The sequence below is a fragment of the Humulus lupulus genome, chromosome 3 (assembly GCF_963169125.1).
Source record: "Humulus lupulus chromosome 3, drHumLupu1.1, whole genome shotgun sequence".
Taxonomy (NCBI): Eukaryota; Viridiplantae; Streptophyta; class Magnoliopsida; order Rosales; family Cannabaceae; genus Humulus; species Humulus lupulus.
The window spans coordinates 40,850,620-40,922,708 of NC_084795.1; the positions used below are offsets into that span (position 1 = coordinate 40,850,620).

Genomic DNA, 72,089 nt, shown 5'->3' on the forward strand with positions numbered 1-72,089 from the left:
CTATGAAATAGTGCTTCTGCACTTGAATACTCCTTGCACACTTGAACTCCTCCGAGTCCATCACGATGTCCCTCCTGTCAACCAAGTAGCCCTTGCAACACTAACCCCGAAGCAAACACATCATTTGATTGAAGCTTCCCCACCAACTGTCTAGTGCATACTCCTATTGACAAGGATGAAATTAAGGTGCGCCCCTCAGGGTGAGGTTCGCAAACCAACCGTTCCCAACGACACCTACGAAAAATCCTTCCATTGAAGGCATGTCTCTCTTCAACGTTGTACTCGTGCCAACTGTAGCCTTTATGCAGTATCTTGTGCACCCTTGCACACAGACTTTGCGAAGTAGTCTCTTAGACTTTTGGCCCTCCAGCCTTACTGCATACCCATGGCTTGATGCAAAATGGCCACTCCTGACCATAAGCATAACTACTCCTCTGAGTTTCTACAATGTGGTCAATGATCTGCATCATTTGAAACCACTGCACTGCCTTCTGGCTCGTGCTCATGCTGACTCTCAGCATCGTGCCTCAAGTTCTGCCCCCAAATCAACCTTGCCTAACTCTAGACGTCCTATTGAAACTTGACCAACTTGACTGCACTCTACCTCACCCTTGAGGTCTGAAGTTGTCCCAATCTGCTATCTCCCTTCGGCATATGTTCTTTGAATCCTTTGGCTTATGTTACCATAAACACGTGTCCCCATAAAACAATAAGCATGTCCCATAACATGCTGCAAAATTTGCCCAATCTTGGTCTCAACCTACGCCCATGCATATTGTCTATCTGCAGTTTCACTTAGTCACCTGACCTACTCGCATTAGTCATGCATGTCTTCACACTGTACAACCCATCTATTTTTGTGTTTCCCTCTAGATTCACACACCAAAACTGAACAAGTACCCTGACCCTTCGAACATATGAAATAGTGGGCTCCCCCACTTCAACTTGGGAATAACTTTTCTTCTCGAGGTGTACCTTTCAAGGTATAGCTCGCAAGTTAGCCGCTTTCTCTCGTGCAGTCCCTCATTCCATTTATCACTTTTGAAGATGATGTTGAGTTAATGCCTCAGTCATTCTGACTCTTTGCCCCTCAACATATCTACATTGCCTTAGTACCTGAGTCTTGCTGACTTTCACCTTAGGCAAACGATGCACTAATGTTACCTTAGTACCTGAGTTCTGATGACTTTCACCCTAGGTAACTGGCCCTGTCTTTGTCTCTGAGTCTCCTTGAATTTACATTCTAAACAACTAACGATCTCCATGATAACTCATCTCAATGCTTTTGTAATGGAACATTGGTCTGCTATTTGGATGTTTGAACCGTGAAGGTCTCTCCCCCACTTCAACTGTTGGCGTCCTCAACAACTTGCCCACACGCAATAACGTATGACCACCCCAACTATTCATGGACACAACAAATCTAGAAGTGCACCCCGCAGGATGTGACTCTCGAGTAAACTATTTCGTGTAGCACCATTGTTGATTCCCCTATGCGTGCATTGTCCACATAGCCCTCAGGGCAACTTTTCTAGGCTTCTATGGTCACTAAGTCCTAATAGCAAGGCCCTCCGTCCCACATTTAAACTAAAGCACCATCTCGGCCTCCCCAAGCCTTCTTGTAGTACTAAGTTTCCTTGATGCAACCCTCCAACACTCAAGAAACTCTAGTACTATTTTGACCACTGTGCGCGGTCTACTCGGCCCTGCTGGCCTTTGATGCATATATTCCACAACTCAACATCTCCTACAATGCCTTAGTGTCGCTCACACAAGCTAACATCTTTGTGAGCTAACACGTCCCACTCAATTATCTCGACGCCTCCCTTCTTGGGCGAAACAAGATAACATGCAAACACCTCCAAGTACGACTGCCCTATGACAACTGTAGCTACTGCCACCTTGGTCTCCATGTGATGCCATTGGGCATAAGTAGCAACTGAAGCATTTCATGTTCATCTTTATCTAGTTCCCCAAAGTTGTCCACTCTCGACCACTGTTGTGACTAACAAGAGTCTAACGACCACCATTATGCTTCCACACTCTTGTGTACAAGCTCCCTTTTTATCAACAACGCTCCATGCGGCTTACACTGTCACTCAGGCGAACCTGAACTAGTGAACCAAGCAAACAACCTTGACCTCTCAATCAAACCTTGTCTCATGTCAATGAGTCCCAACTCTAATGCAACACCTCTCCACAATTGTCTGTGCATGTTGTCTTTCTAGCACCTCTGAACTTTATGATTCGAAGCAACCATAACTTGTCCCCTCTCTAGGATGTCCAGTATTCCCACGAAGAAGAGCAACCAAGTCTCATCCTGTCTCAGCCTATTGATCCTTTCTAGGTGACTAAAAGGCTCAACGACATCTGTCCAAGCATCCAAACCTCTCTAGTCCTTCTGCACTCCTACATCCCCTTTAGGATGGGCCAATCAGGTTAATCCCTCACTTGAGATGAACCTGGCTCTGATACCAACTATCACGGGCTAACATTTTGACAGCAGAAATGCCCGTGCGGCACCTTAACTCCTCTGAGCAAGGTTAGCCTTCCAACCATTCGAATAACAATGGGCACATTTTTCGCACGACCATGTGCCTCTGCACACTTCCGTCTCTCAAACAACTCTCGCTGAGTCATGCTCTCAAGCATCTATGAGTGCAACCATGCATCAAGGCTATCTAGCCAAGACACTCACACTGTCCATAGGTTCTCACTATTGTAAGGCAAATCCCAACACCGATGCTTACCCAGACATTCACAAGCTAAGGTAGCATGTGTGCCCAAGAGCCAACACCAAGCTAACGTGCCAACACCTCTCATCATGCTCCATTTGATACTGTCCGATTAGCTCACGTCATAGACCAAGGACTCGCATACATCCATGGTCCAATCCTCAAGGCACCATGCCTTCACGCATGTTGGCAGGCCCTCGAGACTAGCTGCCAGACTAGTAGCACACATTGGACCTCTGTCCTACTCAAGAATATTGCACCCTCCAACGCTTTCATGCTACCAAGTCCCACGAATGACTTCCCATGCCATCTCGTGTCGATACTCATGGCCATGGCGCACCATGACGTCTCTCAGAGGTTTGGGCCACGTTCCATGCAAGCAGCATCCCGGCAAGCCAAGGGAACAATACCCATAAACCTCTGACAGCACACTTCGACGCACTACCGGGGCGGCCCGGTAATGTCCATGAGTACTCCTACTCATGGAGACGTATGAGTCCCCTTGTGGTCCTCATATGCCCGCCCTACTAGTCTTCCCAACTAGTAGTAGCTCACTTGACGCACTTGCACCAGGGGGTGGTGAAGAGCTAACACCAGGTGCTCCCCCTACAAAGAGCCTTCTGAGCTTTTAGCCTTCTACCAGGAACATATATGATTTTTTCTTGGGAGACATATTTGGCTCTCAGCTCACCAATTCTCCGAATCTCCCAAATTCGATTGCACCATTGCGTTCATTGACCCTTCAATATGAAACCTACCAAGTCTCGTCCATTTTCGGGCAATGCTGAAGATATTTACGAAAATACCATTGCTGTACAAACTAGGCATCAGCATGCTCACCAGCCTGCACCCTCGCGAGTGCATCTGACTGAGCACCATCCTAGCTTGTAACATGCCCTCAAGGCCGGCATGTTACACCAGGAACCGATTGGTTCACTTTCTATGGCCAACTTGAGGAAATTGTAGAGTTATGTTATTCCCATGGTTACTCGGTAGTATTGTTTCGATGTAAATGGTTCAACATCGATGCAAGCAAGGGTTGAAATGTGATTGAGAATAACATAACTGGTATCATGATTAATTCTGAATGGTACAAGAATGATCAGTTTATTCTCACCACTCAAGCAAAACAGGTTTTCTACTTGGAAGATCCTTCAAGAAACAAAAATTGGAAGGTAGTAGAAGAAGTCAATCATCGAAATATTTGTGATCATACAAGTATCGATGATGATAATGATGTTGATGTCGTGCATGATAGCACTTCATCAAATTTTTTACTCACTGTGGAATTAGGAGAGTTGGAGATTATGCATATGGATCGACCTGATCATACTAGCATAATTGGAGAAACGTCTCGATCTGTTCCAGATGTGGATGATGATTTCATCAATGACGATGATGATGATGAAATTAGTGAAGATGATTTAGAAATTATAGATGATGATGTTGGAATCGACATTGATGAGGAATAATATTTTCTTATGCATATTCATATTTGTATGTTTAATGTGTATGTTTTAATTTCAAGACTTTTCAATCAATATATGACTTTTCTCAACAATGTTTGTTTTTCAATAGTTTCAATTGCATTACCACAATTATTTAAGTTATGTAATTAACCTCCCACTATAACTAAATTTAAGTTAATAATTATTTAAACTGCAAAGATATGTCTGCTATTGTTGCTTGTTCTCATGACAGTGATGGAGCGGATCCTCCTCCAGATCCCACGCGAGTTCCTACTTCATGTGAGATAGGTAATATACTATAATTAGTCTATATTTTATCAATAAATGACAAATTGTTATTATTTTATTCAATTTAATTATATTGTTTAATTAACATATGTAGCGGCTACCACAAAAAGAAGAGGTCGGTCTCAATCCAAAAATTTGCAGCAGCTCGTCAACGACAATAAAGGTCCGTTGGCTCTACAATTTGATCTGAAGGAGGTAACCTACAAAGCAGTTGTTGATTTTGGGACGTTGTTCAAGAGACTTATTGGCAACCTTGTCGGTCACCATGTCCCGTTATATTATGACTCGTGGCAGAGTATTCCGGATGAGCACAAGATTGGATTGATGCAAAAGCTTGAGGTAAATTTATCTACTTATTCGCATGTAATGTTTTTTTTTTTATATAATTTAAAAAATCTCACCATTTTTTTTGAAGGAATTTTTCATTCTTCCTCGAGCTCTCCCTGAGTGCCGACTGATAGAAATTGGGATTGAGCGAGAGTTTCAGGGATCGCTACAAGGATAGAAAAGGTCACAAGAAAAGACACTTCGATGAACATAAAGGGTATGATGATATTGAGATAGCCAGAAAGAATCCACCGGAGGACATTGACAACGAGAGTTGGCAGAAGTTGGTTGACCTTTTCACCACTCCACAGTTCATGGCATGCTCAAAGGCAAATGCTGCCAACAGAGCAAAACAGAAGTATCCAAGTCTCGATGGATCGACTTCTTATGCTTCTGGTCGATTTAAAAAGCTAAATAAAAATATATAGATAATTTGAAATATTTTAAGTTATCTTAATAATAATTTCAATATTTAACTGAGATTTTATTAAATTTTGTTTTCTAAAGATGAATCTTCAGACTAAGGAACTGCCCAACATTATCGATACGTTCCATGACATGCACAATCATTCGACACGTGAATGGGTGAACACGAATGCTAAGGATGCATATGTAAGTAACTTTTTAAGTTTTGTATATATGTTTATTATTCAATTATATTATGTATTAATTATCTTGTTTCTAAACTGCAGGATGCCTTGGGGCAAGAAGTCCAGACATAATCCCAATCTTAATCTGAAGCAGGAAGTGTCACTGTCAATGAGACACAAGTCGTCTCAAAGGTACTTGGTCAACGTCGTGGCCACAACCGAGGTATTAGACGGAAGTTGAAAGGCACTAGTACCTTTGCCTCAAGCGTCATCGAATCCTCTTCACAATCAGAGGCATCACCGTTTCCGTCCACCACAGTTGGCCCTCCAATGACACCACCTGAGGCTTTCCAGTCCATGGTTCAACACTTCAGTCAAGCCTTTATGACCCAGAACAACAACTTCCAGCAAATGCAACAATTTTTGCAAGCAACAAATCCGAACATCCAAGCTCCACAATTTCAGCTTGTCAACATGAACATGAATATGATACAGTCCATGATGGCAAGCTTTCAACCACAACAGCCACAACCACCACAACTAGGGGTGAGCATCTAAACTGGCAAACCGCGGTGACCGGCCGCACTGCACCACACTACACCACAAACCGTGGTGTCAAAAGTGTAATGGTTCAGTATGGTTTGTATCTTAGCTAAACCGCGTGGTGTGGTGCAGTGCAGTGCACGGTTTGGCGGTGTGAAATTTTGGTTTGCACCACACCGCACCGTATACTTACAAATATGTTAAAAAATTTAAACTTTACATATATACCATTTTTTAGTAACCCAATCTGAAATCAGGAGCCCACTTAAATTAGGGTATAACCTTATCCTCTAACACGTCATACACGACAACAACTCTTTCCTCTCTCATCTCATCTGCGCTTCCTCCCTATCACCATCTCTATCTCACACATATTTCTTAACACACTTACACCGTGGAAAACCACCCAAATCACACCACAAAAAATGGTATGGTTTGGTCAGTTTGGTGAAACCAAATCACACCGCACGGTGTGTTCTAGCTACCACACTGCACTTGTGGCGTGGTGTATTAAAAAGTGTTCAAACCGCCCAAACCACACCGTGCACACCCCTAACCACAACAACCCGACGATAATGACTTTCAAATTGATTTTGATGACATTTAGTATTATTATATTACTATTTTTAAATTATTAATATTTTGTGTTGTTTTTTTTTTATTTTGGAAACAATACTACTTATGCTTTGTTATCTTGGAGACTATGGGTATTGTTAAATTGATTTTATTATTTAATTAATAAATTGGTTTTATTATTTAATTAAATAAGTTGGTTTTATTTATTTATTTAATTAATATTTAATAGTTTATTAAATAAATTTTAATCAATATAATTAATCAAATATATATTTTTTTAAAATTGTATACCTACAACGACGACATGTCGTCGCCGTAGGGTGCACGTTGAACACGAAAATCTAAGTTTCCGTGACACTACAGCGACGCAATGTCTTCATTGAAGGCATATAAACCCACACACTCTTCAGCGACGACATGGTGTTGCTGTAGAGGGAGCGGCCGACATACCTACAACGACCACATGTCGTCGCTGTAGAAGTTTTTGAAATTCAAAATTTCAAATTTTGCAACCACCAACAGCGATGACATGTACTCGCAATATCCTAGTCCAACTGAAAAAATAATTTCCTACTGCAACCGACATGTCATCGCTGTAGTAAAACACTACTGCGATGACTGCATTTTGTCGTCGTCGTAGAGTGCTACACATACGGACATATAGTGATGTCATTTTGGCGACGACATGTCGTTGCTGTATACCTTCAGCGAAAATTTCTTGATCTACAACAATGAATTTTGTCATCGCTGTAGACTCTTTTTCTTGTAGTGTGGGCCCCTTGTTCGGCCCTTCTGGCAATCGTGCTCTCGCGGAAACATCCTCATGGCCTCTGGGGTGGTGCCTGGAACTTGGCGGCCTGCCTAGCCAATTCTTCATTGCGTCGTGTGGCCTCTGCTAATTGTTGTTGCAATTGGCAGTTCTCCAGTACCACAATGAGAATGTACCTCTCAGGATTATAGTAGAGGTCCTCGTCGGACCTGGGAGCAGGCGACCCCCTGGAATTAGATGATGCACTCCCCTCGTCTGGGTCGTGATATGTCATTGGTTGTTTCCCAAGCCTCCGAGGATAATTCTCAGTTTGAGGAGTTTGCTCCTCAGGTATTTGGGGGCAACGGTTGCCCACCAACTCCTGGGTTGTTTGCGGTGGCCATTGATGCAATGTAGGAGGTTTGTGATTAAACAATACAAAATATTTGCTTAATACTCTCGATGAAAGCATCAAACTGTTGACGCCATTTTTTGTCAAGTTAAATTTGAAGAGCACTAATCAATATTTCAGAAAAGAAGAAAAGAACAGTCAAATTTTTACGTGGATCAACAGTTAAAATCTGCCTAGTCCACGAGTCAATATTATTGATCTTAACACTCTCTCAAAGTTTTTTTAGAACAATTTGACAGAGTATTCTCCCTCTTAATTTATGCGTTTATACAAATGAAAATTACCAGGCTATTTATAAGCCTGGTTGGGAGAATATCTTCCCCTAATTCAGGGAAGTTACAACCAATTATTCAAATTTGAAATAAATGTAAATAAATACATTAAATACATAATATCCTATGAAAATTGGGATTTAATATCAGATAACAACAAATCCCTAAGGAATAGGGGTCTCCTAACAACTGTTGTGTGCAAAACGCGTTGCTGACCTCGAATGCAAGGTTAACACGCTTTTGAGATCGACCAATACTTCAAGCTCGTTATTCCAGTTAGCCTCCTCTTCAGCTAGTGGTTTCATCGAACTCAATCTTCGGAGACCAATATCTTCGAACTTACAACTAACGTTCGAATAACACTGTTGATCCCAAAAGATGGTGTTTTAATATTTAAACTCGCAAGTGCACGAATCGTTTCAGAATATAATGTTCATGTAAGTACGAGGTTGAACCCATGAGAGTTGACTAACATCAAAAGAAACTATTTCAAACAAAGCAAGAATATTCTAACCTAGTTCCAAATATTTGATGAGATTTTGTTTTAGAAAAATAAACGACAAGTAATAAAAAGATTTAAGATTAAATAGAAAAATGGTTTTCAAATAAGATAAGTGAAATAAGATTATTAAGATATTAGAATCCACAAAATGCAAGTTCAATAGTATTTATAAGTATATTGATTCCTAAGTTTAGATATAGTTGAAATAAATCACATTATATATTTTTTTTCAAAATACATTTTCTATTCAAGCACAAGTTACTTTAAAAAAAATAAGATATAATTTCTAAGATATAATTATAAGATATAATTATATAAGATATAAGATATAAGATATAATTTCTAAGCATTAGTTGTGTTACAACCTAATGAAACTACAAAAAATCAAAGAGATTATGTTTAGGCAAAATATGATACTTATGCTCTAAGAATTAGATGTGAACAATTTAATGAAAAACATTTAATCAAAGAATATCATATTTTTGCATAATGAAGAACTAAGTGTAATATGCTTTAACAATCAACACTAGATGAAAAATGCATATCTTTGATAGAAAAATCTATAAACAATGTTGTACAAATGGGAAATCAACATACAACAAGAAATACTATCTAGTTACATTTTGCTTCATCATCATCTTAATAATCTTTGAAAAAGATTAGAAGCTCATAACTATATTGAAATAAAAATTACAAAATAACATACTTGACATGCTCTTCAAAAGATGAAAATGGTAGAGAGAAAATAGTGAAAAGAAGAGAGAAAAAGATGAAGAAGAAGAGCCCCCCAAATGGTCTTACAATACTCTATTTATAGGCAAAATATGGAGATTAAATTAATCAAATTAAAATAAATAAATTGATTAATTTAATTGTGTTGGGAAGTGGTATGATAAATAGAGTAAGTGTAAGAGTATTGGAAAGATGAAATGTTTGGTTGGGTAAAAGATTAGTGAAAAGCTAGGGTAAAAAAAATGAATTAGGAATGTTTATTTAGGTAAGAAAAATAGGGAAGAGTGAATTGATATTTGAGTGAAAGAAGAAAGACATTGAGAAGAAAAATGTGATTTTTGGCTATTTGGTGATTTTGACTATTTCAGAAAAAAATAATAGTTTTTTTTTCTTTGGGCTGGTCAACAAGCAGGTGGGCCTTGCGTTTTGGCTGTGATTGGAAGAGGCAGGCGGTGTTGGGCTGTGGTTGAAGTTGGATCCGAATGCTGGAGGAGCTGCTGGACGCTTGGGTGTGTGATGGAGTTGTGTTGCTGCTGGGCATTGGGGATGCTGAGTGTTGAGGAGAGCTGGGACAGGTGGCGAATTGCAGGGAGCTGGAGAGGGATTGAGCTGCACAGGAGGCGTGTTGGCTGGAGGGACACGGGCCAGGTGGCGAATTGCAGGGAGCTGGAGAGTGCTGAAGGTGGGCCTCGGGTTGGGCTCCTGGAGGCTGGGCCTTATGAAAATGCCACTTTTCTTTGTTTCTTTCTTGAAAATGCCACATTGTCCTTCATTTTTCTTTCTTTTTAAGAACATACATTCCCTACAAAATAAATATAAAATAAATCATAATATAATATTTTCAACTACAAAATAAATCAATTTAATTCTTTGAAAATATTAATTATAACTTAATTTATATTTTACATTTAAGTTCAATAATACAACATTTTTTTACCACTAACTTAACAATAATAATTTAAATAATTAACTACAACATTTTACAACAAAATACTTATAAAAACACACAAAAGTATATAAAATCATGATAAGACTACTAAATTCAAAATTACTTAAAAACTTAATAAATAAATTAAAAACTCAAGAATTAAGCAACAACTAGCACATAAAAAGTGGTAAAATAACTCTTTTTTATAGAGTTATCAAACACCCATATGCGTCAGAGAAGATTATTTCTTTCGAGCTTGAACCTTAAGCTCGACCCTTTTAAACTTGTGCTCGATCGCCAACAAGAAAAGGTTAGGAATCATGCATATTCGTATAAGTGTTCAGCCACTGCTTGTTATCTTCGAGTTTACGCTTTACGAGCCTACATTTCGAGACTCAATTATTTATCATCAAAATTTGGGTATAACAATTTAAAATGAAGTTTAGGTTAGAGATGTCCTAACGTTCATTTAATTAGTTGTTTAATATTAAATTCACATTTATTGTATGAGTATCCACTAAAATGAGAGATACACTAACTAAATTGTTTAAACAATTTAATAAATATTTTGACTCTTCTTGTTTTTTATTTTATTTTATAATAGTTTGGTTCATCAATTTCAATCAAGGACGAAATCAGGAAAGAAAGTCAAGTAAGGGACCAAGGCTCCTCTTAGAACCTCCTAGTCTCGGTCCTAATTTCAATCAATTACAAATGAGACATTTTGTTTTATAAAAATGTAAAAAATTACAAATAACCTGCTAAATCTTCATAAACTTATAAAAATATTTTAAATAATAAAATAAGATCATTGTAAACCAATTATATTTATAGTGATTTTATTTTATCTAATGTAATTTGGTAACTCAATTTTGTTGTATAAAATTTGGAGAAATGAGAAATGTAATAATATGAATATGAAAAATTTGAGTTTTGAATAAACAATTGTAGAGTCCAAGAACTTTACTTAGCTAATATTTAGTAGTATTATAGTATGTATAGTATTATCTTTGTTACTGTGGATTTTTGGTTCAGACCGGGAATTATTTGGACACTCATAGTAGTACTTATAGATTTTCTAAGTTTAACCTATAGTTTAAGAATATTAAGTATAACCTAAGGTTTGATTATATGACTGATAATTAAGGATTATATTTATTATACTATAAGGTTTAGATATCAACCAATAGGATTTTAAGCACATGTTATGAATGGGTAATTAAGGATTAAGTATTTTTGAGGATTAAATTAAATAAGGGTAAAGTTTGAATGTTATAGGGTCAGTCAGCAGCCTTGAATACGTTGAAGGCTTAGTCAAGGCTGTTTACTCCATTCAAACTTAGCTAAAAATGTGTAATTTCGTGTTTAAATATTCAGCGTGTGCCGATATATCGCAGCACGTAGATACGGAAAACACGAGACGATGCACGGTCGCCTCGGGCATACTGGCCCAGGCGATATATCGTCTACAGGTGGCGATATATCGCCTCCTCCAGCATAAATTCAAACATTTTTGAATTCTTTTCCTTTCAGCCATTCAAACTTCTTCAAAAGTCCAGCATTTTTTGAACGAGTCTTTAGCCTCTGCTGAACGATTATTCAAATGATTTTCACCTAAAAAGCCATTATTTTTATTCAAGTAAAATCAAGATACTTTCATTCCCAAACTCTATAAATAGGACCTAGTACCCAGCCATTATTCACCTTTTGCTCTAAGTTCAGAAGCTGCTAGTGTTAAGTGAGTGTGAGAGTGTAAACACCTGGTTTGGGAAAATCATAAGCTTAAACATCATAAGCTTATCAAACACTTTGGGAAGTGAGGTTCTATAGTATTTCGGTTGAGGAGTAGATTGGTCTTTCAAGTCTTTGAGGTAACCAAAACTCTAGTTCATTTCTGTATTATGTTATTTTCTTTCTCATAGTCTTCTACTCAATCTCTAACCTTAATCTTCATTTTGGTTAGGGAATCTAAGTTCTTGAGCACATAAGTTTCGGTAAGCATGTTTCTCAAATGGTTTAGTCTTTCCATCCCTTTCATTTCATCTCCTTTCTTCTTTAGACTCACTCTTTCTTATGGTTTTAGGAGTGTTCCAAAAAGTCCCAACTCAGTCCACACATCCCGGTAACTTTGGTAAGGAAAATATGCTAGAATCTATATGTTTATGTTTATGTTATTTTATGTGTTATGTTATGAAACATGCTATGAATATGTTATGAATGTGTATGTTTGTAGGCTTGGGCTTATGCCCTATTTGACTAACAAGACCCCAAAAAGGTTATGGGCATATGCCCACTTAGCTAGTGGGACCCCACTAATCTCATGGGCATAAGCTTGTTTAGTCTATGGGACCCCAAGTAATAATGGTCATTATAATAAGTGTATGTATTATGTGTTATGATATGTCTTTACGTTTATTATGAAGTTTATGTTTATGACTATGTGTTAGATTTTCCTTGCTGGGCATTAGGCTCATTCCTTTCTGTTTTATGTGCAGGAAAATAAGCTTTAGAGGCGGTAAGATTCGTGACGCTTAGAGGATGTGTATCGATGGTGAATGGAGTCAAGGGGCCGAGCGTTATTCGATTCGAGGATGTAGTCTTGTTTATGTTTTTATGGTTTTAAATGTATTTTCCGCATTTTCTATGTAACTCATTTTACTTTAAGTTATTTTTGTTTTAAAGACAATGGGTACCCATATCCTACTTATTTTTATGAAAGTAACCTTTGTTTCTACAAGTTTATAATAAATTATGGTATTTTCGCAAATGTATGTTTTAGTAAGAAATTTGTATGTATAGTTCGATAATGGTCCAAGAGTCTAGATTAGTGGGTCATTACAACAATTTGGTAGGAAGGAAGGAAAAAACAAAAGGGGAGGAAAAATTTTAAGATGGAAAAGAAAGTGTGTTTCCATCATAATTGTTTGGTAGGGAGGAATAAAGAAATATAAATTATTTTACAATTACATTTATACTCTTTTCATTGTTATTTTAATATTGGATGAGTAAAAGGTATATTAGTAATTAAGTTTTTTATTAGTTTGTGAAAAAAATTTCACTCACTTTTGTCCCAAAATTAGAGAGAAATTTTTTGTGTAGGAGGCACACATTTTTTTTATACCTATTTGGACCCTGTGTTTTGTCCCATTACCTGTTTGGACCCTGTATTTTAACAAATTACTTTTTGGACCCTATGTTTTGTAAGATGGTTAAAATAGAACCCTAAATTCAATTTTGATGAAGACCAAATTGAATATAACAACACAGTTTTTAAGTAGAATGATTTTATTTTTGTTTTGAATTGTTAGTTTGGTAAATTATTTGTGATTTTAGTTGAGAAAACATTGACCAAAATCGGGTTTAAGATTCTATTTTAAAATTTTTACAAAACATAGGGTCCAAAAAGTAATTTGTCAAAACACAGAGTCCAAACAGGTAATGGGACAAAACACAGGGTCCAAAAAGTTATAAACATTTTTTTTTCCACTCATTTTTCTTTTCCACCTTCTTTTCTGTCCTACCAAACATATATATATATATATATATATATTTCCTTTCACTTTTCTCTCAAATTTTTTCTTTCCTTTGCCTCTTCCTGTTTACCAAACATAGGGTAAAATTCCAAATTGTCATTGATTAATAATCATTTAGTACAAGGGATACCCGGATACACCATTTATGCAAATAGTACTAATAAATATATTTTGCATATTGTGTGGGCTTTGTTATTGGATTTGTCTTTGTTGTTGTATCACATCTTAGTATTATTTGCTTTCTTTCTTATTTTGGGCTTGTGTTTTATAGTTGAGTTTACTTAGATAATTGTTATACTTGAGTTTGAATGATGATTATTTTATTATAATATACTTGTAAACTAAAAAAATAAAGAAAGAAAGATATACTAATATAATGTTGTTGTTGTATAAATCCACACTTAAGTCGTTACAAATCACTACAGTTACAAAAATAAACTCTCTTGCCCGAAGGCTTACAAAAATTTAGTTACAGAAATATATTGCCACATGCTCTCTCTACAAAATTAGTTACAAACAAAATCAAGAAAGATCAAGTTCATAACAAACTATCTAACAGAACAAAAATTAGAAGGAGTCTTATCCTATATATACCTGATGCTTGCATTTGGTGAAGAGACAGTTGGTGAAGCAAGATCCGAGAAGAACTCAGAAGCAAGAGAAACAAGAAAACAGAGAAACAATAGAGAGTGTTAGTGAAAGGTCTTGTAAGAAAGAAAAGAGAGAAAACAATAAGATTCAGAGAGTTTTGAGAGAAAGGATTACCTTGTTGTCTTTCTGTGACTTGGAATCCAAGCTTAATCCTTGTAATTGTGTGCTTATCAATGGAAATCCGAACTCACCATCTGAGGAGCAGCTCAACGAGGACGTAGCCCAATATTGGGTGAACCTCGATAAAATCGTTGGTATTTTCTTTGCCTTGATTCCCTTTAAACTTTTTTGTTTCATTGAAAATACAAGTTTTACATGGTGATTTCTAGGCTGGGTTCGATAGGGCTAAGGGGTCTTTGAGTTTTTCAGTCTGCTAGGGTTTTGATGTGTTGAAAATGGAGATCGATTTTGTTTCTAAATATTTTTTAGATATTTGTTTTCAGTTCAATACTGTGTCGTATTGAGTTGTTTGACTTTCAGTCAAACAGGTAGGTGAAAGGTCTTTTATGACCTTGATACTACTGATTTGAAGTGTTTGTTGGTGTAGGGACTGTAAAGTAATTTCCTACAGTGGTATCAAAGCCAGGTTATGGCTAGAAGAAGCAACAAACATTCATATCAGGGGGGAAGACAACACAATCAAGGCTGGAAGGAGATAATCCAGCAGAGCCTATTCAAGAACCTGAAGGAGTACAAGAAGAATTTGTGGATATACCACTGATTGAACCTACTGAAATCTCTAATACTTTTCTTGATTTAGATTTAAATAATATGAGTAACTTTAAAGTTGATATTGATAAGTTTGATGGCTCAGGTGATTATAAGATTTGGAGAAGGAAGATTAGATCCTTATTGGCACAATAGAAATTACTAAGGGTCTTGGAGGATCCCATTGAGTGGCCTGTGAACACATCCAAGACTCAGCAAGAGGAATTTCTGGAAACAGCAATTGGAATCATAATATTCAATCTTTTAGATGCCATCATCAGATTAGTTGACAAAGAAGAGACTCCAGCCAAGATTTGGAAGAAGCTAGAGGAACAATTTCAGCAAAAATATCTAACTAACAAGATTTTTCTGAAGGAAAGAATTTTTGGCTTCAAGATGAGTCATTCAAGAACATTAGAATAGAATCTTGATGATTTCTTGAGAATGCACATTGAGCTTGCAAACTCAGGAGAGAATGAGGCTTTGAGTGATGAGAATCAAGCCATTATAATTCTAAATTCACTACCGGAGTCTTATAGGGAAGTAAAGAATGCTATCAAATATGGGAGGACTGAAATCACTTTAGATGAAGTCATTTCAACACTGAAATATCTAAAGACTTGGAGATAAAATCAGAGAAAAATGGAGGTTCAAATGGAGAGTTGAACTTAAGCCGAGGGAGACCAAGTCATAGAAAACCATGGCATTCAAGAGGAAGAAGTCAAAGCAGAGGGTCATTCAAAAATCACAGCAACCATGACAGGGGAAGATCTCAATTAAAAGGACCAAATGATCAAAAGGGTTGTTATCATTGTGGTAAACCTGGATACTACAAAAGGGACTGCTATTTATGGAAAAAGAATAAGAATAATAGGCATGAATGACAAGGAGAAGCTCAAAGTTCAGATCACCACTCATCTAAACATAAATCTGACTTTCAAAATGCTAACCTAAGTGATGGTTATGAAAATGGGGAAGTTTATTGTAATGCCCCGAAATCCCTAATGCGGTTTAATGACTGGATTAGTAGGCTAGGAGGGTCATAATTGTTTAATTATGCCATTAAATGATTATATGCATGTTTATGTGAATTATATTATAATATGATGTTAAATGCATGCATGTGAGTCCACATTTGATTATTAGGGCATTTTGGTAATTTGGCCCGTTGAGGGCATATTTGTGTATTTTGGTGCATATAGTAATTTATGGATGAGATCCCATTATTATGGGGATATATTCGAGCTATTCGGCATGAGACGGTCTTATATTGTAAATTAGCGGTTTTGTCATAACGGGGTCAATTATTGGGATATTGGATAATGGGAATGTTTATTTGATGATATATTGGGAGTTATTGAGATCATGAGGACATTCTGGGAGTTTTGACTATTTTGCCCCCGGGGAAGTTTTTGAGACCCCGAGCATTAGGTTTTATTTGAGGTTACTTAAGCCTGAAGTAGTCTGTCAGAAAGAACCGTACGTTTAAAGCATGTTCTCTCTCTCTCTCCCGTTAACCTTTGTGACGTTCGTGGCAATTTTGAAGAAATCTTGAGTTCTAGGAGTCGGAATCAAGCGAGGATCGAGGTATAGCGATCCTAGGAAAGATTAGAAGCTTCTTGACCGAAGGATTTAACGAGAAACAACCCAATCAAAGGTAATTCAAGCTTTAAGTTTTGAGTTTTAGAGTTTCTAAGCTTTGATTTGGATTTTGTGTATCAATGAGTTTTTGATTCGTTTGAGCCTCGGGATTTAATGATTTTGGATCATTGGGAAGTTTGGGAACTTTGATTTTTGGATTTGGAGATGTTTAGGTATGTTTTTGGAAGGTTTAAAATGGGAGAAAACATAGTTATGGCAGGTTTCCCAGGTGGGGCCGCAGCCCTGTTCTTAGGCGCTGTGGCCCAAGCTCGATGCTGAAGGAGGTGAGGTTTGTGTGTGTTGGGGGCCGCGACACTGATTAGTGGGCGCTGCGGCGCTTGCTCCTGGTGTGGTAGGGGGTCGCGACTCAAGATTCTAGGGCCGTGGCTCATGAAGGGTTTTGAGGCCAATTGGGTGTTTTGATCATGGGAACTCAGTTTTAGGCCTCGGGATCGTTCCTACTACCCGGATTAGTGGGATTCGATGTCTCAGAGGCTAGATCTTGGTTCAGGAACCTTTGCTATTCATTTTATTGATGGTGTCCCATATTTGGTTATGATTGGGTGACTGTTAAAGGACTTAAGGGTTGATCGTTCTCAAGGGTCATTCTTTTATTCATTCTCGCTTGAATCAGACGTAAGAAAACTGCACCCTGTGTATATGACATGCGTGGTTGTTAATGAGGCATGTTGAATGTTTAAATGTGGACATGGATTGAATATTCAATGCTTAGCAAATCTTGCTTATCTGTGAATAGCACTGATTACTCAGAAACGACATTGGTCGCGTATTACTGACCTGAGAGTCAGAAACGGCATAAGCGTCGTGAACGCAGAGCCGATAAAAGATTAGATCTAATCGATATCAGCGTTGAATGAGTCTAGGAGAATTAATGCTGGACCGACTCTAAGGTCGATGAAAATTATAAGCGCTTGACTAGTCTAGGACTAGTTACTCAGAGCCAGGGCCAAAGGCCTAGGTGACTGCTTGTCACGTGGCAAGGGAGCGGAATCCCATGGTTGTGACTCTATGGTCATGCGATAGGTTATATTGGTGACTAGTTCATTGAGCACCTATCTTGATAAGCTAGTGAAAGGATCACTTATTTGTAAGGCCCAGGTGACCCTATCGCCACATGGCTAATGGGAACGGAACCCACTTTAGTGACTTTTCCAATTGTCACTCCTCTATTTTTGATTGAAAGTCCTGAATGATTATTATGATCATTGTTGATATTATATTCATGCAATATTGTGTTTTCTTGCTGGGCTTTGGCTCATGGGTGCTATGTGGTGCAGGTAAAAGGAAAGAAAAACTCACCCAACCTTGAGTGGAGAGCTTAGGTGGTGTTGTGTACATATGCGGTCGCTTGACCACCACGGCCAAGGAGTTCTCAGAGGGACTAGGGGGTTTACCCTATTTTTGCCGCTTAGGTCGGCGGGTTGTAAATTTAAAACTGTAATGACCATTTTGAGTTGTAAATAACTTGTAAACATTTTTATGGGCCCATGAACAATTTTATGTTTTAAATAAAATATATCCTTTCCTTTTGATTGGTTTTCCACCTTACCCTATTAATAACACCTAGAGCACGTTTTTAACCAAAGAACTCGAGTAGCGAGTTAAATTCACGGTTCAACGTTCTCAGTAACTGTCCTGGGGTAACCAGGGCGTTACATTTATGTTGCTGCAACATCTTTCAAAGATGATTGGATACTAGACTTAGGTTGCACTTTTCATATGACTAATAACAAATCTTTATTAACTAATTTCAGAGATTCAAACAAAGAGAAAGTGATACTAGGAAATGACCAATATTGCAAAATTGAAGGCTCTGGAACCGTGGCTTTCAAGATGTTTGATGGTGTCACTAGATCCCTAGCTGGAGTAAGGTATGTCCCTGAACTATCTAGAAATTTAATTTCACTAAGTGTGCTTGATGACTTGAAAATAGAAAACAAAATAAAGGAAGGACAGATGAAACTATGCAAAGGATCAATGGTCATTATGAAAGGCTTAAAGAAGGAAGGCTTGTACTACCTAGTTGGAGAACCTATTGCTAAATGCCACAATACAGTAGCTGAACCACCTGAAGACTCTAAGGCTGTTTTATGGCATCGAAGGCTGGGACACATTAGTGAAAGAGGACTGCAAATAGTAAGTAACCAGCAGCTACTAGGGAAATATAAGGTGAGCAAAGTGGACTTTTGTGAATACTGTGTACTTGGAAAACACCACATACTCAAATTCAAAACAGGTACTCTCAAAACTAAATCTATTTTTGGAATATTTACATTCAGATTTGTGGGGTCCTGAGAAAACTAACACTCATGGGGGTAGTACCTATTTCATGTCTATTATAGATGACTAATCTAGGAAGGTTTGGGTATTTTTACTTAGACACAAAAGTGAGGCTTTTGAGAAATCTAGGCAGTGGAAAACCTTAATAGAAAACATCGCAAACAAAAAAAATCAAAACCTTACGAACAGATAACGGCCTAGAGTTTTGTAATAATGAATTTGACACATATTGTAAAGAGAATGGTATACAAAGACATAGAAATGTTAGGCTAACTCCCCAACAAAATGGAGTGGCTGAAAGAATGGATAGAACTATTCTAAACAAGGCAAGATGCATGTTGTTTAATTTTGGTTTGTTTAAAGAGTTTTGGGGAGAAGCTGTTATGACTGTTGGATTAGCTTATACATGATCTTTATTTATTTTCATGTATATCTAATATTAAACAAATTAATACGAGATAGCCTAAAACATGTTTCTAAAATTGAATTCAAAGAGAAACAAAGAATAGAATACTTACAGTATACGCAGCGGAATTAAGAGTCATTCCTTCAGTTTCTCTAACTCTTGTATCCTTTTGGTCGCAGAGTATTATCAAGAAACTGAACCGATCTTCTATTTTCTTCACAATCTTCCAATGTATCCTTAGAACCACCTAGACTGGTGTGGGCAATTCTCAACACATGAGATAGATATAGAGAGAAGAAGAGAAAATAACAAAGAGGCTTAGAAAATGACTTGTGTTTAGAGAGAATCTAAAACTATCAGAAAATCTGACTTGTAACTTATCAAACTTATGTTTTGACTTCTCTCTAAGCACTCTTTTTATAGACTCAATTAGAAAATTTAATTTAATTAAAAAATCAATAAAATAATAGCCATTTTGAAGCCCTAGGTCGAAATTATCATGGGCTATAGGCCCGTGAAATTTCCCATTTGATTATAATCCCATTGGACTTAAAATCAAGGCCTGTATTATTTTCTATTGATTTAATTAATTAAATAATTATTTAAATCCTTTATCAAATTAATTATTCATAATTTGAACCTTGATTTAAACTTATTTATTAATTTATATATCAATTTATCTTAATTAATAAATCTGCCATAATTTCTCTTTTCTTCTCAAAATTACACAACTCTGTGAAACTATCCAAAATTGACCTGGTCAACTTTGATAATTCTAATTGATGATTAAATCAATTAATTGAGACTATCTAGATGATTTTATCCAAGGTACAATGGGGACCATGGGCCTATGAAATCAATCTCCAATAAGTTATCATAAATCTAACAAATAAATTTACTAACTTATTAATTCCTCGTGACTCCACTATAGACTCGGAATTGCACTCTTGAATTCATAGAACGCTCTATAACAAATATAGATACACTCTTAATTATCCATTGTTACAACCATAATTGTCACTCAATCCTCTATAGACGGTCTACAATGAGATAGGACTAAAATACCGTTTTACCCCTCATTGTATTTTATCCTTAAAACACTTAGTTCCTTGTAAATGATATTTCAGTAAACTAATTTAATTAATGAAATGAGATCTCTATCATTTAACACCTTGAACCAAACTAAAAGGAAACCATTGTTTCACTTCTTCATCAGAAGCTATAGATGTCCATATCTATGATCAACACTCCCACTCAATTATACTACCGAGTTCCCAAGATGTAAGTATAGGCTAGTCCGTAGGGTAAGCTGGTAACGAACAAGTCAAAGAACTTGTTATCCAAAAAACTGGCATAGATGACGTGGCAAGTGATTCCTGGACACGTGGCTGACACTTGGAGGAACTCTGCTAGGATATCGACCATAAGGCACATTATAAGCAGTAGGCGGCCTAGTCTTACCTGCGACCAGTCTGGTCGATGGTTCCGCATGCAACATGATGTTTCTATAAAGATCTTTGTAAATCCTGAAATTGACTCCCACAATCTCCTGAGTATCCGATTATTTAGGAGAGAATATCTGTAACAAATTCATGTAATCCCCCTTGAGCCTATAAATAGAGAAAGATAGCTCAAGGAAGGGACTTTTGGCTTTCGAATTATTTAAGACTAGAGTAATTCTATCTGAGATATTGTATTGTTCTTCAGAGGGTAGTGAAACTCATTGAACCCTAGTTCTTTGATCACTCCTTTGACTCTCACATCAATAACAATCTAAGTGGACGTAGGTTATTACCAGATTCTGGGGCCGAACCACTATAAAATATCGTGTTCTTATTATTTTCGTCATCACGTTCTTTTCAACGCATTCAATCCACATCAAGCGTATTTTGACTCTGTGTCAGTTACCCAAAATCAGGGTCACAATCAGTTAGAATACTAACCACTCAGAATTGAGATTGAATTGACCTATGGTCAACTATATGATATGACTAGAATAGATAATAATAGTATGTTTACTTATCTTATCAACTGTCAATATCGGTTCTGTCCGATGTAACAAGTACATCCGATCTTATCTACTTTGCTAATGTTCTGGAAAGAACATAACACTGTAATGTGTAAGTAGATCATATCGTAGATTGGCAAGTCAGTATAAATCCTGTGCACTGACTCATCTTAGGACTAACTTATTTTGAACATATAATCATATTTATATTCCACTGTGATTACGTCACTATAAATAAGATTAGCTATATGCTCAGGATTTAATAGAAGTTTATATTAAACAAATAATCATGAAAATAAAACATGTGAGCAAAGTGATTAACTAAGTCAAAAAATGATTTCTATTCTTTTATTGATAATAAAATGAGATTACAAAGAATTTGGGTTTTAATTAGGGCATAAAACCCCAACAATGATAGCTGCCTATTTAATAAATAGGTGTCCGTCTAGTGCTATAGAGTTTAAAACTCCCGAAGAAAGGTGGTCGGGTAAACAGCCAGATTTTTCAAACCTTAAAATATTTGGTTGTGCAGCCTATGCACGCCAAAGTGTTGGGAAATTAGAATGTAGGACTGTTAAATGTATTTTTCTAGGTTATCCTGAAGGGATTAAAGGCTATAGATTATGGCTGAAAGAAAAAGGGGGTTTTAAAGCTATCATAAGTCGTGATGTCATTTTAAAAGAAAATATATTTCCTTGTTTATCTAATACTAGCCCTGTAGGTACTCAAACTAGTACTAACCCTGCAGGAACTATAAGTTTAAATCCAGAAAATTCAGACCAAATAGAGGAACAAGCACAAGATATAAATCATGTGGAACCGATTACGCACCAACCTGAACCAGATATGGTTCAGGTGGAACCTATTGAGGAGGAGAATCAAAGAATAGAACCTGAAGAACCTCAACAAATTGAAAATCTGGCAGATTATCAGCTAACCCGAGATAGAGAGAAGAGGATTCCGAAGCTTAACTTGAAATACAGCTTCAACATATGGAATGAAGACCTAGCCTATGATTTTATGAGTAACCTAGAAACTGACCCAGAAGGACCACAAAGTTATGAAGAAGCTATAAAGGGTGATAAGGCAGACAATTGGGTACAAGCCATGAAGGATGAGATGAAGTCACTACAAAAGAACCAGACTTGGAAATTGGTACCTAAACCTAAAGGAAAAAGTATAATAGACTGCAAATGGTTATGCAAACTAAAGGAAGGAAGAACCTATAAGGTACAAGGCTAGATTGGTTGCTAAAGGCTTTACACAGAAAGAAGGAATATACTTTACAGAAATTTTTTCACCATTGGTATTATACAAAACTATTAGGATTATTCTATCACTAGCAAATCAGTTTAACATGGAAATAGACCAGATGGATGTGACCATTGCTTTTCTACGTGGGGAATTAGAGGAAGACATCTATATGCAACAACCTAAGGGTTTTGAGGTCAAGAGGAAGGAAGATCATGTATGCAAACTGATTAAGTCCTTGTATGGACTTAAACAGTCACTTAGGCAATGGAACAAAAAATTTGATGCATTTATGATGAAGCTAGGGTTCACTAGAAGCTGCTATGATACTTGCCTATATTTCAAAGGTACTAAGGTGAATGAGGTTGATAGACCCAAAACGGGTATGTTTAAAAATTTATAAATCGCAAGCGCACGAATCGTTCATATAGAATAGTGATCGTGTAAGCAAGGATGTCGAACCCCAAGGAGTTGTCTAAAATCGAAAAGAGAAAACTATTTTAAATCAAAAGTAATAAGTTCTAATCTAGCTCCAAAGATTGACGAGTTTTAATATTATGAACATAAAATAAAAGATTGAAAAATAAAGCTATTTAAGAGAATAAAAATAAAGCAATAATGAGTTGACAATAAGTGTTAAAAGAAAAGATTATTAAGATACTAGAATCCACAAAATGTAAGTTTAATAATATTTATTAGTATATTGATTCCCAAGTTTTAGTGATAGTTAAAATAATTCAAACTATCATTTTCCAAAAAGATTTATAATTTTAAGCACAAATTACTTATAAAAAGATAGGATTTTTCTTCACTTTTCAAAATTATAATTTCAAAGCATTTAGTGTAAATCAATCTAATGAAATAACAAATAAATCAATGAACATTATTTATAAGGCAAAACATAATATTTTTGCTCTAAGCATGGATGTGTACAATTTAATGACACATCTTACACAAAGAATATTATGTTTATGCACTAATGAAGAACAAAGTGTAAATATGTTCTAACAATCTAAAATACAAGATATTTAAGATGAAAGAAATATATGAAGAAGAAAAACCCATAAACTTTGTTGCATTACAAGGGAAATCAACATATACATAAATATTACCTAGTTACAAGTTGCTTCATCATGATCTTAATAATCTTATGAAAAAGATTAGAAGCACATAACTAGAGTAGAAATTACAAAATAAAAGACATACATACTTGCAAAATGCTCTTGAAAAACCCAAAATGGAAGAGAGGATGGTAGAGAGAAAATGGGAGAAAGGAAGATAGTAACAAAAAATTAAGCACCCTAAAATGGTCTTGAAACTCCATATTTATAGCCAAAATGAGATTATTAAAATAATCAATTTAAATTAATTAAATTGATTAGATTAATAAAATAAAATAAATATGGTATGTAGAGGTAAATTATAGGGTGTAATGATGATGTTGTGGTGAAAAATGTGTAGACAAAAGGGTAAAAAGTTGGCAATTTTGTCATAGGGGACAAAATGCAAAATGATGGGCTCAAGAGGTGCTGTATGGCAGTAATAGGCGGCTGGGGAGCTTTGGGGCCTGCTGGGCGAGCTGGGGACTTGGGTCGGTTGGGCTGGGCAAGAGGATAGGCCCACGGTTGGCCTTGCAAGGGAGGAATTGGTGCTGGGAAAGGCAGCTTGGAAGAGCTTGCTGCTGGGTCACGATTGAAGCAACTGTATGCATAAATGATTGGCAGCTGACGAAGGACTTGGTGGAGAAATGGCCAGGCTAAGATGTGATGAGCAAATGGGCGTACGGCTGGGAGGAAGAGACTTGAGTTGGCTGGGCTGAATGGAGTGCTGAACGTGGGCCTGGGCTTGGTGGGCTGGTGGCTGACTTGGGCCTTTGCTAAAAAACATCAACTTTTCTTTCAACTCTAACATTTTTTCCTCTAAGAGCAATTAAAATGCAACAATTTATCTACAAAATAAGTAAACATTAAATTAGAATAAAATATTTTCAATTGTAAAACAACTCATATTAAGTCCATGAAAATATTAATTAAAATTTAATTTATTTTGGCAATTAAGTTCAATAAAATCACATTTTTTTTAACTTATAATCTAACAACACAAATTTCAAATAATTAACTATAACATATTATAATAAAATATCTATAAAAACATATAAAAATCTAGAAAACTACAATAAGACTAATAAATTAAAAATTACACAAAAACTTAATAAGTTAATTAAAAACTCAAGAACTAAGCAACAATTAGCATATAAAATATAGTAAAATAACTCTAATTTGTAGAGTTATCACACCCCCAAACTTAAAGTTTTGCTAGTCCTCAAACAAAAGAAAAATTAAAATACACATATTTTTTTTTATTGGTGATATAAAAATGATTTTCTCAAAAATTGCACAATGAAAATAAATCTCAGAAATTATTATGAATAAAAGTTAAGCTTATGTAATTAATTAAATTGTCAATTTTGCTCTTAGAAAATAGGTTTTCATTAAAATTAATTTTCACTTAAACTTATAGGAAATAAGAATGTTTTTGTTATGAAAAATGTAATTTTTGTTACAAGCAAAATTGACCCTATAATTAAAAACAAAGCTTAAAAATTATTCATATTTTAAAGAGAATTAATTTCAAACTCAATCAGAATTTTTATCATTGAAAATGAAAAATATCACCAAATTTTTTTTTTTTTGAATTTTTAAAAAATTAACAAAACAACAACATATAAATAATTTTTTTTTCAAACAAACATAAATAACATAAATAAAACACAAAACATTAAAAACAATGCAAAGCATAAACACAATAAAACTCGATACCCCAAAACTTAATTTAAGCATTGTCCTCAATGTGTTAAAATATAAATATAAATTAAAATTGACAAGAGTGTAGAGTTTAGAATGGTCGTACCTCGATATTGTGCATCGCGAAGAGAGAAAAAGATACAACTAACAAAAATTAAATCACACATGAAACAACAATACAAATAAAACACAAGTTATCAAGATCAAAATAGGAATCAAAGAGCATGGTAAATAGGGTCCTCAAGGAGGATTTCATCCACTTCATCAGTTTTTAATTCTAAAAATGGTTTTAATTTTTGCCCATTAACTTTAAATATATCACTATTTTTAGGATTTTCAATTTCAATAGCTCCATGTGGAAAAACAATACGAACAATGTAAGGACCGGACCACTTAGAGCGTAACTTTCCCAGGAATAAATGCAAACGAGAGTTGTATAAAAGGACTTTCTGACCTGGAGAAAAATCTTTTCTCAAAATATTTTTGTCATGGTAAAATTTCATACGATCCTTATACTTTTTTGAATAGTTATATGCATCATTCCTAATTTCGTCTAGTTCATTTAGTTGAAGCTTTTGTTTCTCACCTGCTTTGTCTAAAGAAAAGTTTAACTGCTTAATTGCCCAAAAGGCTCTATGTTCTAACTCAACAGGTAAGTGGCACGCCTTCCCATACACAAGTCTGTAGGGTGACATGCCAATGAGTGTTTTGTACGCGGTACGATACGCCCATAATGCATCAGTGAGTCTTAAGGACCAATCTTTTCTAGTTGGATTCACAGTTTTTTCTAAAATGTGCTTAACTTCCCTATTAGACACTTCAACTTGACCACTAGTTTGTGGGTGATATGGTGTTGAGACTTTATGTGTAATGCCATATTGTTTCATCAAATGTTCAAATGGCTTATTACAAAAGTGTGTACCGTTATCACTAATTATAGCACGTGGTGAACCAAAACGGGAAAATATATTTTCTTTCAAAAATTGAAACACAACTTTGTGGTCATTAGTGTGGCATGAAAAAGGAGATCGATTTTGTTTCTGAATATTTTTGAGATATTTGTTTTCAGTTCAATACTGTGTCGTATTGAGTTGTTTGACTTTCAGTCAAACAGGTAGGTGAAAGGTCTTTTATGACCTTGATACTACTGACTTGAAGCGTTTGTTGGTGCAGGGACTGTAAAGTAATTTCCTACCGTTGTATATTATTTTAGGTATTTGTATATGTGAATTTTTAAGTATTGGATATCTTTTGATTGCTTGATGAAAGTTTTAGCCGATATTTATGAAGGTGGCTGGCATTTATGGAGGTTGTGATGTTGGTTACTGATTAAATAAAAAATTATTATCCTGAAAAAAAAAATTATTTCCAAAACTATATAATTCATAATTAAAAGAAAACATTACTAAGCGAATAAAAATGAATATATTTATTTTGCACATATTGAGTTAGTTATGAAAATCCCAAAATTAATTGTACATGTATTTGAAATATTTTAGATAAAACTCGGGCAAGCGATTACTCTCATAAACATTTAGGACTTTAGAAGTTTAAATGACTCATAAATTTATAGTTTAAATTAAAGATCACGAGAATAGTATATAAGAACAACTTTGTTGTGCAAGGAAAAGCGAGCTAGCTCGCCACAACTTTTGTAACATGTGAGAACTACCTTGGCGACTAGGTTTAAACAACTCTTCAGCTTTTGCCAACAAATATTTAACTGTAGACGTTTCATTAATATTATAACTGTTGTATTTATTGACTAATTATCAATTGTAACAGTTATTTTAACGACTGAGTTCTTTGTAACGTTCACCTACAAATGCTATAACTAGGTGGACCCAAAGCAAAAGTGATTGATCACATTTTAAACTCGCAGTGGATATAAACTCAGTTGGCTAAATCACTTACAAATTCTCGTGTCTACTCAAGTGCTCCGGGTTTAGTGTTGTTACAACAATCCTCCAACAATCAAATGGAGAGGAGTAAATTGTAACACACCCTTTGATAATCATAGTTTAATCGATATCTCAAATGTTTTATTTTCATACAAATATTTGGAAATCATATTTTTATCATCTTCTTAAGCGTAAAAGCATAAAAGGGGAAAAAGCATAGACATGGGGTCTGATTGGGGTTTCATAAATATTGTTATTCTTCTTCACCAAAGCACAACCCAATAATCGATTCCTCTTTTATAAAGTTTTTATAAGAACCACTCAAAAAATTCTTCTGGCCATGGATGAATAATAAATTGATAAAATTGGTTTCCTTTCAAAAAAAAAAAAAAAGTTCCTCTCCTATAAAATGCTGGGACTCAAGTAGGAGTTTCCAAACCACAGCAGCATTTAATAAAATACACAAAACAGCAGCTATTGTTCTCAGAAATTATGGCCCAAATTGCCAAAATGGAGTTTAAATTTGAGATCAAGTCCTCTGCTGAAGGGTTCTATAATATTTTCATGTCCAAACCTTTCCTTTTTCCCAAAATATGCCCCAGCTTGGTTAAGGACTTTCAACAAGTTGAGGGTGGCTGGGGCTCTGTAGGGTCAGTGAGGAAATGGGTTTACATCTCACCAGGTTAGCAAATAATAACAGACTGTTTATTTCAATTTGATATCCATGTATATAGTGATTAAAACTTGATTACATGTCATGTCAGGGAGTTCATCATGTGAGACCCACACAGAGAAAATTGAAGCTTTGGATGAGAAGAGTAAGTCAGTGAGTTGCAAAATGGTAGAAGGAAGCTGTTCTAAGCTGTACAAGAGCTACAAGTACACAATTGAAGCAAGTGAGAAGGCTAAGGGGGGTTGCATATTAAATACTATCATAGAATATGAGAAGCAGAATGAAGATGTTCCTCCCCCAACTATGTATGCAGACATAGCTTTTGCTATCTACAAATCCATTGATGCACATCTCATCAATAGTTAACCCTTTTTTATCTACTACTATCTGTGACACCAGATATATATGTATGATCTTATGATCATGAATAAATAAAAGCAGTTTATGTACTTACATTTACACATTTAGTTCTGTGATGTGCAGAGTGTGATAAGATGATGATAGGGCCACGAGCACAGTGATTAATCGTCCAAGTTGATCTAATTAATACAATAGGACCAGCATAAATATATATACTATTGACTAATAAAAAAGTCATGTAAATAGTGGGGGACATGTAAATAGTGGGGAGGGTCTTCTAAGATAACTAATAATATTTGATAATTCTGGGTTATAATTACGCTTGGATGATTTGGTATAATAATTAAGGACTTGAAAAATCTATTGATTAATAATAAAAATAAAATTGAACAATTTAACACAGTTACTTGAAAACTTATAGAATTATATGTATGTTCAGATTTGCATCATAGTTTAGAATATCATATATTATCACACATATATACGTGGGATTTTGTTTCTTAATTTTACTACAACAATGACTTAAATACTTCCCTAATTATTTTCATATATTTTTTTTGGAAAGATAATTTGAGGCATTTTTTAAAATTAAAGTTATAGCTAGTCAAAGTCAAATTGATCATTACAACTCACATGGCTTAAGTTTAGCCTAATTAATTTAACATATTCTCTGCAAAAGTTGAACCGGACCCTTTATATTATAAAACAGAGAAAATGAATAGAAAGAGTTGAGAGAAATGAGAAACCTTTTAATTGATTCTATGAAAATACTACAAGGTGTAGTATTTATAGCTACAGAAAGTTACAGACAGTAACAAGTGGTTACAAAAGAAACAAAATGTAACTAACTAAGACTAAAAGCCACCGATTGCAATTGCTCGAGTAGCAATCAGCTGCTCTGTAACAAGACTAACAGACTAACTACTTAACAATCGTATTATTAAGCACTTAATACTTGTTGGGGGAAAGTGAGATTACACCAATAATATAATATAATCTATACGAAATTTCGCTTGAACAAAGTCCAATAAAAGATAAGAGAAAAGAAGTGCGAATTCTAGTTGTAAAATAAATCCTTTGATCTTTTTGAAAGCTTCAAACCCTGGATATAGAACACAACTTGAATCTTTTTCATTGATGGAGAATCAAAACCAAAGCTTATACATGAGATGTATCATTACCAAAATTCTCTATTTTCTAGCCCTTCGTAGATGCTTGAGGCTTTCTCTTGTAGGAAATGAAATTAGGATTGAACAAGCCTTGAAATTCAAAAGACACACTTTCTTTATGAATTTCTTGGAGAAAACTTGTGATATTTTTTAGAGTTAAAAAGAGAGAGAGGTTAGAGATAGAGTTGAAAATGTGTTCAGTCCTTAACAACTCTAAATGACTCCTTAAATAGGTTAAGTGTCACGACCTGAGCCCTAGGCTATGACAGATATGTAATATCCATAATTTGGGTGATCAAATGTCAAACTTTGATCCTTGTTGGAAAATAATCCTTATAAATGATCATTTAATTTATACTATACTGACCATAATTATAAGTCCAAAAAATTATAGAATAACTCCTATAATTATATATAAAAATATTGGTGATAAAAGCATGATCATCTATCATTATATATAGAACAATAATATCCCTACAGTTATGTAGTCACCAAACAGTTAAATTTAATGAGTCATAAAACACAAAAATAATACTTAGCATCCATCATTCTTCATTCCTAACTATTACATAGCTAATTAAGAGATACATACCATAAGGTTCCAAATTAAATACATAAACCATATTTAAAAGTTAGGACTATAACTATAAATAGAACTAGGCTAAAATCACATCGGCTCACCAATAAATCACCTTATCCTTACTTGTATCATTTGTTTCCTGGAAGGGTTGAGATATAGTGGGGTGATAGCTTATAAATCCCAGTAGTAAAACAACTAATATCAAATGACCAATAGTTTAATAAAGCCCTTGCATGGTTAGATTTGAAAACAAAACATATATCGTCATGTATAAACCAAAAATATAGAGAAAACCACAAATAATCACAAGAGACAAACTGCATGTGCACATCACACCATCCACTAGATCTTTGGTTCCTGATACCCATCATAGAAAAATGATATCCTAAAATAGGTAGTCGTGCTTGATAACCACCACAAGGGGTGACTCAGATCACATCATGTACATGTCCGAGGTCTTTATACCTATAGATGAGTGAACACCTGACCTACCTATAATGGCATAGAGACTAGGTCGTGAAACAACAATATGTACAAATCATGATCAATATGAATTTCACCAGTATAACCAAATGTAGGAAAATAGAATAACAAAAGAACATATTCCCTTTATTTTAGAAAATTGGGCAGCATAATGGCTGCATGTGAATAAAACCCAAAAATCATAACCTGCATAGGTAAGTATACAAAAATATATTTGGCACTCAATGCCTTCAGAATAGTCGAGAAAAACATGCACATTAAGTTTCAATTATTCAAAAATTTTATAAATCATAAAATGGGAATAACTCTAATGTTATTCGATACATATAAAATAAGTCTAATAACTAAGTTGAGTCCTTACCTCCTTAGGAACGTTATCATTTGTCCAAAGAGACGATCTTAAGCCCCTTATTCCTAGGTTTCAAGTAGGTTAGTCAACTTCAAAGTCACTTTGCCTACAATCCTCAATTGAACAAACAATTATCATCATCGTAATATACTCTTCAAACTAAGTCCAACGACATATAGCATGATACCATTCAAATACAGTAAAACATCTCACCTCAGCCACGCACAGTGGCAGTTCGCGGTGGCTAGTGGTGGTGTTCCGACAACGGGGATGAAAATTAAATTTCTATATATCAAACGATCCTCTCGATGAGTGCATCACAGAAGTACAACCCATTTTCCCAAACGACCACCGGTGTTGCCGGAAAATGCTTCCAAAGGGGCGGAGATCCAAAAATCTTACCGGAGAAAATTGGCGAGTTGACTGGAATGGTTTAGTGGGAAATGTTCCTCTCATGGTGTTGATTCCAATGGTACCATCCACTCGTCAAACAGATGTCGAAGCTGGCTGAAATGTCACCTTAAAGTTTTGACGGCGAAACTTTGAAGCTCCCGTTTCGGTATGTCTTAGCTCTGATTGCCACCAAACTTGGGAGTTGTCATCGTCACCATTCTAGGGTGCTGTAGCTCTGGTGCATGGCAGCAATGGAGTTCAGCGATGGTTGGGTCAGGGACTCACCGTGCGTTATCGTGGAGAGAGAAGAGAGTGAAATGAAGAAAGAAGAAAAAAAAGAGAAAGAGAGTGGAGTTAGGGAGAAAGAAGGAGAAAAATAGTATGCTTTTGACTTAAAGTGGGTCCTACCACTTAAAAAATAATATTTTATCAAATAAAATTTTGGGTTTTTACATTAGGAATTGTTATTAGTTCCAACAATAGGATTGGAGCATTTAAAATTGTGTTTTAGAGCCAAAAAACACATTTGTATGGATGTCTCAAGCGATGCATTGCCACTTAGTAGGCGATGTGTCGCCTGTTTTAGGCCTTGGACTTTTTCATGTTCAGGCGACGTGTCGCCTCTCAATAGGTGATGCATCGCCTGAATGACTGTCCAAAGTCTCCAAAATGTGTTTTAGACACCTCGAAATGCTCCCAAACTTTTTGGATATTCTTAGATACCTCATTGTATCACTTTATACCAAAACTTACAATTTTTAAATGCCTACAATAAAAATTAAATTTCACATCACCATTATGTGAAAATCTTTAAGACTAATACTACTTTAGGCTTTGTATTTTAACCAATCATAAAAGTACTCCTCCTCAAGATAAACCTCATATGTTCATAAGTCCCATCTTGCCAATCAAGTGATGAAATTGGGTTGGAAAAAGAGCTTTAGTGAACACATCTACAATATGGTTTTATGTTAACATGTGATGTGGCAATCAGTCTCACTATGCTTTGTCATTTTGTGAAAAATAGGGTTAGTAGCAATGTGTAATGTTGCTTAGGGTTATTCACCTAAGTCACGTCTTTATGTCCAGAAAGTTATAAGGATTAGGCAAATGTCCCAAAATAGTTTAAGGACAATGCTTTAACAAAGTTAAGGTAAAAATGATAGAAATTACTTTAATAAAGATTGTATTATAATATGTTTTCTTTTGATTGTAATACTACTATCAAATAGATGGACGTGATGATTATGACACCCTCATGGAAGGTATCCATGCTGAGATGGATGAGAGATATCGAGATAGAAAAACTAAGTGGATACCCACTTCAAAAAGGTCTACAAAGGACCAAATGATTGGGACCAGGTCCTAAAAAATCCACCAAAAGATGTCAACAACGATCACTGGAAAGAAATTTGTGAGTTTTTCATGACTCTGGAGTTTATTGCGCGCTCACAGAAGAACAAAATCAACCGAGACCAAATGAAGTACTCTACAACACAAGTCACGAAATCATTAGCGACTCATCACGAAAAAGTAATTGGAAATATCAACTTAATAAATCTATATTAAATTATAAGTTCTATAATATTCTCATTTTCTTTATTAGTTGAATTGGAACCTCATTGAGGAGTGGAAGGAATATCACTGGATGAAAAAGAACAAGAAGTTTGTCAACGAGTGCTGAATGAGATTATGTAAGTTTAACTTTATTATATGTCAATTCAAATAATTATGTTTTTGTTTTGTTTCTAATGTTTTTCTAAAACATGAAAAGATGAAGTCAACTCTTAAAGATGAGACTCAGCAGACAATTGAATCTGTTACTGACGATTCTTCCTTGGTCGATCAAATGAAGATACTACACCAAGTTCTTGGTGAAAGGCGTGGCCACGAGCGAGGAGTTGGCTGCAAATTAAAGGGTAAAGTTTCAACTCGTCTACACTCAGTCTCAGGCACCACCTCACCGGTCGGCTGATGATATATGTGAATTGGTTGATATGGTGAAGACCATGAATGAGCAACTTCAGTACATGTATCATCATTTTCCACCTGAAAAATAAAACGTCCGAAAACAAACGTGGAGATGCAAAATACATGTCAACGATTTTACTAGAAGTATGTAGATTCGTCTCCTGAACCTCTCAGACACCTCACATGTCTCAAGGTTTAGCTTCTTAGCTTTTACCAGGTCATCTCGACATTCCTACACCATCGTGGCCGTCTCAACCTTCGGCTCACCCATACATGTATCAATGGTCGATGCCTTCGTATCCCCAGGCTTATCCTCCTAATATGAGCAGACTTTCGTCACAACCCCTGCCTCATATGAGTGGACCTTCGTCTCAACTTCCGCCTCCTCATATGAGTGGAACGTTGTCTCAGCCTCCGCCTTACCCTTATCCATACATGTATGGAGTTGGGGGATTGTTACCTCCACAATATCCATGGTCGATACCTCTGCAGACACCACACATCACAGACTTGGCAGGCACCGTAGGCATCAAAAGGGGACAATACATACGAAACCGCAGATTTGAGAGATTATATCTTAATATTAAGCAATTACTTTTAATTAATATAAGGATATTAGTTTTGTAATCTGAAAAAATTATTATTTTTATGCATAATTAATTTGAATATTATTGTTTTTATGAATTAACAAATATGTTTTTTTATATTTTATTTTAATAAATATTTTTTAGTTTTTTTTGTATAAAACTATTAGGGGAGAATTTTTCTACCCCTAATAATACCAAAGTCGCCTTTAATATTGTATTATTAGGGGAAAAATTTGATTTTGGGAACACCATCATTAGAAGCGACTTTTAGCGTATTAAGGGCGAAAATGTCGCCCCTAATATTGTATTATCAGGGGCATCGTTTGATTAGTAGATGCGAAAATTGATTCTGGGAACACCATTATTAGCGGCGACTGTGAAAGTATTAGGGGCGAAAATGTCGCCCCTTGTAGTGCCCCAAATTTCCTAATAATGTTTAAGACCTTGATTAGGAGGCCGGGAGGGCCATAATTGATTTATTATGTATTAAATAATAATATACATATTTAGGTGTATTAAATATGCATGTGAAACCATTTTTGATTAATTGAGTGATTTTCATATTTTGGCCATTTTGGGCATATTTGGTATATATGTGATATGTGTGTGTTGCTTTATTATTATTTGGTTATGCCAGGGTTACTCAGCACGAGATGATCCTAGGAGGTAAGCTAGTGGGAAAGTCACAATAGGATTTATTCTTGACTCGGAGTGAATCAATGGGTATTTAACATTACCTAGTTATTGGGTAATGGGAATAAGAATTTGATGATAAATTGGGAGTTAGTACATTTAGGGGAAAATTCTGGAGCTTTTGACTATTTTGCCCCCGGGGACGTTTTCGGGACCCCAAGTGTTATGATTTGTTTGAGGCTACTTAAGCTTGAAGTAACCTTTTAAGAAATAAAAAAGAACGTTCAGTAAGTTTTCTCTCCCTCAAAGTTCCATTTTCGTCTCCTGATCGCATTTTCGAAAGAAACTTGAGTCCTAGGACTCAGATTCAAGTGAGGATCGAGGCATAGCGATCCTAGGAAAGATTAGAAGCTTATTAGCCGGAGGATTTAGTTGGGGAACAACTCAATTGGAGTAATTCAAGTTTTAAGTTCTAAGTTTTTAAAGTTCTTAAGCTTGAATTGGACTTTGTGTTTTGATGAGTTTTTGGTTGAATTGAAGCTTGGGTTTTGTTGGTTTTGGATCATGGGGATGTTTGAGAACTTTGATTTTTGAGTTTGGAGATGTTTGGATAGGTTTTTGGAAGGTATTAAAAGGTTAAAAGCGGGGTTTTTGGGCTGGTTCGCGGTTGGGCCGCAGCCCTGTTCTAGGGCGCCGCGGCCCAAGCTTGAAGAAGGTGGAGGAGGCTCTGCCAGGGGGTGGGCCGCGGCATGGTGCATGGAGGGCCGCGACCCTTAAGGGAAAAATTTCCAGAATTGTGTTTTTGTCTTGGGAACTTAACTCCGATGGCCTGTGATCGATCCTACTACCTAGTTGAGTGGGATTTGACGTCCCGGAGGTTTGGGTTGGGTTTGGAAGTATTTATTTATTCATTTTGATAATGTTTTATATTATGGTTGTGACTAGGTTATCACTAGGGGATTAGAATCAGGATCGTGCTTGTGGCTTATTTATTGGTAACTTGTGCTTGGACCAAAGGTAAGAAAACTGCACCCCATATGTGACATGCATGGTTTATTATTGAGGCATGTCGAGTATTTAAATGTGATGCATGAGAAACATGTGATTAGGGCATGCCATGAATATTGAATGTGAGACTGATCAGAGCTTGAGTCTCTGTGTTTGTGCATGATCGTAATTATGCTAGCAACTATTAAGTAAGCATGATGAATGCCCTACTTTTGGATATTTGACATGTGATATATGCCTGGTAGCATTGCTTACTTGTGTGTGGCACTGACTAATTAGTCAGAATCGGCATTGGTCGCGTGTTATTGACCTAAGAGTCAGAAACGGCATAAGCGTCATGAATGCAGAGCTGATAAAATATTAGATCTAATCGATATCGGCATTGAATGACTCATATGGAGTATTAATGCTGGACCGACCCTAAGGTCGAAGAAAACTAAAGCGCTTGACTAGTCTATGACTAGTTACTCAGAGTCAGGGCCAAAGGCCTAAGTGACTGTTTTGTCACATGGCTAAGGGAGCGGAATCCCATGTTAGTGACTCTGTAGTCACTCGTTTAAAGGTGCAGACCCCCTGATAGTGACTTGATGACCTGTTGATCAGTCACTCGTTTATTATGTGAACTTATTTGCATGCGTGATTAAGGTTGTTATTGCTAGGCATGCACTTTGCAAGAAAAAGTACTATTAGAGGCAACGTATGTTGCCCCTAATAACACTAAAAGTCGCTTCTAATGACATCATGGGCGACATGTCGCCCCTAAACCATCGCCACTAATGAGTCGACCCTAATATTCATTATTAGCAGTGAGAAACTAAGTCTTCCCTAATAATCAAACATTAGGGGTGTAATGCCCTAAACTCCAGGAACCGTTACGGTGTGCCTTTTAAACAGTGCTAAACTCGCTAATCGAGTCATTTAGCCATAATCGTGTAACTAAGTATGATTAGCGGTTTAGGGATTAAAATTTTTGGTTAAGATATAACGTTTTATTAGAATGTTTACTGTATACATTGGGATCCCGAAAATATAATTTAAAGGTCTATTACAAGAAAGTATTTACAACCAGCCGATCTAAGCGACAAAACAGGGTTTAACCCTAGTTCCTCTTTCAACCATCGACAGTGGCAGTCGTGCAACCGCATATGTACGCATCACCACCTAAGCTCTCCAACTCAAGGATGGTCCAGCTTTCTTTTGCCTTTACCTGCACCACATAGCATCCGTGAGCCGAAGCCCAGCAAGAAAACTCAATATGCTCATGAACAGTCATATCATGACATCAAGATTGCCTGCACTCAGTTTTAAGTTTGGTTTAATGGGAGTACGAGTACTAACTGGTTTAGTACCCAAACTATCGATTATTTCAATAATTTGTAATACATAAGGTCTTTTAGAGACAAAGATCCCTGATTCTGTCCAAGCCACCTCTAAACCAAGAAAATATCGCAATTCTCCTAACTCTTTTAACTTGAATCTTGTGTCTAGGTTTCTTTTAAGTTCCTCAATGGTTTGTGATTCAATAATTCAAAGAGAGTTTTTTTCTTCTTAAGTAAACGAGATGGATTAGTGCGATGAATGATATGAGTGGTTGTGATAACACAATCACCCCAATAGGGTACACGAACACGAGGCTAAAACATAAGAGCACGAGCAACATTTAGTAAATATTGGTGCTTTCACTCAATGACATAATTCAGTTAAGATCTCTCCACACAAGAATAAAAGTGTAAAATAACAAAAGATGAGAACAACTCTTTAAATTGAAGCCCAAAAGCATTGTTTGAGCGTACACTTTTGATGACTGTACAAAATTGAGTTTTAATCATGTTAATAAATTTTGGAATAACTTGCTTGGGCTCACTCTTGGTATGTAACAAGTAAAGCCAAGTGACTGTGTAGAGTGGTCATCAACAACGGTACAAAAATATCTTCAAGGATTGAAGCAAACAAATACTTCTTATTTTTGGGTTTTGATGTTGATTGTGAGTTGACGCCAATACTCTAACTATAGGTGTCAATCTATCCTTGTTTTGATATTTTTTTTATATGCAAGTGTACACCCCCAAACTTAATCCATTGATTGTATTCGAGTGATGATTCCAAAAGTAAAAAGGATACACAACACAAAATAAGCCAAACACAACGACGAGACAACAAACAAATGACAATGCAAGACAAAACACATTGGTTGTCTAAGCTTGAGTGCGGTGCGGGTATAAGTGGTGAAACTAAAAAAAATCACTATAACCCACAAGTGCAGTTAATTTTTTTGTATTAGTACAAATTCAATATGAATCTACAATGAAGTACACACCAATATTGCAAACATAGTCAAAATCAAATCCAAACACACATACAAAGATCAACATTGTAAGTATATAAAATATTTAGTAATAAATAAAATAAATTAATGATAATATATACAAATATCTAAAATATTATATTCAAATATATGAAAGTTATTGCAGTTTGGAAAAATATCAAATTGTTAACTACTCTGTGCCGTAGTAGTGTGGTAGAAGAAAATTAACCTTCAATCCACATTGTGGATAAAATTAATTACATCACTGCACAATTTAGTTTATATTTGGTAGCTTCTATGCACTACAAAAAACTTGATATTTAGTCACAACTAAAAAATACTTGTCATTAAATATACTTATAGTCATAATTTGTGACAAATTATACTTTAGTCACAACAAATTATTTGTGGCAATAATTAAAAATTTTAAATCTATAATTTTTAAAGGGTCACAATATTTTGTTGTGACTAAAGTACATTTAGTTGCAATCAATAAACTTTTATGACTAAATGATATTTAGTTACTACTCTAATTTGTTATGAATAACAATTTTCTTTTAGTCACAAATGTTTCTACATTTATGACTAATTTTTTTAAAAATAAAATAAAAGATATATTTCTAAATAAAACAATAAATAAAACCGTAAATAAAATAAAACAATACTCGTCTCTTTCCTCTCTCTTTCTCTCTCTCTTACATTTTTTAATCGGATATCCACCGGCGATCTACACCTGGTCGCTTACTGAACATCGTTGCCGGCTAAGCATCGTTGCCGATCAAGTTCACGGACTGAAGCTTCTCTTCTTTCTCAGTTGCAGTAGAGTTTCCTCTTTTTTGTTTTGTCTCTTCTATAAACTCTAGTTTTCACAAGGACTACGTACAATGATCTGAGATATATATATCCATTTTTCCTATTCCAGCCAGGTTTATTTTCTCTCTCAATTTAATTTACAATTTCACATTTAATAGAATTTGCTTTCATGTTCAAATTAGGGTTCCTGATTTGGTTTTTAAATTTATAATGATTTGATAGATATTATGCTTCTTAATATGAATTGCTTATTAGTGGTGCTTCAAATATGCTTTTCAATATTTCATTTCGTTCTATATTCTGTGCACATATTGTCATTCAAGCAAATGTAAGATTGGATCCTTTGTGTATGTGAATCTAAGTCTGATATGTTTGTTGTATTTTGTCGTTCAAGCAAATATTATGCTTCAATTATGCTTATGAATTGCTTTTATCTTGTGTTGATTTTGTCAAAATGCATCCCTATAATTTTGGTCGAGGCTACACGTCCCAATTAAGATATGGGTTGGGGACAAATGAAGCAGGGCATGATACTAATCTCAAACATCATTTTCAATGTGTCTTGCTTATAAGAATAGTAAAACTAAATATAATTCTAACTGTTCAACAAAAGAATAAACACATCCACCTGGGGTGTTCTCTTTCTTCTCCCACTACCAATAACTTGCCTTGGCTATCAGATTTTGGCCAATTTTACTTAGGTTTTACCAAAAAACAATAATTAGCAGTATGAAATTGATCTGGGAAAATAAAAGAGAAAATAGTCATACTTGTGTTTTTTTTTTTTTTTTTTTGGAGTGAGTGACTTTGAGATATTTCCATCTCCATGATAGTGGAGAGTTCGATAGAAGTAGGCCGTTCTTGGACCAAACCAATATAAAACTCTTATGTTTTGTAGTGCTTATTGTTTTAGTTTCTGTGATTGTGTTGTGTGTGATGATCATTGTTATTCAGCTAAAACGTGCTTGGAGCTGAGAATATCTTGCTTAATATTTCAATCTATCTACAAAGTATCCAAATCTATGTTTATGGTGTGTAATTTGTCATCAAAAGCTTACTTAATCGTTACTTATTTATTTAATTTTTTTTCCATCTGTGATTCAAGCTTGTTATGGGGACAAATCTTGGTGTGGAATTTCCAAAATTTTGGAATTTGTCATCAAAAGCTGACTTAGTCGTTAGTGCCCATTTAACTTGTTGCATTAAACTTATGTATTACTATAGCTGGTATTATTGACCAAAGTATTGCTTGCTGTGATTCATGATCATTTGCATGGACACATTTATTTTGAGGACTTTAATTTCTTCATCAAAAACTTGCATGAAGTGAACCATTTGGCCTTAAAAAAATAGTCTAAGTAATTATGGTTGCACTGCTAGTATTCTTTCTGCTAATTACTCAGTTCTCTATTTCAAATGCTCAACTAAGGAATATTGATATTATTCGAGGCTACACATCCCAATTAAGATATGGGTTGGGGACAAATGAGGCTACACATCCCATGGATTTGCTATTTTCAATTCTGATCTAAGAAAATTAGTATTGGATTACATTAGATATATGGAAACTGGATTGTATTACATACACTTCATTATTTTATTTATTACATATACTTCATTATTTTATTTATTTATATAATTTTCTATCAAACAAAAAAGCCAAAGAAAATATACACTAAAAGGAATAATATAATCACTTTCAGGGTAGATTTAAATTGAAACTATTCCTTAAATAATTTTGAGAGTAGTGTTTCCTCTGTTTTTGTATGTGATGTTTAGCAATTCACTAATATATGATGTTTAGTAGTGGCTTCCCTCGTTCCGTATGCTTTTCTTTCATATATATATAAATATGTATATTGGGGCTTAATGCTTTTTAGTGTAACTAATTTGTTACTTCTTTGTATGTTGACCAGATTCATGTGCAATGTGCTTTTATTTCATATATATATATATATATTTATGACTCATGAGAGCGATTTGGCTGGGAAGAGAAGAGATTCTTGTTCTATGTCAAGAATAACAAGCTAAGAAGATATTTTCATTGATGCTTTAAGAAACAAAAAAGGCATTTATCAATTAACTTCTTGATTCTCAATTTCTCATTCACATTAACATGTTTGCTATTAGTTAATGTTAGTTAATAATGAGAGGACTTTGGCTTTTATTGATCTTGTGTTTATACTCATTTGATAATGATTCATTGTTACTATTTGTATTCAGGTTTGAAAGATTTGGTGTTGGACGTGTGTGATCCTTGTTTCAAGCAGCAAATGAAAAAGTCTGTTTATTACACAACATTTAATTGAATAATACATGAATGGATAAGAGTTGGATGAAAAATCGATATAGACTAAGTCATGAGTATGAAAAAGGAGTTAAATCATTTCTTGATTTTGCATTTTCACACAATGAATTGAATGATTTGATCTCTTGTCCTTGCGTGAAATGCAATAATGGCTTGTTTAAAACTAGGAAAGATGTTGAGGATGATTTGATCATACATGGAATTCAAAAGACCTATACCCGCTGGTTTATGCATGGGGAAAGGGAAATTGAAAATGTAAGTAATGCAAATGAGGACATTAGTAACGATTCAGATGAAGAATCAATGAATGATATTTTAGAGGCTCATTTTGGAGCTCCCAATATTAATAATTGGGTAAGTGTTGATTTTGATAGATATGAACACGAAGAGCCTAATGATGAAGCATCTAAGTTTTTTGGATTATTAAGAGATGCCAACGAAAAGTTATATCCAGAGTGCGAGAGATATTCGAGATTTTCGGCCATTGTTAAGTTAATTCACTTAAAATGTCTTAGCCATTGGAGTAACAAGTCATTACTAAGTTGTTGGAGTATTTAAATGACATACTACCGAAAGGTCATACCTTGCCAAATAGTTATTATGAGGCAAAGAAGATGGTGCAAGATTTAGGACTTGGATACATAAAAATAGATGCATGTAATAATGATTGCATGTTGTACTGGAAAGATAATGAAAAAGAAGAAAAGTGTCTAACATGTGGACTATCAAGATGGAAGATAGATGAAGAACACAAAAAGGAAAATAAAGTTCTTCATAAAAAATTATGGTACTTTCCTTTAACACCAAGGCTAAAGATTATACATGTCATTAAACACAGCTTCAGAAATGACATGGCATCATGATCGAAGAAGTAATGATGGGTTACTAAGGCATCCAGTAGACTCTAAGGCATGGAAAGAGTTTGACATGATGCACGAAAGCTTTGCCAAAGAACCTCGTAATGTTAGACTTGGGTTAGCAAGTGATGGATTCAATCCATTTGGTAATATGAGCAGTAGTCATAGTACTTGGCCAGTGGTTCTCGTTCCTTATAACTTACCTCCATGGATGTGCATGAAACAACCATATTTTATGTTGTCATTGCTAATACCTGGTTCTATAGCTCCAGGAAATATTAGTCGAGGAATTGAAAGTGTTGTGTGATGTCAGTATTAATACATATGATGCATTTAGAAAATCAAATTTTAAGATGCATGTAGCTGTTTTATGGACCCTTAATGATTTTCCTGCTTATGGAAACTTATCTGGTTGGGTAAATCGAGGAAAGTTAGCTTGTCCTAATTGTAATAAAGATACTCATTTTAGACACTTAAAGTACAGTAATAAGGAGTGTCACATGGGACATTGTCGCTTTTTACCCATCACACATAGATGGCGTAGTCAATATTGGTTGTTTGATGGCACCACCAAAAAGAATATTGCACCACATCCTCTTTTGGGAAATGATGTGCTTGATCAATTACGCTATCTTCAATTTCTTCCATTTGGAAAACAAAAACGAGAAGAATCTTTGCACAAAATGGTTGGAAGAAGAAAAGTATTTTCTTTGAGTTACCTTATTGGAAAACCTTATTGTAAAGAAACAATTTGGATGTTATGCTTATTGAAAAGAATGTCTGTGAAAAGGTACTTAGTACATTAATGAATATTGAAGGAAAATCAAAAGATAATGTGAATGCTCGACTAGATCTCAAACGCACGGGTATTAGACAAGCACTTCATCCAATACAAAAGGGCAACAAACTTGTGATTCCAACTGCTTGTTACACTTTGTCATCTAATGAGAAAAAAATATTGTGCGAGTTTTTGAAGGAGATAAAGATTCCTAATGGTTATGCGTCAAACATATCATGATGTGTTAAATTGAATGAATATAAGATTATAGGACTTAAGAGCCACGATTGTCATGTCTTGTTGGAGCGTTTATTACCTATTGCACTTTGTGGTTTATCAACAAAGGATGCAAGTGATGTTCTTATTCAGTTATGTCATTCTTTAAAGAAATTTGTTGTCAAGTGTTAAAGATGGATGATCTCAACAGACTTGAATTAGAAATTCCATTGATACTATGTAAACTTGAAATGGTATTCCCACCAGCATTTTTTGATATAATGATTCACCTATGTGTTCACCTGCCTCGTGAAGCTAAAATAAGTGGTCCTGTGCAATATTGTTGGATGTATCCAATTGAACGGTATTTGTTTTTATAGTTTTTCACTATGTTTTGTTTTATAGTTTTCCATTTTAGAAAAGAATATTTAGTCATATATATGTTTTTGCAGGTATATGCTTACATTGAAAGAGTATGTTCGTAACAAGGCACAACCAGAAGGATCCATTGCAGAAGCATACTTGATTGATGAATGTCTTACATTTTGTTCAAGATATCTCCATGGTGTGGATACTAAGTTTAACCAAGTTGGAAGAAACTATGAGGGTGTGAATTTAAGGTGTAATAAGGTGAAACTATCCATCTTTAGAATTGTCGGTTCTCCTATTAGAAGAGGTATAGACATGACATTTCTTGCATCAGATGATTGGCTCCAAATTTGTCTTTATGTATTAAAAAATTGTCAAGAAGTTCAACCTTTTGTCAAGTAAATATTCTTATTATGTTATTTCTATAGAAATTTTTATAGATATAAAGTGAGTGATGTATTTTTTGTCAAACAGGGACTTTAGAGAAGAACATGGGAGAAATGGAGATGAAAATATAGAGGCAACATTCAATAAATTTTTTCCAAAATGGTTTGAGAAAAGAGTATGTCTTATATATCATATGTTCTATATAAAAGTTAGATGTTATCATGTACAAGTACTAACAACAACTTATTTAAACATAAATTAGGTGATGGAGTTGCGGTGTATTGGGAAAGTTGATGATGAACTATTTTCACTAGCCCAAGGGCCTTCTCATATAGTTAATTCATATGATGGGTATCTCATTAATGGATTTATATTTCACACCAAAAGGTATTCAAGTAGAAGGACTACTCAAAATAGTGGTGTTGTTGTGAGAGTAGAGCATAATAATGGTACTCGTGACTATTATGGTGTCTTAGTGGAGATAATTGAACTCTGTTACTATGGAGACTTGAAGATTCCATTGTTTAAGTGTGATTGGTGGGGTGTTGAAGTTGCCAAAGGAATTGCTACTGATAGACATGGGTTTGTGAGCGTGAACACAAAATGATTATTGAAAACTCATGAACCGTTTGTATTGGCATGCCAATGTGAGCAAGTTTACTATGTAAGAGATCTCAAAGATTTAAATTGGTTATTAGTTGTGAGAACATAACCTAGAGACTTCTATAATATTCCAATTCAAGAAGATGACAATAATGAGGATGAGGTATATGAAGATCTGGAGCCATACCAACAAAATGAATCATCAATTCATGCGTATTTTAATGTGCAAAACAGAAATGAGGACACAGAAGTTATTACATGGGAAATAGATGATATTCCAGAACTTATAATTGATGATGCTATATTTCAAAGTATAGATGAATCTGATGGAAATAAGCTTCACAGTGATACAATGTTATATGATGAATGATTATTTTTTTTAATTTGTATCTGGTATCTTTTGTTAAGGTACGTGTATATGATGCAATATACACGTACCTTAACAAAAGCTGGTACTGGAAGAAAATAGTTGAAATTAAGGATCTTTTTAGAGCTAAAATGGATAAAGCAGCTTTCATGGCAGTGAAATATGGTATTCAATCTGGGCATGCAATACTATATGATCAACAAACCAAGGTCCAATGGAGTAAATATGTCTGGGAGAGATGCAATATACCGAAACACAAATACATACTCTGGCTAACATTACACCAGAAGCTGAAAACCAGAGGCTACCTCAATAAACACTGTCAGGTAGTGGACACAACGTGTTTTCTGTGTGGAAATCATACAGAAGAGATATCACATCTATTTTTTCAATGTGATTACAACAACTTATGTCTTGTGAAGTTGAAGGAGTGGATTGGTTGCAGAGCTCAAACAGAAAATTATCACACCTTATTGCATTGGATTTCCAAAGCAAAACACCTTACCAAGCTCAGGAGAAGTTTTTACATAGCTGCTGTATCAACTCTAGTCTATCATATCTGGAGAGTCCGAAATGATCTCTTGTGGTCCTCTAAGATTTGGCATGTCAATCATACAATGGAGGTCATTAAGAGAGAGCTAAAGTTGAGACTTGCTGTATCAATGTATAAAGGGAAACAAAATAGGGATAAGGAATGGTATCATAAATTGTAAAGTTAGATATGGGGAATGTAAGTCACATAGGGGTAGAAGGAAATTATAAGTGTACATGATTTGTTTTTGAGCAATACAATGATTCTTATTCACCATAAAAAAAGGTACGTGTATATTTATATTTATGTTCTAACACATGCTTGTTCAAAATTATCATTTTACTTTAATATGTCATTATTATATTTACATTATATTATGATGGTTTGTATATTGCAGGAATCATGGTAAACAAAGCTAGAAGAAAGAATATACGTTAAGTTTTTCTAACAACAATTTCACATATAGAACAATCTATAGGAGATAGTATTACATTTATAGCAGCTTCAAATAAAAACCAACAGAAAGAAGTGGGGCAAAACAGTAGTAGTAGTATGAGTGACTAATTAATTAAACTTACTTTTTTATTATATTAGGTAATTTATATTTAAATATTAGATCTATACTAACTTTTATTTGTATTGTGAGTAATAGGTGGTGTTAAGAAGAAAGTGCGCTCTGAAACTTGTAATCTCAAGGTGTTAGAAGAATACAGAAACAAAAAAGTACCAGTTAAATTCAAGATGAGAAAACCAATAGAAAAAACTGCTCAATCTTTCATCACTCAACTTGGAGTGCTCTTAAAAAACACTTCAAATGTTCCTCTGGATGTTCCTACTTAGGATTGTATTGAGAAATTCAAAAATGACAAAATATGGGAGCTTGTAAAGGTAAGTTTCAAAATTCAATTACTTTAAGCATTTTATTGCACTTAAAATTTTGGTTTTCTTCCATATTTTTACACGAAAGATTTGAAGTAAAAGAGGAAGATAAGGAAGTTTTCATGGACTTTTGTCGTGAGAGGTATCGGAATAGAAGATACAAGTTAAAAGCCAAATACTTTGATAATGAGATGACTCAAATTCGTCCAAAATCAATTCCTGAAAAACAATGAAAATGACTTATTTCATATTGGTCTTCAGAAGAATTTAAGGTATAAATTACTTTTTTTTATATATAGATAACTAATAATATTACTTGCACTATTAAGTATTACTAATGCAGAAAATAAGTTCAAGAAACATAAAAAATCGATCTCATGTGGATATGGCACATACTTCCGGTTCCAAGAGTTACATGCGGATTAAATTTGATGAGGTATGCATTATACTTTATTGAATTTTATGTTAAGTTAAAAATGTGCCTTAGCTGTAGCTTCATTCAAATAATTTGGTTTATGGGTTTTGGCTTTGAGTAATGTGTGAAGATATAAATGGGTTTTGAAGAAAAATATGTAAAAGTCTGTCTGTGCAAACAAATATTTATTGAACTAATAATCATACACAGAATAATGCAAAAGAAAATAAAAAAAAAGACAAAACATGGATTCAAATCATTCATGTTTATAATTTTATTTTCTCCTCTCCATTATTTATCTATTTATACTAATTATAAAATTGTTATATATACAAAAGATGTACTAAGTTGACACAGTACATCAGCAACACCTTGCATGATATACATCCTCTCGCCCTCATTAGTCAGAGATCATCATTTAATGAAAGTATTATTTGTTGCTTACACATTTGTTGGCATTAAAATTCGGGATATGAAATGGCATAAAATTGATTAGTATATATATATATTCATAAAGTTATAATTTTGATAACAAGAAAAATTGAAAGGTAAAGGGCTATTTGCTAGAGAGCTTTTTCTTATAACCCACAAGAAAAAGGATGGATCTTGGGTTGATTCTACATAAGAAAATATCATGGTATAAATATTATAATTATTTGATATTTATCTTGTATGACAACACATGTTTGATAAAGTTATGTTTTATTTAATCCCTTTCAAGAAAAATATGATGATGAGATTACTAGTAAACTCTTAAAGGACGGATCCACCTCAATAAATGAAGATGAGATTTTCTCACAAGTTTTATGATCAGAAAAACTTGCCCGTTTAGAATGATTTGGTTCAACTCGAAAGGCAGTCAAGAAAGAAGAAATGGAGGGAATGAAAGAAGAGATGAAATCAGAAATGGAAGAAAGATTGAGTGAAGTAACTGCATATTATGAAGCCAAGTGTGATGCCTTACATGCAAAGTGTGAGGCGATGCAAATAATATTTGAAAAAGTTATGAGACAAATGAATTGTTCATCATCGCAATCGCACAGTCACTCACCAAAGTCTTTTGAGAATGATATTGAGGACTTGTGCTAAAGTGGTGGTAAGTTCAAAATAATTTTGTGGCAAAATGTAATATAAACTATTTTGTCTCTAAGTATAACAATACTAAAATGTTGCAGGTAAAGAAGAAGGGTGATGAAGATGAGAGGAAGCTCAAGAGAAGAATGACTAGTCCAATGGATTCTGTTTTTCTTTTTATTAATGAGCTTTGATGTTTGTGGATTTTAATCTTTTTTTGATTCCCAATAAAATACATTATCTGTAATTGAACTCTCAGCTTATTGGCTAGTTTTTCTCAGCTGGTCTCATACTTGATTTGGCTGTAATACTTTAGATATTAGTGGTATAACAATATACCTAACTTTTCTGATGCTAATGAATGTAGCTACTTGCTATTATATTCAGGTTTTTTCTCTAGTTGTGTATAAGATTGCATTGATTGGTCATCCTTTTATCTTTTTATCCATTTTAATTAAATATATTCATGAATTGTTTTTGTGATTAAATGACTATTAGTGACAACAATAAATTATCACTAAAGAAGTATTAGTGATACTTTTTTGTTGTTACTAAAGAAATATTAGTGATAATTAAAATTATCACTAAAAATAAATGTGTTGTGGCTTAAAGAAAGTTGTCACTAATTGTGATGACTATTAGTTACAAATAATTCTTGTTATTAAAACTGACTTTTAGTCATAACGATTTTTTAGCCACGAATTTTTTAGTGATAACGTGGTGATAATATATTTTTTTTTTTGACTAAAAGTCAAATTTTTTTTTATAGTGATGGTTAAGTGGATATTCTACTCAATTGATAGATTCCACATCAATCAAACAACAAATGCGACAACTTTTTTATATCAGGTAAGAAATAACATGAAAGGGCAAGACCTAATATTATTATTTTATAAAGTAATGATTGTAACACATTTAAATTGTTATACATAATGATATGTATTATTTCAATTATATAATTCAAAGTAATGATGTGGTCCTACTTAAAAATATATTGGCTAAAATTGAATATACATCATAATGTATAATGTATAAAAAGTGTGCACAATTTATTAAGTGTATTATATGTAGCATTACTCTATTTTATATTGGTGAATACTTATGAAAACTATGGAGAAAGAATATTAACGTTAACGAATATGGAATGAAGATATACTTCAGAGCGGTATATATTAATTGCCAACATGTGCAATTCCGGGGTTTTACCATGTAACAATTAGTTGCACATTGATGCAAACTTATTCTTTACTATATATATATAAGAAACCCTAGCTAGCTCCATAGATCTTAATAAATTTTACTGAAAGAAAAAAAAAAGATTAGCGCCCCCAGTTGTGAAAGCATACAAGAATTATAAATACCAAACAAATTAATAAATATATATGGTTAATTTTGTGTGTCTCCCTCTCATAGTGCTCATGGTAAGAGTTACAAGAGTAAGGAACTAATATAACCTTAGTCTATTTACAACTCTAACTAATATAATTAACCTAGCTATAATTAGATGTGTACGCAAGGTAGAGATGATCAACTTTTTATTTCTTGTCATCATATCATATATATATATATATATATATATATATATATCCTACCTAGTTAAGCCTCAGTTTCTTTATGTTAATATGAAAAGAATATTATTAGAGATCAATCAACCACCTTAAATAGTTTTTATTAATAAATTAGCATTGTGTAGGGCTGACTCATTACTTAATTTGTCAATCCGGCTCATGCTGAGCAACAATATATCTTATGAATGAATGATAGCTAGCTAGCAAAAATACTACGTTTCCTAATTCCTCAATGTAATAGCTAGGCATGCATATTTGTATATGTATGAGTGTACTTGGCATAAACACGAGGCCACTAAAACATTAATTTGTCCAAAATAGTGTATAAAAAGATAACCTATATATATATATTGCTTATTCTAAGTAAGTAGACCTTTAAATTTGTATTGTTTTGGAAAAGATAACTGCAAGTGCCACATACAGTTGCAAATCATCCGGTATATATATAAATAAATACCATTTATATGTATGAGTATATATGTCAACCACTTCTACTTCTTTAATTTTATCTAGTTAAACACGTTGTATAAAATTCTAAATATATAATTTCTACATATAAAATCAAATGCAATATCCACAAATATTATAATATATATCTAGCTCTCTCATGTAGTACTAGTCTCAATTAATTAATATATATATACACGCACACACATATATATATATATATTTGAGCTTGTCTTTAATATTGATCAAGTATATATATATATACCACTATACACAATAAATATATATTTATATTTGTAGTCCTCAAACTTAAACTGGACTTATTTTGACGTGTACAATTGTTATGGAGTAGTTATACGTCGTAGTACTACTATAATGAGCTTTCGTAAAGTGATAATAAAAACTTTTTTGTTTATATTAATTCTTAAGTTTTCATATAAGGCGTGCTTGTGCTATGATGAGTCAATAGGTATAGAGCCTTTTTTTTTTTTTTTTGAAAAGGAAATAGGCATAGAGCTTGATCACTATAAATTAATGAAGCTGAAGATGGCAAGCCAGTTCAGGTAACTTAGCGATTATTTGAGGGAAAATTAAATCTCTTGAGGATTTTATAATTTGGTAACCATTTTAATTATTATTTTCTCCCATTTCATTTCTGTTTCTTGGTCTATTTAGCTCTTATCATTTTCATATATGATCATATTGAATCATCTCACATATATAGTAATTAAAATACATTAATTTGTATAATTAGTGCTATACATATCATATATATATTCGAATTAATCCATATTATTCATGCGTGTTTATGTAGCTAGATATTGTGTAAATATAGCGATCGATCGACCCATAGGATAATGAATTAATCTGTCGCCATGTGCACGTATTAATTAATTGATAATAAATATATATTAATTTAATTTGGTGTACATTGATGATGTGGCCTTAATTTGATGAGTACTATTTTATTTATTTATTTATTTTGCAGGTAGTTACAAAGATGAGGTGGGGAAAACTTTTTCTGGCATTGATTCTTGCAATAGTTAGGGTGTTTTCTTTAGAGTCAGAAGCAATACTTAATGATGAGAAGGACCATAAATATCATACTAGATGGGCAGTGCTTGTTGCTGGGTCCGCATATTATCAGAACTACAGGCATCAGGTATATATATTATATATAATTATTAATTGCAATATTGCTATATATAAAATGATCATGGATATCATCATGTTCATTTTAAAATTATGTATAATAAGTTCAATTAGATATTAATTAATATATATATATATATATTGTATGTGTTACGTACGTACAGGCTGATATATGCCATGCATACCAAATACTAAAGAAAGGTGGATTGAAAGATGAAAACATTATTGTTTTCATGTATGATGACATTGCATTTAACCCATACAACCCTAGGCCTGGTGTTATTATCAACAAGCCCTACGGTCCTAATGTTTATGCAGGAGTTCCCAAGGTACGTATATACATACATACACACACACATATATATATATACCATGCATGCATGTAATTAGGTCCTGATCATATATAACTATTAATTAGTTAAAACATGGACTGGTTGATCGGATTAATTATATATTTATCACCCACGCCAACTGTACTATATACATGTTAATTTCCATATAACATAATAATTTTTAATTAGACTCAATTAAATTGGTTAGTGGTATGATTTCGTATTAATTATATATGCAGGATTATACAGGAGAACATGTTACCTCTGAAAATCTTTATGCTGTGATTCTTGGTAATAAAAGTGCTGTGACTGGAGGTAGTGGTAAGGTCCTTGCCAGTGGTCCAAATGACCATGTTTTCATATACTATGCCGATCATGGTGCTGCTGGAATACTCGGTTAGTCTTACCACTACTTATATTTAACATTTTTATGTATATATATAGAAAGTAAAAACTTAACAATTTTGTTTTATTAATTTCTAATAATAATAGTACATATATATCCAAAAATAATAATAATAAGTTGAATTATTATTAGTAGGAATATAGCTATAATATAAATAATAATGTAGGCATTTTTTTTATATATATAAAACTAATTAAATCATGACTGTTTATAATATTTATATATATATACATATATATTGTGAGATCAGGTATGCCAGGTGAAACAGATATTGTATATGCAAAAGATCTCGTAGATGTACTGAAAAAGAAGCATGAAAACAAAGCTTACCGAAAAATGGTACACAAAATTATTAATAATTTACTTAAAATTGAAGTTTATTATTATATGCATTCTTCTATATTATGATTAATTTTTTTTGGGTATAATAATAATAAGGTAATTTACATCGAAGCCTGTGAATCTGGGAGCATATTTGAGGGGCTTCTTCCTCAGAATATAAATATATACGCAACTACAGCATCAAATCCAAACGAGAGCAGTTTTGCAACGTATTGCCCCGACGATGATTACAGCTCTCCACTTTCTGAATACGACACGTGCTTAGGGGACTTGTACAGTGTTGCTTGGATGGAGGATTGGTATGTAGTATGTACTATATATGTACTACGTTATGAGTTAATAATAATTATTAATGACTAATATTATATATAAATTTCATATATCTATCTGTGTTTAATTTAATTATTGATTCATCAGCGACAAAGCCGACTTACGTAATGAATCTTTGGAACACCAATATAAAGTGGTAAGCAGAGACTTTTTTGATCCCTCAGCTAATTAAAGTTTGAATATTTATTCATTAATTTTGAATTATATATATTTTTACAGGTTAAAAGAAGAACAATTAATAGCAATTTGGGAGAGGGAAGTTCTCATGTGATGGAATATGGAAATATGCAACAAAGGACTGATGTAGTGGAGTCTTACATGGGCTCAAATCCCACAAACGACGTCAACTTCACTTATTCATTCAATCATGTCGCTCCTCCTGCTCCTCGTTCTCCACATCATCATCATCATTTCTCATCATCATCACGATCAACGCCTGTAGTAGTGATCAACCACGATCAACGTGATGCAATACTCCTTCATTTTTGGCACAAGGTTTCTTTCCACCTAATATTTTATATATTTATTAATCTCATAATAATAAAAGTATTTTCTTTTAATTATATATATATATTTATTTATGTGTGTAGTTGCGTAAGGCTCTGAGTGGGTCCCGAGAGAAGAATGAAGCACAAAAGCAGTTTGACGAAGAAATTCATGGAAGGAAGGTGACAGACTATAGAATAAATGAGATTGGAAGGCTTTTGTTTGGGTCTCAGCAGAAAAGCTCACAAGTTTTGAACCATGTTCGATCACCGGGCCAACCCCTTGTGGACGATTGGGACTGCTTTAAGATGCATGTATGTAATATTATATATATATATATATTAGAATTATATGATGTTTAATTTTACTAAATTACTAAATTATTATTGTATATATTATTAATTCAGGTGAAAACATACGAGAAGGAGTGTGGAAGATTGACAACTTATGGAAGGAAATACACACGAGCTTTTGCCAACACGTGCAACGCTGGGATTACTACGGACCAGTTGGTAGCAGCTTCAATTCCAACTTGCTCCACTATGAAATGAAATGTATAATCTTTAAATACATACACACACACATATGAACTCATTATTATAATGCCAAATCATATATATAAAAATAAAAAGGACAAATATCATATTATATACATTATTGTTCTTATACAAAAGTACAAATTATGTGCATGTTATTTTTTTTACGTTAAGAAATGAAGAGGCCAAAACGCGCGAGGTACCCTACAACAAAAATACTGTTTACCGGCGGAACTATTACCGGCGGAGACAGTCCGCCGGTAATAATACTATCTTTACCGGTGGAAAACTAAGTCCGCCGGTATTAATCATGGTTTTTAATTTTATTTTTATTTTTTAAATTATTTAATTATTACCGGCGGAAAATCTATTATTACCGGCGAACAATCCGCCGGCAATAATCAGATTTTATTCACGCGGCAAACAAACCGCCCAATTTATTTTCGCTTATTGCTGGCGGATTATTGCCGGCGGGCTCCGCCGGTAATAATAATAAAAATATTACCGTTAAATACAATTACCAGCTGAAGAATTATTGCCGGCGGACCTCCGCCGACAATAATATTCTATATATCCTGCCCATCCATCTTCTCTTCCCCGTTCGTCCGACTCTCCAAAAACGCTCCAAGGATCCGAATGCAGAGCAGAGGCATAAACCACCATTTTCAAAAGCTTTTGGGATTGTACTCAGTTTTATTTCATCACAATCAGTTCGGGTATGTAGTTATATGGTAATATAAGTATATAATATATTTTTGTTGTAATCAATTAGATTTTTCTGATGGGATTGTTGTTTGAGTTATATTTTTGAGTTGGGTTTTGATTATAATTTTTGTTCTTTTAGGCATCATGTTTCTAATATAATGCTCTGTTTCATGAATAAATTCATGTATATCTTTTCATAATTTTTTTGCTGATTGTATTTTTCATCAAATACATATATAATAAGAAGTTTTGGTTAATATTTGGTTATGAACAATTTTCTTAATTATATATATTGAATTTAAATATTCCATTAATTTACAACTAATATATATATGTATATATTTCAGGACTTCATTGGGAGTACTGAATCTTGCTATTGTTGTACTGCAGGTAAGTAATTTTGTATTTTATACATTTTTATTTTGTTCATTTAGTTTTAAAGAATATTAAAATATTGTTAGATATTATTAATGGATAATTTTTTATTATTGTTAAATTGTTATTATATTGTTAGAATGTTATAATGTATTTTTGTTATAGTTTTGTTGACGCGGTTCTTCGGCAACAGATAATTAAGAGAAGAAGAGAAAGAGATTAGTACTAAAAGTAGAACCGTCACAGATATGAAATCTTTTGGAAAGAACTAGGTGACTCAAGACACGTTTTTAAGTGGTTCGAAGGTTAAAATCCCTCTACTCCACTAGTCAATATTATTGATCTTCTCTGGGTAATTGGTTTACAAAGTATATAGTTCTTCAAAGACTATTTTTTTCCAACCCCTATCAACTCCCAGGGTCTCCCTATTTATAGGAGAAGGCACCTGGAAGTTGGTAGGGAGGTCATCCCGTGACCTTACCATTTGTCATATCAAATCTGTGACATTCATGATTAATTCCTGAACTTGACACACAAGTGTGGTCTAATCAGTATGGAAGGAGATAATGGGCCGCACGGCCCAACCCGTCCATGGGTGTCTGAATATGCACGTTCTTGCTGCGTGTCCGAGAAGTCAGGGGGATATCGGACACGTGATGGAAGGAATATGCACGTTTATCTTGTGTGTTGACTTCCCATAGGGTCGGAGCTTCCTGAGAAGTTCGTGACCTGAGCAGTTCGTAACCCGAGCTGCTCCCGTCCGTGGCCTTCAGATGTCATTCTCAGCTCCTGGGCAACAAATGCGAGCTGGAAATAGGACCCCCTCGAGCTGACAAGGGTCCGTCCTGGAAATAGAGCCTCCGGCCTGCGGGAGCCTCGGACTAAACCTGATTAGTCCGAGGCTCGCCCTGCTAAACAACCCGTGGGAAAACCAGGGCGTACATCTGCCCCCCAAGCTCCTGCTCGTGGTCTATAACGTCATATACAGGAGACCACAGTAGGGGCTTTTAGACTTCCCCCACAACCCTTCGCATTCCATTCTTTTCGCAGGCGTCTGATACGTGGAACGCCGTGGGTGGCGACGGTACACTCTACGAGAACCGCATTAAATGGCCTAGCCTACTGTCCAGCCGTCGTTTCACATTTCGAGTGGAGGGTCTCCCAAGAGCCTTTTACACGTGATCCTTCCCTTGTATAAAAGGGGGTGGTCATCCCACGCACGGGCCACCTTATCATTCAAAAAATTCCCAAATTTCCTTCTTCTTTCTCTGACCTTCAAAGAACGAAACCCTCATCTCTGTTGTTCTCATCTTCTCCGTTCACGAAGCTTAAGCGTACGAGTTTCTTCAAAGCCTTGGAGGTCACTGTACCAACGAAGCTCCTACCAGCGCAGCAACCTCGCTCACCATCCAACCACATACTGTAAGTTCTTCTGACCCTGTTCACTTTGAAAGCATGCCACTGTAGCTTAGGTAAAAAATATTACTGTAGCCACATGCAGGGGTTTTCTGAGCTGCGTGAATACAGAGGGTGACATCCCTTCTTAGGTTAGGGCACGCCTGCCATGGGACACCGTCTTAGAGTATGGGTTCATGGTGCTTCTTCAGGGACAATTTCTGGGTAGGACCTTTAGGAATTTTGGGTGCAAAACCGGGTAGCTTAGGGAATACGCCTCAAAAGCGGTTTTGCACGTTTTGCCTGTTGAAACTTTCCCCCCAAGGCAAATTTTTACTCTGAGCCCCCTGACACACGAATTCCGAGTAATCTGGGATCTGTTGAGGGCTTAGGCGCGTGTTCATTGAACCGCGTGGTTCTACTCTCCACGGGCTGGGCTTACCCCAGCTCGTGTAATTAACATTTGCCTCAGCCTTCTGCTTGGGTCACCTTTTCTAAAGTGTTTTATTTTGTTTGATAGGCGACCAGATGGCCCCGAAGAAGAACCTGCCCTAGAAGAACGTGGGAAGCTCGACCTCCCAACAAGATAAAGGAAAGGCGGTGATGCCCAGCTCGCCGATTCCCCACTTTGGCCCGGCCGTGGAGAAACAGGCCGAGGTGGCCCCTGACGCGTTTTTCGAGGCGGAGAGAATCGTCTCGAAGATAACCGAGCAGGCCAAGATCACCAAACTCTTCATCACCCACAACATTCCCTTGGGGAAAGCCTCAGTGATTGCCCGACCTGCTGCGGAGGGTGAGCGGAGCTGCACGCCGCTCGACGAGTCGTTCGCGGCCTGGAGCGGTGAACACTTCAAGGCAGGGGCCTTCCTCCCCCTGGACCAGTATTTTGCTGACTTCCTGAATTATGTGGGGTTGGCCCCATTTCAGCTCCCCCCCAACTCGTACCGTCTGTTGGCGGGGTTGAGGTATTTGTTTCAAAAGCATGAGTGGGAGGTCCCCACTCCTGCTGATATTCTATATTTCTTTTGTCTCAAAGCCAGCCCGGACCAGCAGGGGCGAGGCGACGGGTTCTATTACTTAACCCGCTTCCCTAATACAGCAGCGGTCATCGAGCTGCCGAGCCATCCGAACGACTTCAAGGACCAGTTTTTTATGTCAACTGGGCTCCGCAACTGCGATCATCACTACTTCAACCGTCCTCGTAAGTGATCCTTGATCTAGCCCACCTTTTAAAGGTTATCTTATTTTAGCTCTTCCCTTATTCCACTTCTGACTTCAACCATCCTTGCAGCCATCTACGCGAGGACCGAAAAGTCTGTGACCCTCGGGGGTCAATACGACACACTGGCGAACTTGCCTCCCAGTGAGAAAGACTATCGCGCGCTCGTGACGGACGAGACGATGGTATTCTGCAAGCTTATTTTCCCAAATCAGACTTTGAATTTGAAGAGGCCTCGGGGGCCTCCCCCAGCTCGCGACAACAGACCGATCGTCGTGGAGGGGATTGTCGACGACGACGGCGAGGAGGAGGGTGACGAAGTTCCCCTCGTGATGAACAGGAAGAGGACCTTGGAGGTCGCCCAGGGTATGGGCGAGGAGAGGGTCCGATCTGGAGCAGCCGCGGGTCCCTCCGGCCAAGGTAATCCTTACTTATTTAAGAATGTAGATAGGGCCACTGCAGACCCCCGGCTGGTTAGGTTCAATCCTAGGCAGCTCGTCCATCGTCACCTGAGGAATCCGGACCTGGACACGCTCTTGCTCCATTGTGTTGACCAACTCGTGCTGGACAACCAAGAGAGTCGGCCTAGGGGTACCGTAGTAGTAGATAACACCCTAGCTTTTAGGTCGATCCTTTTTGAGGAGTATGAGACCAACTTACGCACGTGGCCGGCGCTCCAGAGGGGCATCTATGCCCCGGGGATTAGGCAGTATGTAGAAGAGTCGGCCCCGAGTTGGAACCGGACCTAGAACCTGCGCCAGTTCGTGAGACAATCGTCTTAGACTCTTCCAGCTCGGGGGGTAGGGCTCCCTTAGTATTCGCTTACTCATTGCCTTTAAACCTTCTCTATTTCTACATGATTGCTACCTTGTAATAACCATGTTTTTTGTTCTTAGCAGAAGAGATGTCTCAGCCCGGAGGTAGTCTGCGGGGCGTGGTCTTCGGTGGGAACCCCCCAGCGGAGCCGAGGTTAAAAAGGCTCCGCGAGTCCAAGAGCTCGGCTGGGACCTCCACCAAATCCCCGGCTAAGGAGAAGGAGAAAGCCCCACCATCCTAGGTCGCGGGGGCGATCCTTCCTGTTGCCAGGACAGGGCCCATGCCCCCGCCACCCCAGCGATCTCCATTAGCCGCCCAGGACGGGGTAATAGAGATCGGGAATCTGGCCGCGGCAGCCCCGGATGTGCGTATCCCGGTCGATCCCCAGGCTCTGGAGAAGATGCCCGAAGCATTCCGGGGTACGGTGTATGAGTCGGCTAGCTACGCCGTCAGCCATTTCTACAATCTCAGGGAGAGGGAGCTCCGGGCCATCGAAACAACGAGCCCGGTCCGAGTTATGGAGTCTTCGATGGACATGACCCTAACGGTAAATTGCCCCATTCTTTTAGAGCTTTAACATTCACACGCCGCCCCCCTTTTTTTTTGTTAGTTAATTTATCCTTCCTTTCTTGCAGGGCATTGCTGCCGCATACAGAGGCATTGCTAGGACCAAGGTCGAGATCGAGGGTTTGGAAGCTGAGCGCCAGACCGCCCTCCAGGAGGCTCAGGAGGCGAGAGACGCGCTGGCGGCCTCTAAAGCCGACCTAGAGAAGGTCCGCTCCGAGAACCGAGAGCTTAAAAACTCCCTGGCCGCATCGCGGACAGATCTAGAGGTAGCCAAGACCGAGGCCCAGGCCGCCTTGGAAGCCGAGCGGGCCGTCTCGGAGCAGTCCATGCAGGACCTGTTCTATCACTGCTGGGCCCATAATCCAGACGCAGACTTTTCTTTCATGCCGCCGGACCTCTGGGCATTCTTGCTACCGAAGCTCCAAGCCCGCCTAAATAAAGAGGTACCTCCCTCGGAGACTGGAGAGGCCTCTGTCGCGGCGGAGCAGGACGAGACCGCGACCTCCAAAGGGCCAACTGATAGGGCTTAGGATACTTCTCTTTTAAGTATTTTGAACTCCCTTACTTTCTATTGTAATTTTTTTTTATGAGGTGTTTCCACCTCGAGACAATTTGCTCAGCAATTTTAACATATATGTTTTTATGCATTTGGCTACAATTCATCCCTTTGTTTTTATGAACTTAGTTCGGGCTAACCGTTATTTATATCCCGGGCTTTTAAAGAAGAGCCACGATCTATAAATTTTTAGTTAACTTCTAAGTTTTATGACCTGGTTAAGACCAGGAACTTATTTTGAAAACTTAGTTCGCGTCAACTTTTATCCATATCCCGGGCTCTTTAAAGAAGAACCGCGGTCAATAAATTTTAGTTGACTTCCAAGTTTTATGACCCGGTTAAAACCAGGAACTTATTTTGAAAACTTAGTTCGTGTCAACTTTTATCCATATCCCGGGCTCTTTAAAGAAGAACCACGGTCGATAAATTTTAGTTGACTTCCAAGTTTTATGACCCGGTTAAAACCAGGAACTTATTTTGAAAACTTAGTTCGCGTCAACTTTTATCCATATCCCGGGCTCTTTAAAGAAGAACTGCGGTCAATAAATTTTAGTTGACTTCCAAGTTTTATGACCCGGTTAAAACCAGGAACTTATTTTGAAAAATTAGTTCGTGTCAACTTTTATCCATATCCCGGGCTCTTTAAAGAAGAACCGCGGTCAATAAATTTTAGTTAACTTCTAAGTTTTATGACCTGGTTAAGACCAGGATAAGGCTTAGTTTGTGATAACTCTTATCCATGGATAAAAATTAACACCTAAGTCGTTAAGGAGACCTGGTTATATCCAGGTACCATATGCCCCCCAAGTAACTAGGAAAGGGTCTTTCGTGGTTACTTTAAAATCACACTTGCAAATAAAGAGAAACATTTTATTTTTATTTATACATGGAAGGTGACCTTCTAGGCCTTACAAGTGGATCATTGATAGTATTTCTTTAGGTGGATAGCATTCCAAGTCCGCGGGACCACCCCTCCACCAAGTCGAGCTAACTTATAAGTTCCCTCTTTGATGACTTCGATGACCTGGTATGGTCCTTCCCAGCTTGGTCCCAAAACCCCATCTTTGGGATCTTTCCCGGCCAGGAAAACTCTCCTTAAGACCAAATCACCGACGCTAAAGGCACGTCTTTTCACCTTAGTGTTGAAGTAACGAGTGATCTTCTGTTGATAATGGGCGAGCTGGAGTTGTGAATCTTCTCACCTTTCATCTACTATATCTAGGGAATGGCATAGGAGCTCGTGGTTCTTGTCTTGGTCGTAGGACTGGACCCTATGTGACAGAACTTTAACCTCCACGGGGAGGACTGCTTCACTCCCAAAGGTTAGGGAGAAAGGAGTGTGACCCGTGGGAGTCCGATGTGAGGTCCTATATGCCCACAGGACTTGGGGGAGCTGTTCTGGTCAGACCCCCTTTGCCTCATCTAGCCTCTTCTTGAGGCTCGCCTTCAGAGTTTTATTGACATCCTCGACCTGGCCGTTCGCCTGGGGATAGGCCACGGACGAGAAACTTTTCACAATCCCGTGCCTTTCGCAAAATTCGGTGAACAGATCGCTGTCAAATTGAGTGCCATTGTCGAAGACGATCTTTTTAGGTAGGCCAAATCGACATATGATGCTTTTAACCACGAAGTCTAGCACCTTTTTCGATGTTATTGTCGCCAACGGCTCTGCTTCGGCCCACTTGGTGAAGTAGTCAATGGCTACTACGGCGTAACGGACCCCGCCCTTTCCGGTAGGCAGGGCGCCTACCAGATCTATCCCCCAAACGGCAAATGGCTAGGGAGACGAAATCATTTTTAGCTCGACCGGAGGAGCTCGGGCAACCGCAGCGAATCGCTGACACTTGTCGCACCTTTTTACATATGAGATCGAGTCTTTGGACAGAGTCGGCCAGTAATAACCTTGCCGGAGAACCTTCAAGGCCAGGCTTTGCCCCCCAGTGTGGTCTCCGCAGAATCCTTCATGAACTTCTTGCAGGATGGCCTTCGCTTCACTTGGAAGAACGCATCGGAGGAGAGGTAGGGAATACCCACGTCGGTACAGCACCCCTTCGACTAGCGTGTATCTCGGAGCTTGATAAAGGACTCGCCATGCGTCGTTGCGCCCTTCGGGTAACTTGCCCTCGATGAGATACTCAAGAATGGGAGTCATCCAGGTCGGTCTGATTTCAATCATTTCAATTTCTGCCCGATTCCCGTCTATGCTAGGTCTCTCCAAGAACTCAACTGGCACCAACCCCAGGGTTTCTGTCTCTCCCGAGGTGGCGAGCTTGGCGAGAGCATCTGCGTTGGCGTTCTGCTCCCGAGGTATCTGTTCGATTGACCCTCGCCCAAACACAGATAGCTCGGACTTTACCTTTGCCAAATAGGCGGCCATCTTGGGTCCTCGCGCCTGATATTCTCCTAGAACCTGATTCACCACGAGCTGGGAATCGCTGAAGCATTGGACAGAGCTCGCCTTTAGCTCACTAGCTATCCTAAGTCCAGCCAACAAGGCCTCGTACTCTGCCTCGTTGTTAGACGCCTTGAACCCGAACCTTAGCGCCGAGTGGAATCTATGCCCCTCTGGGGATATCAGAATGATTCCGGCCCCGGAGCCGTTCTCGTTAGATGAGCCATCAACGAAGATCTTCCACGATGAGCGTGAGGGGGCGACCTGAGGTGAATCTTCTGATGGAATCTCCTGGAATCCTGCGCATTCAGCCACGAAGTCGACCAAGGCCTGACTTTTTATGGTAGTTCGGGGAGTATAGAAAATCTCGAACTGACTGAGTTCGACCGCCCACTTTAGCAAGCGTCCCGATGCTTCAGGCTTTTGCAAAACCTGCCTTAAAGGCTGATCGGTCATGACGTGTACAGAGTGGGACTGGAAGTACGGCCTGAGTTTTCGCGAGGCCGTGATTAGGCAGAATGCCAGTTTTTCCATCATTGGGTACCTTGATTCAGCTCTGAGGAGTCTCTTGCTGATGTAATATACCAGTTTCTGAGCCTGGTCCTCTTCTCGCACAAGAACGGCCCTAGCTGCGTCCTTAGTGACGACCATGTAGAGGAAAAGAGGTTCTCCTACCCTGGGCTTTGATAGCATAGGCGGTTCAGCCAGATGCACCTTCAGATCGAGGAATGCGCTTTCGCACTCTACTGTCCATTCGAACTTCTTATTTCCCCGGAGCAGGTTGTAAAAGGGCAAACACTTATCGGTCGATTTGGAAATGAACCGATTCAGTGCTGCCACTCTTCCTGTGAGGCCTTGGACATCTTTCCGCGACCTGGGGGAAGGAAGCTTGAGTAGTGACCTGATCTTGTCGGGGTTTTCCTCGATTCCTCGGGTATTGACTATGAAACCCAAGAATTTCCCCGATGCGACACCGAAAGTGCACTTCTGAGGATTGAGCCTCATGCCATATTCTCGCAGTATGCCAAAGCATTCTTCCAGGTCGGCGACGTGGTTGCTGGCAGTCTTTGACTTGACGAGCATATCATCGACGTACACTTCCATGCTTTTCCCGATCTGGTCCGCGAACATTCTGTTAACTAGCCTTTGGTAGGTAGCTCCGACATTCTTCAGACCGAACAGCATGACCTTATAGCAATAGACATTAGTCGGGGTCATGAAGCTGGTATGTTCCTGGTCTGCTGGATTCATCGCGATCTGATTGTAGCCCGAGTACGCGTCCATGAAGGACATGAGCTCGTGCCCTGCCGTGGCATCCACCAATTGATCGATCATCGGCAATGGAAAGCAATCCTTAGGGCAGGCTTTATTCAGGTCGGAGAAGTCAATACAGGTCCGCCACTTCCCGTTGGGCTTTGGAACTAACACAGGATTGGCAACCCAAATGGGAAATTTGGCTTCGCGGATAAAGCCACACTTTTTGAGCCGGGCCACTTCTTCTTCAAGGGCTTCGGCTCGGGTCGTCCCTAAACGTCTCTGCTTTTGAGACTTGGCAGGGACGCTTTTATCTAGGTGGAGCGTGTGCATGATGACGCTCGGGCTGATTCCTATCATGTCCTCATGCGATCATGCGAATACATCAAGGTTCTCTTGCAGAAACGCAGTCAGCTCCGCCTTTCTTTTATCGCAGAGGTTCTTTCCGAGCTTAACCGTCCGTGACGGGTTTTGTTTATCGATGCTCACCTCCTCGAGCTCCTCAATAGCTTGTAGCTCGGACCTGTCCTCGCCTACACGGGGATCAATATCCTCACTTAGGGCGGTCTTTTCATCTTCGGAAATCTAAGGTTTTTCAATCTCAGGAGCTGCCTTTGGTCCCTGAGATTCCTCTTCATCCTGAATGGCCATCGTCACCTGCCCGGGTTTAGATTTTCCCTTCATGGAAATGCTGTAGCATTCCCTGGCAGCGAGCTGATCGCCCTTGATAGTACAGACCCCTGTTGAAGTGGGGAACTTCATGGTGAGGTGCCGGATGGAAGTGATAGCCTCGAAGGCTATGAGTGTAGGTCGGCCCAAAATGGCATTGTAGGCAGTGGAGCAGTCAATGACCACGAATTCGAGTAGTTTGGACACTGTCCGGGACTCTTCTCCTAGGGTGATCACCAGCTCGATTGTCCCTATCGCTGCTGATCCTTCTCCTGAAAAACCATACAGCATCATCGAGGTTGCTTTAAGCTCGGCAACAGTCAGACCCATTTTTTCTAAGGTGGATCGGAACAGGAGGTTCACCGAGCTCCCATTGTCCACCAACACTCTCCTTACTTTCCGGTTGGCGAGCTGGACTGTTACGACCAAGGGATCGTTGTGAGGGAATTGGACATGGCCTGCGTCTTCCTCCGTGAAAGTTATCGGTTGTTTCTCTAGTCGTTGCTGTTTTGATTGACGCTGTTCCGGGATGAACTCCGCTCCGTTGTGGGCCTTTAATTCATTCACATACCTCTTCTGGGCGCCTCTACTCGTGCCGGCCATGTGCGGTCCTCCAGAGATGGTGGATATCTCTCCCTCGACCACGGGGGGAAGGACGTCCTGATCTACCCGAGGTCCGGGCTGACTGGCTGGGACCTCCGGAGCGGGTCGACTTGTCGGGACCCTGTTCCGCGAGTATTGCGCCAATGGACCTGCTCGGATGAGAGTCTCGATTTCATCTTTGAGGTGCCTGCAGTCGTCGGTGTTGTGCCCGACGTCGTTATGAAAACGGCAGAATTTGGAAGCGTCTCTCTTTCCCTTAGGGTGTTTCAATGGCTTCGGCCTCCTCCAGGGGACTCGAGTAGCGTTGGCCAGGAAAATATTTTCCCTGGTCTGGGTGAGCTCGGTATATGTTGTGAACACGGGCTTGAATTTATCCACAGACTTATTCTTCTTTTGACCGTGCTGGCTGTTTTCACCATTTCCTTTTCTTTTGCCACCACCGGGCTGGTTATTCTGCGCAATGTCGGGAATCGCCACTACGATCTCTGTTCCCGTCCCAGCGGGCTTCTCGGGGGCCTGGCTGGTCCCTGCGGCTGAAGCTTCAGCTTCTTCCAAGTTTATCCACTCTTGGGCTCTGTTAAGGAATTCACTAACCGAACTGACCCCCCCTCCTTTGAATATCCTTCCACAGGTCTCCGCCGACTAGGATCCCGGTCCTCATGGCCATGAGTTTGGAGCTATCGTCAGCGTCTCTGGCTCGAGCAGCGACATTTGCAAATCTGCTCAAGTAGGCTTTCAGCGTCTCACCAGGTTGCTGTCTCACGTTAGCTAGGGAGTCGGCCTGGACTCGGGCGGCCTGAGAGGCTCTGAATGCCCTCTTGAAGTCAGCCGAAAATGTCTTCCAGGAGCTGATTGACTGCCTTTTACTCTGCTTGAACCACTGCCTGGCAGGTCCAGTTAGGGTGGAAGGAAAGATCAAGCAACGAAGCTCCGGTCCGATGTTATGGGCCATCATTAGGGTGTTGAACATCCCTAAGTGGTCAGACGGGTCTCCGTCCCCGTTGAACTTTGACAAGTGAGGCATACGAAAGCCAGAAGGGTATGCCGTCGCTGCTATATTGGGGGCGAAGAGTTCCATCTCATCCCCTGAATCATATTCGTCTTTTTCTTTTTCCGATAGGAGCTTCTTCATCAGCTCCTCCATCTGAGTTAGGCGCTCTAGGGTTTTGTCCTGAGATTCTGGGTTATTCCGGGGCTGTTCAACAGCTCCGGACCCGTTGTACATATTAGGCGGGTTGTTGCCCCTCCTATCTTGAGATAGGTCATTTGGGACATTTCCACCGTTACGTACTTCGGATCGGACCCCCACTGAACGGCCCTGGCTACCATCCCCAACTCGATCCTCTCTGTGAGAATTGAGGCGATCTCGAAGGTCGCCTCCCTGGGTAGTACGGTGACTTTGTGCCGAACTTAGTCGCTGGCGCAGGTCTCCTCCCGAGAGATCACTCCGTCCACTACCGGTCCAGTGACTCCTGCTGGACAGACTCGGGGTGCGTCTTTGGCGACCATGACCTGATCCTTCCTCCGGCCCCCTGCCGCGCTGGGAGGGTCCAGCTGACGGCGGGCCCCTCCTGCTATTCCCGTAGGTCGGGATGTCTCGGACGGGCTGAGGAGACGGATATCTGATGGGAGAAGGAGGATGCCTGACCGGAGAGGCGATCCTAGTGCCGTCCGGACGGACTAAATTTGGTGGGGGCCTCGCGGCCCTGCCAGCTTGCTGGTCCCGCGCTGGGCGAGCTGGACGAGGAGCTGGATGTCCTTCGGGGACGGGCTGATGTCTCTGGCTCTCCTCGGCCCTTCTCCGGGAATTTCCTCGATCTCTTCTGGGCGTCCTCGAGGAAGGCTGAGAACTAGGGGTTGACGTCCTAACCGAACGACTGTACTGCTGCTGTCCGGTCCGAGGCATTTCCCTGAGGTTTGCCTCCTGATGGTGTGATGAAGGGGTGGAGTTGGCTGCAGGAAGTCTACCCGAACGGCTATGCCTGGACCGATTACTCCGGCGAGACTTAGGAGCCTCGCCTTGCCTCTCTCCAACGTTATCGTTGGTTGTGAGAGGGGGTAGTCGGCTCAGAATATCCTGGATTTGCTGACCAGCTGTTGCTAACTGGCTCCTCAGCTGAGCATTCTCCATCTCCACCGCAGTGTAATAACATGGATTCGGATTAGGCGGCCGGGGCGCTGAACTACCAGTGTCGTCTTGGCCCGCCGGCTGCTTCCCTGGCCTCTGCTGGACTTCAGGATCTTGCTCATCAGGGAGGGCAACCTGGTGGGCCTCCTGCCCATCATGCTGCTCTGTCTCGTTGCCATGCCTGGATCGAGTGGTCACCATAGTTGGATGTTTGTGGTAGTACTAACCGAACTTGCTCTCAATGAAAGCACCAAACTGTTGACGCGGTTCTTCGGCAACAGATAATTAAGAGAAGAAGAGAAAGAGATTATCACTAAAAGTAGAACCGTCACAGATATGAAATCTTTTGGAAAGAACTAGGTGACTCAAGACACGTTTTTAAGTGGTTCGAAGGTTAAAATCCCTCTACTCCACTAGTCAATATTATTGATCTTCTCTGGGTAATTGGTTTACAAAGTATATAGTTCTTCAAAGACTATTTTTTTCCAACCCCTATCAACTCCCAGGGTCTCCCTATTTATAGGAGAAGGCACCTGGAAGTTGGTAGGGAGGTCATCCCGTGACCTTACCATTTGTCATATCAAATCTGTGACATTCATGATTAATTCCTGAACCTGACACACAAGTGTGGTCTAATCAGTATGGAAGGAGATAATGGGCTGCACGGCCCAACCCGTCCGTGGGTGTCTGAATATGCATGTTCCTGCTGCGTGTCCGAGAAGTCAGGGGGATATCGGACACGTGATGGAAGGAATATGCACGTTTATCTTGCGTGTTGACTTCCCATAGGGTCGGAGCTTCCTGAGAAGTTCGTGACCTGAGCAGTTCGTAACCCGAGCTGCTCCCGTCCGTGGCCTTCGGATGTCATTCTCAGCTCCTGGGCAACAAATGCGAGCTGGAAACAGGACCCCCTCGAGCTGACAAGGGTCCGTCCTGGAAATAGAGCCTCCGGCCTGCGGGAGCCTCGGACTAAACCTGATTAGTCCGAGGCTCGCCCTGCTAAACAGCCCGTGGGAAAACCAGGGCGTACAAGTTTAATTAAAATTATTTTAATATTGTGAAGTTTAGATTTTAATAAATTTGTTATTAATTAGTAAAAAAATAGTTTAATGGTAGAGAAATAAAATATTAATAAATAATATAATAAATATTAAATTATAGAAAAAAGTTATTTTAATAACTTAGATAGGAATTGATATGAGAATAATAAAAATTAAATAATTAAAAATTTATTTATTAAAAAGTAAGTATTAAATAATATATGTAAACAATTATTAAGTAATTATATAAAAGAGTAGTTATAGAATTAATTAAATAAAAATAATTTCAATTAATTATTCAACTTTTAAAATAGTTATAATTAAATATGTTAAATAAATAAATAATTAATTAATTAATAAGTAAATATTTAAATTAATAATATGATTAACAAATTGATAAATAAATAAATAAATAAGTATTAATTAAATAATTTATTTTAAGTAAAGGAAAAATTAGATAATATATAATAAATTAAATAAATAAATAAATAAATAATTTATTATTAATTAATAATTAATCAAATAATTAGGAAAGATTTAAATTAATAATATGATTAATAAATAATTAAATGAATATTAAATAAATAATTAATTAAGTATTAATTAAATAATTCTCTTCAACACCTCTCAATAAATAAGAGGAGGTTACTATACCATAATTTCTACACATTCAACACCTCTCAATTCTCTTCTTCTTCTTCTTTTTGGTTATTTTCTATGTATTTTTAGAGGAAATTTTGGGAGTTTCTCCTCCAAATTTTCCTATTTATGTTTGTAATTTTTAGTTTGTATTGGCTATTCTAGTTATGTGTTTCTAATCTTTTTAAGATTATTAAGGTGATGATGAAACATTATGTAACTATATAGTATTTATTTTGTATGTTGATTTCCCATTTTGTGCAATAAAGTTTATGGAATTTTCTTCTTCAAATATTTTCTTTCATCTTAAATATCATGTATTTTAGATTGTTATCACATATTTAAACTTTGTTCTTCATTAGTGCAAATACATAATATTATTTGTGTAAGATGTGTCATTAAATTGTACACATCCATGCTTAGAACAAAAATATTATGTTTTGCCTTATAAATAATGTTCATTGATTTATTTGTTATTTCATTAGAATGATTTACACTAAATGCTTTGAAATTATAACTTTGAAAAGTGAAGAAAAATCCTATCTTTTTAGAAATAATTTGTGCTTAAAATTATAAATTTATTTAGAAAATGATAGTTTGATTTATTTTAATTATCACTAAAACTTGGGAATCAATGTACTTATAAATATTATTGAACTTATATTTTGTGGATTCTAATCCTTAATAATCTTTATTTTACTATCTTGATTTCTACTTTTAATTTATGTTTATATATTGTCTTTAATTTCTTTATTATTATCTTTTATTTTATTTTTATTATACAAAAATCTCATTAATCTTTGGAACTAGGTTAGAATTAATTAATTTTGATTTAAAATAGTTTTCTCTTTTCGATTTTAGACAACTCCTTTGGGTTCGACCTCGTGCTTACACGAAAACTATTCTATAAATACGATTCGTGCGCTTGCGAGTATAAATATTTAAAATATACCCGTTTTGGGTCCATCAAGTTTTTGGCGCCATTGCCGGGGAGTTGCAAGAGAAAAGAAACGAAAATTATCTCAAGGTTAGTGAATTCTTCTACTAGTTATTTTAATTTTTTTTTTCACTTAAAAAAAAACTAAAAAAAATATATATCTATAAAAACTAAAAATAAAAAATAAAAAGAAAATTTGGGACGGTTCTACCACCCATAAAAAAAATATACTTATATTTATATATTTATTGTTTTTTTTAGTTGACGGCACTTGTGCCTCCTATCTATCCTTTTAATTTTTATAGTCGATGGCACTTGTGCCTCCTAATTTTGTTGTAATTTATCTTGTTGTTATTTTTGCAAGTTACTAGTTGATGGCAATTTTGCCTCCTAGTCTTCTATCTTATGTTTTAGTTGATGGCACTTGTGCCTCCTAATTTTTACTTTATTTTTGTTATGGTTGATGACATGCTATGCCTCCCTACTCTTGCTTAGATTTGGATAGCCTTATTTAATTTTGCCTTATTTCTCTTTATCCTTTATCATTTTATTGTGAAAAAAAAAATATACTTGAAAAGAAAACTTGAAAAAAATATATATTCTTGAAAAGAAAAAAAAAAAGAACTTAAATCTTGTCCTAGCTTTTGTTTTCATTTCTTAACATTGTTTTTTGTTCTCTTAATTTTTATTTTCTTGTTCTTTTTTTTCCCTTAATTGTCATCTTTAAAAAAAAAAAAAATTAGTTTGTCATTTAGTTTCTTCCATATGGATCATTTTAATTATAGTTGGAATTCTGAGTACAACTATTATGAGCATTCAAATTTAAATTATGGAGAAACTAATAATATGTATGCTATGCATGAATCATTTGATATCCCATTTGCCCTCACCTATAATCCAAATTTTTCATGGAATCATACCCAGTCTCCAATAGGGCATGAATTCAACATGCATAATCAAAGTCATGCCCAACCCGACCTATCATATCCCATTGAACAAGAAACGAGCCCATCTTTAGAGGATACCCTACATCAGTTTATGCAATCAACCTACGAAATCTTACTAGCACAGTCTCAGTCAATCTCAAAAATTGAAATAATAGTAGGACAACTTGCAACTGTTATAGAGTCGGAAAAACAAGTTTATCTCAACCAACCCATTCCCAATCCAAATAGTCAAATTCAAAGTGAAAAAGAGAATGAGGTAGTTGAAAAACTTGTAATATGCATCCAACCCCCTAATGAAACAAAAGAGTTGGATGAAATAATTTTCGAGGCTCATGAGGAAAATAAAAAAGATATAATTATATTTCAAGAGCCCATAATTGAACAAATTTGTTTATTTACTCAAAATAAAAAGGAGTCTAATATAAATATGCAATTTTCTTATTTTATTGATATTCCATTAAAATTGCATATTTCTAATTTTCTTGTAGGTGTGATGTTATCAATTATTATTTATGGCATTTGCACCAAAGTCATAACTCACCCTACTAATGAAATTTTACACCATAGATTGGGTGTAGGTTGAAAGAAAAAAAAAATTTATAGTCGAGCTAAAGACTATAAACTAAGCGCTTTGTGGGAGGCAACCCATACTTTTTATGTTTCATTTTATATTTCACTTTTTGTTGTGTGTTTTTGTTTCATGTTTTTCAAAAAAAGCTTGAAGGAAACTTCTTGCCCAAAAAGAAAAGAAGAGAAGAAAACAAATGAGCCAAATCAAGGAAGCATTCATCAAAGGGAGTAGTTCTTAATTTTTTGTATTTTATTAAACATTGAGGACAATGTTTCATTTAAGTTTGGGGGTAGTGCGTATGTGTGTTTTCTTAGTGTTTATGAGTGTTTTCTATGTGTTTATGCATGTGTTTTTTTATTTGTTGTAAAAAAAAAAAAAAAATTCTTTATTTGTTTTTCTTTTTGTTTTTATGTGATTTTCATTTATTATATAATGTTAAAAAAAATTATTTTCTTTGTTTTGTTTGAAAAAAAAAAAATATTGGTGATTGTCATAAGAATTATAATTGAAATTGTTCTTAGTTCTTAGAAAAATATAAATAATTATTAAGCTTTACTTTTAATTTTTAAGTTAGTTTTGTTTAAATATATATTTTTCATAATATGTCACTTTTCTATTCTATTCGAATTTATGATATTTGGATATAGTTTATTTGAACATTAAATTCTTTAAATCTCTAAAATAATTTTTTTTTTTTTGAAAAATCCTAGAATTTGCTTGATTATCTATTAAGATTTAATTTATTTTTGTTTGCATAAGCTTGTCTAAATGTTCACATGATGATTTAATGTGTTTTGTTAAATGTTTATTTTGAAAACAATTTTAACTTTTTAATTAATTACATAAGCTTTACTTTTATTTATAATTTTCTTTGAACTATTTCCATTATGTAATTTTTGAGTTAAACATTTGATATCACCAATTAAAAAAAAAAAGTGTGTTTTTAATTTTTCTTTTGCTCGAGGACTAGCAAAATATTAAGTATGGGGGTGTGATAACTCTACAAAATAGAGTTATTTTACCACTTTTTATGTGCTAATTGTTGCTTAATTCTTGAGTTTTTAAATAATTTATTAAGATTTTAAGTAAATTTGAATTTATTAGTCTTATCATGATTTTATATACTTTTGTGTGTTTTTATAATTATTTTGTTGTAAAATATTGTAGTTAATTATTTGAATTATTATTGTTAAGTTAGTGGTAAAAAAATGTTGTATTATTGAACTTAAATGTAAAATATAATTAAGTTATAATTAATATTTTCAAAGAATTAAATTGATTTATTTTATAATTGAAAATATTGTATTATGATTTATTTTATATTTATTTTGTAGGGAATTTATGCTCTTGAAAAACAATGAAAAATGAGAGAAAAGTGGTATTTTTGGGAGAAAATATAGGAAAAGTTGGCATTTAGCCTCATTTGGGCCCAAGCCCAACAATTCCTAGCATCATCACAACGTTGAGGACATCACACTCTTAAGCATATGACCAATTCTCTCCAGCCAAAGATCAATTCAGCCATTTCCTCCAACACGCCAGCCTCCATTCAGCCACAGTGTGACTCCACGCCTGCCATAAAGCAGCCCCAAACCTCTTTATTTTGCATTGAGCCCATAAATATCAATGTTCCCTTGTCTCATTTTTTCCAAAAACACCATATTTTTACTCCACTTTCTACACTTTTTACCCCAAAACATAATTATTACACCCTATAATTTATCCCTATTTGCCATATTATAATTAATTCAATTAATTTAATCAATTTAATTAATTATTTTAATACCACTTTTTGGCTATAAATAAGGGAGTTTGGTGTCCAATTTAAGAGGAGGTTACTATACCATAATTTCTACACATTCAACACCTCTCAATTCTCTTCTTCTTCTTCTTCTTCTTTTTGGTTATTTTCTATGTATTTTTAGAGGAAATTTTGGGGGTTTCTCCTCCAAATTTTCCTATTTATGTTTGTAATTTTTAGTTTGTATTGGCTATTCTAGTTATGTGTTTCTAATCTTTTTAAGATTATTAAGGTGATGATGAAACATTATGTAACTATATAGTATTTATTTTGTATGTTGATTTCCCATTTTGTGCAATAAAGTTTATGGAATTTTCTTCTTCAAATATTTTCTTTCATCTTAAATATCATGTATTTTGGATTGTTATCACATATTTAAACTTTGTTCTTCATTAGTGCAAATACATAATATTATTTGTGTAAGATGTGTCATTAAATTGT

The 72,089-nt window shown here is 36.4% G+C and overlaps 2 protein-coding genes across 3 annotated transcripts; both read left to right on the forward strand.

Annotated features, from left to right (window-relative positions):
- The first annotated feature begins 27,565 nt into the window (after nucleotides 1–27,565).
- On the forward strand, nucleotides 27,566–28,448 carry LOC133821073 (MLP-like protein 34). The gene is made up of 2 exons (XM_062253582.1): nucleotides 27,566–28,008; nucleotides 28,091–28,448. Exons 1-2 carry the CDS (start codon nucleotides 27,819–27,821, stop codon nucleotides 28,363–28,365), a joined length of 465 nt encoding a protein of 154 aa, XP_062109566.1. The 5' UTR covers nucleotides 27,566–27,818; the 3' UTR covers nucleotides 28,366–28,448.
- A 21,507-nt stretch (nucleotides 28,449–49,955) lies between these two features.
- On the forward strand, nucleotides 49,956–53,127 carry LOC133821074 (vacuolar-processing enzyme alpha-isozyme-like). 2 transcript variants are annotated; one of them, XM_062253584.1, is made up of 10 exons: nucleotides 49,956–50,013; nucleotides 50,439–50,612; nucleotides 50,767–50,931; nucleotides 51,174–51,330; nucleotides 51,591–51,679; nucleotides 51,779–51,981; nucleotides 52,100–52,148; nucleotides 52,232–52,507; nucleotides 52,603–52,812; nucleotides 52,906–53,127. In XM_062253584.1, exons 2-10 carry the CDS (start codon nucleotides 50,451–50,453, stop codon nucleotides 53,047–53,049), a joined length of 1,455 nt encoding a protein of 484 aa, XP_062109568.1. In that variant the 5' UTR covers nucleotides 49,956–50,013; nucleotides 50,439–50,450; the 3' UTR covers nucleotides 53,050–53,127. The 2 variants fall into 2 exon arrangements, with proteins under 2 accessions (XP_062109568.1, XP_062109567.1); XM_062253583.1 differs by lacking the exon at nucleotides 49,956–50,013 and adding an exon at nucleotides 50,018–50,068.
- The last annotated feature ends 18,962 nt before the right edge of the window (nucleotides 53,128–72,089 follow it).

What these genes read in the sequence shown, in the direction of transcription:
- LOC133821073 (XM_062253582.1), top strand. Translation starts at nt 27,819, where the DNA reads ATGGCCCAAATTGCCAAAATGGAGTTTAAATTTGAGATCAAGTCCTCT. An exon ending in ATGGGTTTACATCTCACCAG is followed by an intron (nt 28,009 to 28,090) that starts GTTAGCAAATAA and finishes ATGTCATGTCAG; the next exon opens with GGAGTTCATCATGTGAGACC.
- LOC133821074 (XM_062253584.1), top strand. Translation starts at nt 50,451, where the DNA reads ATGAGGTGGGGAAAACTTTTTCTGGCATTGATTCTTGCAATAGTTAGG. An exon ending in TCCTTCATTTTTGGCACAAG is followed by an intron (nt 52,508 to 52,602) that starts GTTTCTTTCCAC and finishes TTATGTGTGTAG; the next exon opens with TTGCGTAAGGCTCTGAGTGG. An exon ending in GGGACTGCTTTAAGATGCAT is followed by an intron (nt 52,813 to 52,905) that starts GTATGTAATATT and finishes TTATTAATTCAG; the next exon opens with GTGAAAACATACGAGAAGGA.